The 71401-nt window shown below is 48.0% G+C and overlaps 1 protein-coding gene across 3 annotated transcripts; it reads right to left on the minus strand.

Annotated features, from left to right (window-relative positions):
* Positions 1-1579: 1579 nt before the first annotated feature.
* Positions 1580-38495, minus strand: TRIM26 (tripartite motif containing 26). Of its 3 annotated transcripts, none has more exons than XR_009865404.1 (9): positions 38365-38495; positions 22733-23220; positions 22447-22542; positions 20975-21205; positions 15366-15388; positions 14799-14914; positions 14534-14566; positions 11220-13684; positions 1580-1739 (listed from the first exon to the last, which is right to left on the minus strand). XR_009865404.1 is itself a non-coding variant. In XM_062185549.1 (9 exons), the coding sequence occupies exons 3-9, from the start codon at positions 23168-23170 to the stop codon at positions 13002-13004; spliced, it is 1620 nt and encodes a 539-aa protein (XP_062041533.1). In that variant the 5' UTR covers positions 23171-23220; positions 38036-38147; positions 38365-38495; the 3' UTR covers positions 6969-13001. The 3 variants fall into 3 exon arrangements, 2 of the variants coding, with proteins under 2 accessions (XP_062041533.1, XP_062041527.1); XM_062185549.1 differs by lacking the exon at positions 1580-1739 and adding an exon at positions 38036-38147 and having other exon boundaries at positions 6969-13684; XM_062185543.1 differs by lacking the exon at positions 1580-1739 and having other exon boundaries at positions 6969-13684.
* Between the last annotated feature and the right edge of the window lie 32906 nt (positions 38496-71401).

Raw genomic sequence — 71401 nt, forward strand, 5'->3', positions numbered from 1 at the left:
CCTGGCACTCTAAGACAAGGATAACCAAGGCAACAGAGTTCACATGAGGATCACAGACGAAGGGAAGTGTTTGGCCTAGTGGTTAAGATGCAGACTGGGACACTTACATCCACATCAGACTGTCTCAGTTTGAGTCCCATTTCCTCTCCCAGTTGCAGCTACCTGCTGATGTGTACCCTGGGAGGCAGGAGATAATGGCTCAAGTAGCTAGGTCTCTCCACTGGCATTGCTGGCATTTGGGACTGAACTAGCAGATGGGAGTTTCTCTCCCTCTCTCTCTCTCCCCCTCCCTCCCTCTCAAGGGGAGGAGAGGGGAGGGAAGGGAAGGGGAGGGAAAGGGAAGGAAGGGAAGGGACTGGACGGTTAGGTTAGGGGAAGGGAGGGGAGGGAAGGGACAGTTAGGTTAGGTTAGGGGAGGGAAGGGGAGGGGAGGGAAGGGAACTGGAGGGGAGGGGAGGGAAGGGGAGGGAAAGGAACTGGAGGGGGGAGGGGAGGGGAGGGAGGGAGGGGATGAAAGAAACTTAAGACAGCTGGATTTCAGCCCAGGTTTTGAAAACAAAATCACAGATGAAGGAAAGTGGAGCCAGATTTGGCCTCTCGTCATGGCCAAACTTTCTTGTTTCTCTAGTGCTGGGAGTCCCCAGAATTCAGAAAGAATTACAGCTTCATTGCCTGGGGTTCAGAGCAGGGAATTTTAAAATAGAGAGAAGTATTCAAATCCACAGAACAAAATGTTAAACTAATGGGAACTGCAATGTGGATTACCTTTAATTTAGGACTGGGGTGATCACCAGCAAATATTATCTTTGTACACTCCCTCCCTCCCACCCAATAGAAGACACAAGAGCTAATTATTCTCATGACAACAATAAAGCCATTGCCACCAGTCTCATCCCCTCACAGAAGTCTCTTTGTAGAGGATTCTGACACTGAGCAAGTGGCCCTAATTGCTCTGCAGAATTGACCATGAATGCAAACAAGTCAGGGTGCCTGGCCCTGGGGATGTGAAGGCTACTTCTGGTCTTGGCTCTGCCAATGACTTTACCTTAGGAAAAATACTCCCACTTCCCAGGGCCCAAAGCTCATCAAGGACCCCTTCTACCTCTGGGACCCTGTGGTTTAAGTCCTGTCCTTGAGGAGCTGCCTGCAGCCTCACAGGACTAGGGCCAGCTTCATACTCTTTCTAGTTCTCGTCGGAAGGCAGTGGCCCCGCCCACCTTTTTTTTTTTTTCCCTCAGTGGTGAAAACCATGGGCTCCTGGGTTCAAAACCTAACTCATGTTCTGTTGTGTGAGCTTGAGAGATTTGCTCAACTTCCTTGAGCTTCTGGATGCCTGGTCTGAAACCTGGGAAGGAGCACCTTAGGAGAATTACAAGGAGCAAACAACACAATATACGTAAAGAGCTTGGTACAGGGTGAGCACTCAGGGTGATGATGAGTTGGGAAGAGCCTCAAAGAGGGATGAGATCCAGGTTTCTGCCTTGGGGCAGATGTCTAGGGATGTCTATTCTATAGACAAGGCAACTAAAACAAAAAGTTTGATTGATGAGATGCAGGAAATGTATTCTTTACTCCAATAAATAAGAGGGACCCCGGGAGAAAATGTAATCTCAGGCGTTACCCGATCCTCTGTGTTCCCCAAAGTCTTTATTCCTTCAAGTGGAAGCATGTACCCGCATGACATGATCTTGCTTGTCCTGCTGTCTTCTGGAGCGAGGTTTCCTGCAGCCACCACAGATCTGTTATGGGAGTTTTTGAATTTTTTTATCTTGAATTAAATTTACAGCTGATTAGCACAACCCAGCTTCCCACATCTTTAGACATCAATTGCTGGGGCAGGTGCTGTGGTCTAGTGGGTAAAGTTGCTGCCTGCAGTGCCGGCATCCTATATGGGCGCTGGTTCAAGTCCCAGCCACTCCACTTCAATCCGGTATCTGCTATGGCCTGGAAAAGCAGTAGAAGATGGCCCACATGCTTGGGTCCCTGCACCCACATGGAGACCCAGGAAGAGGCTCCTGGTTCCTGGCTTCAGATTGCCTCAGCTCCAGCCATTGCAGCCATTTGGGGAGTAAACCAGTGGATGGAAGACCTCTCTCTCTCTCTGCCTCTCTGTAACTCTGCCTTTCAAATAAATAAATGAATCTTTTAAAAAAAAAAAAAGTCAACTGATATGTTTAAAACAACTTTATATGGAATATGTCAAAAACTAAAGAAAAATTAACAAAAAAATGAACAAAACAACAACATGTTTCTGCCAGTGGTACTCTGAGTTAAGGTTTTTTTTTTTTTTTTTTTTTTTTTTTTTTTTTTTTTTTTTCTGTTTTGCCAGAGAACAGCTGAGTACTGCTGACATGCACAAGGAAATATATTTCTATTTCCTGCAGTGTCTCACTTGCTGCACACACCATCCCAGAAGGGTTAGGATATGAATGTGTGGACCAGTAACAGGCAGAGGCACCACTGAGGCTGGCATAATGCCCAGGCCCTGTGAGGACTGCGTGTTCAGAGAAAGAATGGGTAGGAGGAAGATCACTAGCGGGAGAGGACACGGAGGTAGTGAGGGGTTCCCGGGAATTCTGCTGAGAAACAATCCACTGCCTACTGCATGGGCAGTGTTTGGATTTGTGGTGCAGGAACCAATCCACCCCTTCAAGTCAAATGATAAACACAACACTGCACCTGGGTTTGCTGGCAGAAGCAGTGTGTGGAATGCCCTTAGAAAGCCCTGCTAAAGATAAGCTCAAAATAAGTTATAAAAACACAAGAAAGGCCCCCTCCCCTGCCAGGAGACACAGCTGGAGGAGCACAACCCCCAGAATCCCAACTGCAGAACCATCTAAAAAAAGACTAAACATGAATACTTTAAAAGTGGTTAAAGAACTAACATGAAATGAAATGAAAATCTGCTGCAAAGAATCCACTTGAACTTCTAAACATCAGTCTCATGGACGTGAGAAAGGGAGCCGACTGGGGACACAGAGACAAGGGGATGGAAAGGAGAAGCAAAGCTGAAGGGATGTGGAGAGCAGAATGTGAAACTCCAAAATACGCTTAATGTGAGTTCTGGGAGGAGACGGGAGATAATGGGGAGAAGCCCCCTTCGAAGTCCTCACTGTTGTCACGTGTACGTGTCTCCCCGCGGTCTGTATGTTTAAGGGTCATCTCAAAGGTGATGGGGGTAGGAGGTGGGGCCTGGGGAGGTGCCGAGGCCATGAGGGCGGCAGAGTCCTTATGAATGAATAGGGTTGGTGCCTGATGAAGAGGCGGGGGCCTGTCCGCACCATGTGAGGACATGGCGGGAGGGAACGAGCCTCGCCAAGCACCCACTCTGGTGACCCCTTGCCCTTGCCCTGTCAGCCTCTAGAACTGAGAGAGGAAATTGCCGGTGTGTGTGAACCATACAGTTTGTACTGTGTTGCAGCAGCTTGAAAAACCAAGACAGTGATCTTGCCTGTGGCTCCTCCAGAACTGACAGGAGAGACACTCAACCCACCACCCTCACCCGCAGACGCAGGGATGGAAGAAAACAAAGCTAAAGAGAAAAAGCCAAGCCACAGCTGGAGAGAGAAGAGACGGATTCCTTGCGAGGAGCCGTGGAGCTGCCAGCAGACTCCTTAACAGAACAGCAGGGGCAATGCAATAGCCCCTTCCAACCCCAGTGGGAAAGTTAGTCACTGAACTAATGTTTATTCTTGGCAAAACCATAGCTCCAGAAAAGGATGAAATGGAATGCCCAGAGCAAGAAAGGCCACGTGCTACAAACCTCTGCGGAGAGATCTGTCAGGAAGGAAATCAAACCCAGAAGGAAGGGGCGGGGGGCAAGAAGCCTGGATGAGAAAAGGAACTGACAACCGTGTATATAAGCATAAGGAAGCACTGGCTCTATCAACAGTGCAGCAGAGACACAGGCAGGGCGTTAAAACAAGGTGTGCTCAAGATACTGCTCAGCTCAAAACTGGAAGGAAAAAACATTATAAAACTTTATCTGTGAAACCGTAACTAAATTGTTTAAACTTTGCGCTGTCAAACTGTAAAACATTACCTTCTAAAAAATCACGTAGAAGAATATCCTCATGAGCCTGCAGTAAGGAAGGAGTTCCTAAGAAGAGAACACTCCCTACAAACATGCAGACTGATAAAGGGCTTCCGATAACTAAAACACCAAAAAAGGAGTGGCAGGGCAAGTCACAATCGGGGAAAGGCACTGGCACCATATGTAATTGACAAAACACTCAAAGGAGAGTCTATCAAGAACTACAGATCAGCCTGTGAAAGACAGCCTGAAAGAAAAATGAGTAAGACCACCAAGAAAGGAAACTCAGAAAAAGTAACCCTATAAACAGACGGCAAACCTTCCTTAGCGATCAGGGAAATGCACATTAACACCACAGCGAGGGGTGGGCATTGTGGCCACTGCCTAGAACACTGCATGCCACACCTGAGTGCCTGGGATGCAGTCCCACCTCCAGCGCTTTTTTTTTTTTTTTTTTTTTTTTAATTTGAAAGGCAGTGTTAGAGAGTGGGTGGAGAGAGACAGACGGAGAGAGACTGATTCACTCCCCAAATGGCTGCAACGGCCAGAGCTGGGCCGATCTGAAGCCAGGAGCTTCTTCTGGGTCTCCCATGTGGATGCAAGGGCCAAAGCACTTGGCCATCTTCTGCTGCTTTCCCAGGCACATTAGAAGGGAGCTGGATCAGAAGTGGAGCAGGCAGGACTCGAGTCAGCACCCATATGAGATTGCTGGCACCACAGATATTGGCTTAACCAGCTGTGCCACAGCACCAGCCCTCCACCTCCATTTCTGATTTAGCTTCTGGCTATATATATGGGCCTGGGAGGCAGCAGATGATGGCTCAAGTACTTGAGTTCCTGCCACCCACATGGGAGACCAGATGGAGCACCTGGCACCTGGCTTTGGCTGACCCAGTCCCAATTGTTGCAGGCATCTGGGGAGTAAACCAGCAAATGGAAGATCTCTCTCTGTTTCTCCCTCTCTGTCACTCTGCCTTTCACAATAAATAAATAAACTTTAAAAAAAAATGAGATTTGGCCAGTGCCGCGGCTCAATAGGCTAATCCTCCGCCTGCGGCGCCAGCACACTGGGTTCTGGTCCCAGTCAGGGCGCTGGATTCTGTCCTGGTTGCTCCTCTTCCAGGCCAGCTCTCTGCTGTGGCCCGGGAGTGCAGTGGAGGATGGCCCAAGTGCATGGGCCCTGCACCCCATGGGAGACCAGGAGAAGCACCTTGCTCCTGGCTTCGGATCAGCGCGGTACGCCGGCCGTAGTGTGCCGGCCACAGCGGCCACTGAAGGGTGAACCAACGGCAAAGGAAGACCTTTCTCTCTGTCTCTCTCTCTCACTGTCCACTCTGCCTGTCAAAAAAAAAAAAAAGAAAGAAAGAAAAAGTGAGATTTGATTACATATCAACTAGACTGGTATAAGTTTACAAGACAGATATCACCAAAAATGGAGAACACTGAGAAAGTTCACATCAAAGTTTGAATTGGCACAACTACTTTTTTTTTTTTTTTTTTTTTTTGACAAGGCAGGGTGGATAGTGAGAGAGAGAGAGACAGAGAGAAAGGTCTTCCTTTTTGCAGTTGGTTCACCCTCCAATGGCCACTGCGGCCAGCGCATCTCGCTGATCTGAAGCCAGGAGCCAGGTGCTTCTCCTGGTCTCCCATGCGGGTGCAGGGCCCAAGCACTTGGGCCATCCTCCACTGCCTTCCTGGGCCATAGCAGAGAGCTGGCCTGGAAGAGGGGCAACAGGGATAGAATCCGGCGCCCCAACCGGGACTAGAACCCGGTGTGCCGGCGCCGCAAGGCGGAGGATTAGCCTGTTAAGCCACAGCGCCGGCCACAACTACTTTCAAAAACAGTCTGGCATTACCTGGTAAAGCTGAAAACAGGCCACCCTACGACACACAATTTCATTCTGTGTGTATCCTGGAGCAACTCCTGCACACGCATAAGAGGCGGAATAAGCTATTCTTGGCATCAGGAAATGACAACATCACAAATGCAGACAATCCCAGAAACAACAATATCTCATCAGATGAAGAGACATTGCAAAGTAAAGCGTTCAGGGGTTTTGTCTTGTTTGGGAGGAGGAGGGGACACTGTGGAACTGTGTTTTGTTAATTAAATGAAGCAGTAAAATTTTATGGATAAACAGAAAAAATCAAAGGGGTCTTCAAAAAGTTTATGGAAATGAACATTATGAAAAAATCTATGCAAAGATTTAAAAAAATTTTGCACAAAAATAAGCTTATTTTTAAATTCCATTTTCATAGTTTTTTAAAAAAAGTATCTTTGTATACTTTTTTTTTTTTTTTAAGACTGATTTATTTCTTTGAAAAGCAGAATGACAGAAAGGGAGAGAGAGAGAGATTTTCCACCCTCTGGTTCACTCCCCAAATGACCGCAGTGGCCGGGGCTGGCCAGGCTGAAACCAGATCCTGGAACCCCATCTGGGCCTTCCACCTGGGCAGCAGGGGTCCAAGCACTTGGGCCATCACCTGCCACCTTCCCAGGCTCAGTAACAGGAAGCTGGAAGGGAGGCAGAGCAGCCAGGACCTGGAACTCAACCCAGCACTCTGAGATGGGTCTCTGGCTTTGCAGGCGGCAGCTCCAGCCCCTGCCCCTTCGTGTACTTTTTGAAGTACTCTCCTGTAACTTCCAGATCAGGAGAGGGGAAGCATGGACTAAAGAAAGCTCAGTCATTCCTGCAAACATAAGAAAAAAGAGAGAGAGGGCATAGAAAAATAATGGCAAATAGAGATCACAAAATGATATGAAGAAAGTAACTGATCCATCAACTCATTTGCCAGGAGACAGGTTCATAGATTAGAGAAGAAAAAAAACCCAGCTCCATTGTTTACCAAAGAACTAATGAAACAGTGCTAGAGAAAGATTCCATGTGCTATATCTGGCAACAATAACCAATGAAAGTTAATACAACTACATCAGTGGCAGAGAAAATATACTTTAATTAATGAAAGAAGTAGTATTAGATTAGAGGAGAAAAGGACACTACATTCTGGCTGAAGTGACAATCTATTTGGAAACTAAAAATTCTAAGTTCTATTGCATTCACTGACAGTTACAAAAAGAATTTGATAATTAAACAATCACAGTAGCAGATTTATGAACATATCTCTCTCAATCACTGATATTAAAGTAAAAAAATTACTAAGGACATTAAATGAACAAGAAATGAAGTTATTCTAATAAAGTTACAGACATTTAAGTAACAAAATACTTCATCTAATGGGCATATATAGGACCTTGAACTTAACAATAGAAATGGCATCTTCTTGAGCACTCAGAAGCACTTAGAACAATGACCTAGACATAAAAACAAAACAACCAGTATCGCTGTCAAAGCAAAACATTACATTTTCTGTTTTGAAACTTCTTCCACCTTCTCCCATGAGTTGGTTAAGCTTCTGGCCTACCCTTTTCTCCTACCACTGACCCGTAGAATTCCTGGGACTAGACCCGGGGATGTTGGCTCTCCTAAACAGCAGTTGCTGGTGAAAGGAGTTTCAGAAAGAAGCAGGGAGCAGCTCTCTCTCCTGCTGCTTGCTTGATAAGGCGTCCAGCCAGGAGCACTAACAAGAGCATCACAGCTCCGGGCATGGAGCCATGCAGCAACTTATACCTGTAATCACTGCTGTTTTTTCCTGTGACCATAAAAACCATTTTTGTAAATGTTATTTGTAACAAAAGAATCTTTCAAGATGCCTCAAGCCCAAGTATTATTCTGCTCTGTAGAATCTGACAAAACGTTTGGTCTTTAAAGTGTCTTCCATTAGGTGATTTTCTTTCTTGATAATAATTGCTCTGGGAAGATTTGAATAAACATGTTTTCTGAAGGTACGGATGTTTGCAAGATTTCTTGCTTGGTCAGAGCTTCGAAAACTACCTACCTTTCTCTTTGAACAAAAGCATAATAAAGTTGCAGCTGACAAAGCTTTTTTTTTTAAAACTGTGTCTGAGTGATTTTCACCTTGTCAGTCATGCAGCCAATGACCTCTGACCACAATGTAATAAAGATCAAAAACCAAAGGTAATTTAGAAAGCCTACACACTTTCAACACATAAAAATGTACTTCTAAATTATTTGTGGACCAAAGAATCTTAAAAAAAAAAAAAAAAAATTAAGCATTGCAACTGAAAGACAATGAAACATCCAAGTGGAGAGAGTATGGCTGCAACAGCAGCTGTGGTGCAGGTCGGGGAGGGCATCACCAGCCAACTCACGGCCCAGGAGGGAAAGGGAACAAACACCAGGCCTCCTCTTGCCCCTGCCCTCTTACCTCGCACAGGTACCACCCCTTCCCTAAACGCAGTCAGATGTCAGAGGGCAAGAAAGCCTGGTTGATACACCCCACGGATACATTCGTCCTCACATGGCACACAGCACAGTGCACCGAGCACAATCCAACACAGCCCAGGGCCCCTCCACCTGGGCCTAACAATTGGGAGACCTGCTAATTATTAGCACCCTTCTTGCTTTGGGGATGAGTTGGACCTGCGCGCCCCACCTCATCTTCCATCCCCTCCATGCTGACACATCCATCAGCCCCTCCTCTGCTTCTGCGCCCATGGTACCCCAGCAGCACTGGATGCACCCAGCCCCAGTCCCCTGCCAGGGCCTTCAGTTCCATGCCCTGACTTTATTGGGCTTGTTTCTGCTTAACTGGCTGCTGTTTCTGATTCTTTCGCTGACTCTTCCTGCCTGGCCTACTTAGATGTTGGGATGCCACAGGGGCCTACGTGGGCTCCCTACTAGTTTTGATCTTCACACTCACTCCATGGCTTTAAAAGCCCACATGTACTTTTTAATCCCAAACCAGCAGCAGCTTCAGCCGATTAACTATCTCGATTTCTCCACTTAGCTGTACAGAACATACACATTAACATGAGCAGAATGGAACTCTGACTTATCCCATCCGTACCTTCTAATCTACTCCTTCATCATCTCTAACTTCCATCTTCACTTCCTTGATCAAAGCCAAAACCTAGGAATCACCATTTCTTTCCTTCTACCCACTCCATTCCTTCTAACTAGTACACCTTGTTGACTCTGCCCTTCAAGCCTGTTCCAAACTGGTTAGCCTCTCTCTCTTCTGCTATCACAACACTCAGAACCACCACCACCCATCTCACTCGGCTTGCCAAAGCCTTGCTCTGGATTCCCTGAGTCCTAACTCTTCCATTTCTCCAAACGGATAATTTAGAAAAGCGATTCTATCACCCGTATTACTTTTTCTAGCACACTATGCTTGGACATTTCGTACTCACAAGGCTGATTTCTCCCTTTTAGAATGAGATCTCCTTGAGGAAAGGGACTTTTTAAAAGCTGATGCATCTCAAGTGCCAAGAACAATGGCTCCCACGTCGTAATGATCAGTGTTGCTCACTGTATTCAGTCACACTCCTCTGCTTCTGTGCTTTAGCAGCTTCATGTCACACTTTAGAAGAAACCCCTGCACTTTTAGCCGGTCCAGAGGCCCTGCAGGGCTCACCTCTGCCCAGCTGGCCACCTTCCTCCCTGTCACTCTCTGCTCTTCTGTAACCGCTCTCTAGACAGTCTCTCTGTAGCCAGCTCACCCCTGCCTTAGGACTGTGCCCTCCCCACTGGCTGTTGTACTCTCAGACTCCTCTTCTCACCACTCAGCTTTACTGCCGTTGTCCCAGAGGACACCGAGTCCCTCCATCACAGTCCTGTTCTGGCTCTTTGTATAGTGCAAACTGCTGTTTTATTTTTTATTTTAGCTTGTTGCCCATCACTCTCTGCTGGCACATAAGCTCCATGAGTATAGGAACTTGGCTAATCTACTCTCTGCCTTACCCTAGAAATATGCTAGCACACCACAGGCACTCAGTAAGTAGATTTCAGAGATGTAGGAAGGCTGCAAATAACATGTTTGAGAGGAAAGAAAAATCGTCAAGAAATACTTCAAGAAGAATGAATGGGCCCACTGAGTTAATCAGCCTGATGCAGGGAAACCTCATAAAAAATCAAGAGGAAGAGGAAAATAAAACCCTAGTCCATCAGAAACAAGCAACAGGCCAGATACAAAGGGTCGGGAGTCAAGGTGTCCCGCCAGAATTGTCAACAGCAGTAACAGATGCCAGGAGGCAGTGGTGCAGTGCCTTCCAAAAGTCTAAAGAATCATCTGCAACCAAGAATCCTGAACCCAATGAATATGAAAATGGCATAAAGTATTTCCAGATAGCCGAAATTTTATTTAAAAAAAAAAAAATCAACCTCTGCGCAGTCTTCCAGGAAGCCAGTGAGTGACGCTTCACCAGGGCGATGTGCATTAAGAGGGAAAACACAGGCTCAAGACGCAGCATCCATGCAGGGCCCCCATGATGACGGGGAAGGGAGGTGCAGGAAGCTGCACGGTGCGGCAGCAACTCCCTCAGATTCGAGGCCTTGGGCTTCAGGAGAGATGCACCAAGGCTACACTGAACATTTCAGATGCCTGACAACGTGACTTTGTGGTTCAGTAGCAATAAAGATGTAGGAAACACTGCAAAAGTGTGGGAGAGGAGGCAATTAGCAACTCCTGAGAAGACAAAACATTGTTCACAAAGGAAAAGGAAGCATGCCCTTATGCGTAGCCCAGGAGTAAACAGCTTCTACCTGGACTTAGCAACGCTGATGCTGAATACCTGTTTCATCAGTGTTAAAACCACACTGAAGGAAAGAGTGGGGAGCATGAGTGTGGTGGGCAATGCAGTGAACAGAAAGCTGGGTACCCTGGAAATCAGGGGCTAACGCCCAAACTCAGGTTACTGAGGAAACACCAGGGCAGCCAGCTGGGGAAGAGGGCGGGACAGGGAACTGTGCTTTTTTTTTTTTCTTTCTTTCTTTTTTTGGTAATAAGCACTGTAGGAATAGTTAACGATATGTGCAGCTATAGTTTGTGCAAAACGAAACAGCATGAAAACAGGAAATAAGAGAAAATTTAAACAAGCCCCCAGATGAGAGTACAAGAAATATGCTTTGTTACTAGTATAAACCTAGAGGTAGTTCTGTATAATCCTCCCTTTCCCATCTTTAAGATGGCAATTTTAAGAAACCAGCTAGAGTAAGAAATGGTTAGCTAACTGTGTGGGGACAAGATTGAATCTCTGCAGATATTTCCTTTGGAGTCTTTTAAAAACACCTCTCACAAGAACCAATCCACAGAGATAACTTACTGGCCATGGGTCATGGCTGTCGCTCCAAAGTCACAGGCTCTGGATCCTTCCAGGGAGCCCCATCTCCCAGCTGTGGAAGCCTCGTTAGCTTCCACTCCCTCTTCCTTGGGGCGCTGTGGACTGTGGGTGTGCCAGGCTGGATGTCACCCTTCTCAAGGAGCCATCCCATGCTCCAGATGCAGGATCTCAGCTCAGGGCACCACGGTGGGAGAGGAAGCCACATGGAGCCATGCCAGTACCTCGTCAGCGTCCCAGGGGAGGCTCTTCTCTGGCAGCTTCTAGAAGGAACTGCATGTTGGCAGAGGACAGAGAACACCAGAATTCCAGAAAGAAGAAACTCAGGGCTACTGCTAGCAATGGAAGCTTTGTGGCCAGGCTGAGAAATCCTGGTGACACCTGTTATAATAAAAATACTTACATCTGTATACACACATCTCTCGCTCCAGGCCATTCATTCAATAAATCTTTATTGAGCACCTACTCTGTGCCCAGCACTGCACTAGGTGCCAAGAATAGTACAAGAAAAGTCTAAGAGATGGCAGCCGCCCTCCAGGAGCTTACAAAACTAGAGGCAAAAGATGTACCAGGGACTCAGGCAGCATGTGATATGTACAAAGTGGCAACTCTTGACACATGCGGTGGCCATGGAACCACAGCAGTGGGGAGCAGGGCACAGGAATTAAAAACCTGGATAAGCAGGGGACTGGCAGAGCACTCGGAATGGCTAAGAACAAAGACTGGGACATTGCTTTTGCTGGAGCAGGGAGCCCGCTGTAAACTGCGGGGCCCTCGGGGCACCTGGACAAAGGCCGGGGCTTGGGTGGGATCTATGGTTAATGCGGAAATTTTGGTTCCTCCTTTGACAAGAAGACCTGGTGGGCTCCTGAGGACTCCTGCCTCCCCTCGCCCCACACCACCACCTTCCCTCTCCAGGAAGAGGAACCTGGCAGCTGAGTAAGGCTAGGGGACGACAGCTCAGCAGAGAACAGTCAGAGGGGGCTGCTCTACTGGGTGTCTGCCCTGTTGTTTTCAGATGCGCTGATCAACAGGAACTTGAGTTCCTGGGACTTTGGATTCTTGAGAAACCTCCCCTCACGAGGACCCTTACACAGAGACAGTCTTTTGGCCACAGATCATTGCCAGAGCCCCTCCTCCTTAGCTACAGGAGCCTCCTAGCTCAGCCCTGGTTTCAGAGAAGCATGGAGCCTGCTCTCTGGATCTCGTGGGGCGATGATAGCCCCCCCCCCCCCACAGGCCAGGGAAGCCCCCGTGACCTTGCATCCTGCTTACTTTCAGCATTTTCAGGTATGTGGGGGTGCCGGGTCTGCTAAACGCCAGGGAAGGTGGGCACTGAGTGGCTCTGGGCCAGGGGACCCAGAGGGACTCGGAGACAGCACAGTGCTCTCAGGCAGGACCGAGTGGTCTCACCGGCCCACCTGGCACAGGCTGCCTTCCTGGGCAAGACAGTGCTGCCTCGGCCTGGCAGTCAACAAGAGAGTGCACAACCCAAAGGAAAGGGCTGCGGGGAGGAAGGGAGCCTGAGACGCCCACAGGAAACCAGCGGGAGGAAGAACCAGATGGGGCAGGACAGATGCAGCAACAGCACTGAGGCCTCATGGGGCCCCCACCATGGGGAAGTCGGGGGAGGGGAGGTCCAGTCCCCAGTCTCCCTTGCTCCAGGTGCTCTGGCCAGGCTCCCACCCCCACCGCACCCCCGTCAGAGAGTTCTGGAATCTGAGAAGTAAAGCATCTGTGGATGTGGCCATGGGCAGGTGTCAAAGCTCAAGGTCTCAGCAGGAGGCGTGTTCCTGGCCACTTGAGCCACAGGAAGGGGACCAGGCGCCGGGTGAAGGTGGCAGTAAAGGTGTAGATGAGTTCCTGTGACTCCGCGTTGGTGAATGTCACGGTACCCCCTTCATAATCCAGGGCGATGCCCACTCTTCGGGGCCGCAGCGCGGGGAAGAGCTCGGCCTCGGGGCTGGTATTGGCCCAGATGCCTGAGGAGGACAGGCGCAGCGCCCACACCCCGTCCTCGGGCCGCAGGGAGAGGTCCCCCTTCCTCTTCACAGAGTCTCTGGCCACTCCCACCATGCAGCTCTCCACAACTTCCTCGTCCTCCTCCTCCTCCTCCTCTTCCTCCTCACCCAGGGACTCCTCGTCCTCGTCGGTTTCCCAGTCATCGTAGCCGTCCCCATAGCCAGCCTCCTCCTCCTCTTCCTCCTCCTCTCCCTCTTCTTCCTCATCGCCCTCCTCTTCGTCCTCAGACCAGCCCTCCCTCTCCACCTCCACTTCCCAGTAGACCTTGCCCCAGGTGAAGCCCTTACTGCCCAGCACCCCTGGCTCACAGTCAAACTGCTGGGGGTACAGGTAGGCACTCTGGTACAGGCTGCTGTAGGTCACACACTTCCAGTCCTCTGACAGCTGCAGGTAGCCACTGGCCGACTGTGGGTCCAGGGTGACGCTCACTGTGGGGACAAGGGGACAAGTAACAGCGTCACTGTGTGCACAGCAGGCCTGCCACACAGCACAATCCGAGGGGCACAATTCACCTCCTGGTCCAGCTGCACAGTGCCTGTGGGTTTGCAGTGTACACAGCAGCGGGGGATGAGGTGGAGACACCGCTGCCCTAGGGGTGGCCCTGATGCTTCCTCGGAGCACAGGAGCTGCTTGGTTGGGCAGATGAGAATGAACTCAGCCGAGGGCACAGGTTGGGGTATGATCCGTGAGAATACAGTAACCACACTGGGGCAGAGAAGGGCCGGCTATCACGTGGAGGCCTCCCCTGCTGACTAAGGAGTAGTGGAGGGGCTGGTGCTGTGGCATAGTGGGTAAAGCCGCCACCTGCAGTGCTGGCATCCCATATGGTACCAGTTTGAGTCCCGGCTACTCCACTTCCAATCCAGCTCTCTGCTATGGCCTGGGAAAGCAGCAGAAGATGGCCCAAGTCCTTGGGCCCCTGCACCCACATGGGAGACCTGGAAGAAACTCCTGGCTCCTGGCTCCTGGCTTCGGATCAGCTCAGCTCCAGCCGTTGTGGCCATCTGGGGAGTGAACCAGCAGATGGAAGACCTCTCTGTCTCTCTGCCTAAGCCTCTCCCCCACCCTCTCTTTCTCTCTCTCTGCCTCTGCCTCTCTGTAACTCTACCTTACAAATAAATATATCTAAAAAAACCAAAAAACCAGAACAATGCAAGGGGAAGGAGAGGGTGGCCTTAGGTCACCCGCTGGGAAGTTCTCCCTATCACAAGAGAAGGGGCTGCCCCAGGATCGAAGGGAAGCCAGACACTCCCTGGGACCCACGTCTGGACACTCACCTGTCTTATACTCCAAGTCTCTCAGCAGCTTCCCTGTGGAGCAGAAGGACAGCAGTGACCCTCAGCTCAGCACAGTCCTGGGCCCATTTCTCACTCGGGCCCCATTAGCTTCATGACAGGGCCGCATCCCCGAGACCCCAAGCAGACAGACACAACAAGCAGCAGACGTGGGGGGAGGGGCTGGAGATGGCAGCAGGAGCCGGGCACTCTCCAGGCGGCAGCCCCCGGCTCCCACCTCCTCCCCAGCGCTCTCCCCGGCCCCTACCTTGGAATTCCCTCAGGCCTCGCTGCAGAGACAGGAGCTTGTCTGAGAATTCGCCAGTCCTTTTCTTAACCACCCGGGCAATGGGCTTCCCAATCCAGAACTTCTTCCGTGGATACCTGGAGCGATAGATGTAACCCCCGGCTGGCATTCAGCCCTCTCGCGCTCCTCTCAATCCTCACGACAGTTATGAAGGAGGCAGGAAAGGTCTGATTATCCTCAACCAACAGACAGACAAACAGGAGCCCAAGGACACTATCTGAGCCAGGCCTCAAGGCCACAGGCAGAACCCACAGCCGGAGTCCACACCAGGCTCCCACTGTTTCCATTCTGTGCTGCCTCAGGAAAAGGGTAGCAGGCCAAGAGCTGAGATCACACAGAGAACACACACAGGTGCAGAGCAGGTGTCCAATCCCCAGGGATGCACTCCCGTACCCGGATGGTCACCAAGACAAACAACGGGCCATGAACCATATCACTCCCCGTTAATCCAAATGGACATTGTGAAGTTAAAGGGGAAGGGACACAGACACGGAGGAGTGACGTACACGGTGCAAAGGAAACTCTTACCTGTTCAGGAAGTCTCTGGTGTCCTGTAAGGGAAGAAAGCGCAGCATGAAACGAATGGATTAAGACTTCATTCCTCCGTACCCAGCGGTATATGAGAGCACAGGGCAAATGTCGGCCCTTCCTTACAGAGCTGATATTCAAGCTGAGGCATTGGGTAAAACAACCAGAAAACAAAGTAACCGCAAGGACAATAGCACCTGGAGACGGGGAATGACAGGGCCAGCTCAGAGGGGTGGCAGGAAGCTCCAACTCTGTTCCGTGTACAAGGAAGAGACCCAAACGGTTGCCAGGAGGGAATGACTCACGTGACCTGCTTTACAGGTGGCTGAGACTGCCAAGTGTACTCCGGGATCCCTTCCTCACCCCACCTCCTCTTCTTTTTCAAGATTTCTTTACTTATTTGGAAAGCAGAGTTAGAGAGAGAAAGAAACAGCTCTTCCATCCACTGGTGTACTCCCCAAATGGCCGCAACAGCCAGGACCAGGCCAGACCAAAACCAGGAGCCTGGAACTCCATCTTGACCTCCCATGTGGGTGCAGGGGCCCAAGGACGTGGGCCATATTCCATTGCTTCCCCAAGTGCAATAGCAGGACTCAGAAGCGGAGCCCAGATAGGATGCTGGTTTCACAAACAGCCTCTAAACCTGCTGTACCATGATGCCAGCCTCCCTTCTTCCTTTCTTTTTTGTTTTTTTTAAAGATTTATTTTATTTATTTTGAAAGACAGAGTTACAGAGAGAGGTAGAGTCAGAGAGATAGAGGTCTTCCATCCACTGGTTCACTCCCCAAATGGCCACAAAGGCCAGAGCTGAGCCAATTTGCAACCAGGAGCCAGGAGCTTCTTCCAGGTGTCCCAGGCAGGTGCAAGGGCCCAACCACCTAGGCCAGCTTCCACTACTTTCCCAGGCCGTAGCAGAGAGCTGGATCAGAAGTGGAGCAGCCGGGACTCGAACCAGCGCCCATATGGGATGCTGGTGCTGTAGGCTAGGGCTTTAACACACTGCACCACAGTGCTAGCCCCCCTTATTCCTTTTAATACTAGAACCCCTGGGGTTATAGCTGGGCAATGACCACCCAGGAAGACTGCAGATCTGGTCATGTGACAAAGTTCCAGGCAACAGCCTGGGTCTTGTCCTTCACAGAAGAAAAACTGCTTCCGCAGCCAGCAGGGCAACCTCAGCCTACAGCAATCTACATTTCCAAATAACTGGAAGATCCTGAAGGCTCCCAGCAGGCAGAAATGCAGAGATGAAGTGCTAATGACCCTGATTGATCATTACACATTGCATACATGCATCACACTTTACTGTTCCCAATAAAACATGTACAAATTCTATGTGTCAGTAAAAAATTCTTTACTTCCTCTTTTCCCCCTGCCTGAATTTTGGACATGAACAGTGAACTCATCTGTGACCACACAGCTGAGGACACCCCTAACAGACGGAACAACCAGATGGGAGGCAGACAACTCCCTGGATGCCTTCAGAGACAGCCACTCTGACAGCTCAAGAGACACTGAGACAGAAGCAAACGTCCGTCTTGCTTGAGTCACCTGTAAGAATGGCTTACGGAGGCAAAGGGGATGCTGCAAAGCAGTCCAAGGGCTGTTGCTATGGGCCAGGGGAGAGACAAAGATGGCCTGAATGAGGGCGGCGGCAGTGGAGACAAAGACTCAGCTGCGCACACCAGTCAGGTGCTGCTGTCTGGGTGACGGGAGACAGGCGGCAGGACAGGGTAATGGGAAGGGCGTCCTTGTCAGATTTCCTTTTTGTGAGTCTGAAGCCTCCATAAACTCTGTACTAACTGATTTTTACCTTCCTTTGCTTCCCCAGGTTTTCATTAAGTGCTCCCTAGGTACCCAGTACTGTTCTAGAAGGTTGGAAGAGCGCAGTAAAGAAAGGGCACAAGTCCCCAGCCACGGGAGCTGGCATCTTAGCAGGGGAAGCAAGCAATAAGCAGCACACCGCGTCAGTCAGCGATCTGCGCTACGGACAAAAGAGAGCCGAGTGCAGGGGAACAGGGCCGGGGGCAGGCGGCTTTCCTGAGAGGCTGACGTCTGGGACACAAATGGATCCACCAGGGGGTGGCTGCTGCTGACTGTGTCAGAAAGTTCCAGAACTGTGGGTTCTGCTCCAGGGGAGACAAGACAAGAAGCCAGAGCCACACCCAGGCCCCTACCATGAAGCTGATGCCCAGCTTGGGTTGCAGGTTTCTGGCAAACCCCTAACCTGTTTCTCGAGACAAACACAAGGGCACTTCAGAAAGTTCATAGAAAATGAAATTCAAAGACAGGCTTATTCCGGTGCTAAGACTGTGGAATCCCTGCAGAGTTTTTTCCATACTAAATACTTTTTCATGAGCTTTTCAGAGAGTTCTAGTACGTCCAAGGCAGCTGCAGAGAGTGAGACAAGACTGGCAGCACATGACGACCACTCTGCTGAGAACAGTGGCGTGAGGAAGCAAAGGGATGGGGCAACAGCTGGCATGCAGAGTAGGCGGCCACGCAGGCACATTTTGTGACATGAGGGTCACTGCTGGAACAGCAGAAAAGGAGAGGATAATACAGAGGGCCTATCTAGGGGTTAAATGCTGTGAGCAGTCCGGGGAGGGTGGCCCTGAAAGCACCAAGAGGGGGACAGGAAGCCTGGGGTCCCAGCCTACAGTCACACACACGACCTCCAGAGTGACTTCCCTCACCTCTGAGATGCCTGGGGCCATGGTGAGACAGGTAGTGAGGGTGAGGCTCTGAACCCCAGCAGTCTCCAGCCTGGGGCAGTTGGTCATCAGCAGAGGGAGCACTCAGGAGGTTCTTCACAGTTGTCGGTACAGACAGCAACCAGCAGCAGGACAGGCAGAGGTGCAGACCTGCCAGTGCCACGGGACCCTGCAGGGCCCACCCAGGACTAGCCTGAGAAGGCCACTGGTATCTTCTAGGACTTGCCTGTTAGCCCCTTTAGCATCTTCTGGGTGCTCCCAGTCCAGATTTCTGCCCTACCTTTGATGTCATCTTTTGAAAAACTTTTTATTTATTTACTTGGAAGGCAGAGTGACAGAGAAAAAGAGACACAGAGGTCTTCCATCCACTGGTTCACTCGCCCAGTGGCCACAACAGTGGGGGCTGGACCAGGCCAAAGCCAGTAGCGAGGACTCCATCCAAGTCTCCCATGTGGGTGGCGGGGTTTCAGGTTCTTGGGCTATCATCCGCTGCATCCCAGGTGCATTAGCATGGAGTTGGATCAGAAGCAGAGGAACTGGGACTCAAAGGAGCACTCTGATCTGGGCTGCAGGTGTCCCGAGCGGCGGCTTAACCCACCTGGCCCTGCCATCACTTCTGCCAAAGGTCTTTTTCACACATCTGCCCTGCTGCTTCCCCCTCTCATGTGCAGTCCTCTGCTGCTGTTGGATCCTACTGGGGGGGGGGGGGGGCTTTATAATTGTCCTTTGATATTCAAATAATCCCTCAGAAAATCTCAATGGTAATTAAGGGTTTAGCTGTCTAATTCCCTTACAGCAAAATCAACACACAAACCCACACATAAAACCTACCTGTAGGGGCTGGTGCTGTGGCACAGCGGGTAAGTCTGCTGCCTGCAGTGCTGGCATCCCATATAGGCACCAGTTCAAGTCCCAGCTACTCTACTTCTGATCCAGCTCTCTGCTATGGCCTGGGAGAGCAGTAGAAGATGGCCCAAGTCCTTGGGCCCCTACATCCACATGGGAGACCTGGAAGAAGCTCCTGGCTCCTGGCTTTGGATCGGCTCATCCCCAGCCGTTGCGGCCAATTGGGGAGTAAGCCAACGGATGGAAGACCTCTCTCCTTCTCTCTCTGCCTCTCCTTCTCTCTCTGTATAACTCTGACTTTCAAATAAATAAACATTACCATTATAAAAAACCCTACCTGTAGCAAGATTTCATGCACTGGTTTTAGGTGTACCCCTTTCTCTCTCTCCCTTCCCCTGGCCCACCCCATTAGGGGAGTGCTTCAGTTTGAGAGCTGTGAGTCATAAAGGCAGGGCCTCTGCCTCAAGGGGGGCTCCCATGGGTGGATTAGGCAGACTCGTGGTTTCAGCGCCCACCAGTATGCCCAGTCACCATGCACCTCTCTCTGTTCCATGCATAACCAGCCACACACTCGCACGTGGCAGCAGTGGCTGTGGGGAACGATGGATGGTCCCTGAGAGGAAAGAAGAGGCACAGGGACAAGGGGAGAGGCAGCAAGTGTCCCACATAATGAGAATGGGAGGGCAAGAGGCGGCAGAGAGACACTGTGGACACGAGAGGAGAGAGCAGAGCGCAGGAACCAGGACACCCGGGCTCAGACTCTGACCTGACTCCTGACCCCGCCCCACAGCCTGTGCCAAGCCTCTCCCACCCCCTGGACCACGGCATCAGCAGGGACGGACTGGAAGAGTCCAAAATCCCTGCCAGTCCTCATTCAGTGCATCTGAACCCACAACAGTGAGAGGTAGGCAGAGCCGCCTCTTCCCACAGCATGAGCCGGCACAAACACTGGGGAACTTGTCTTGCCCTCTCACTCCTCCTGGCTATGGAACTGCCCCGCCAACAGCCAGCCCTGGCCACTCTAGACCATGCAAGCAGGGGAGACCATCACATAGCCCCCCTCCCAGCCCATGAGGATGGAAGGAGTCCTCTCTCCTTCCAAGGGCTGCTGAGCCCTGTTCAAGGTGAAGACTCCTCTACCAGGTGCCAGCAGGAAGATGTGACATCATTCCTTTTTTTTTTTTTTTTTTTTTTTTTTGACAGGTAGAGTTATCAACAGTGAAAGAGAGAGAGAGAGACCTCTGTCTTCCTTCTGTTGGTTCACCCCCCAAATGGCCACTATGGCTGGCAATGCGCCGATCTGAAGCCAGGAGCTTCTTCCTGGTCTCCCATGCGGGTACAGGGGCCCAAGCACCTGGGCCATCCTCCACAGCCCTCCCGGGCCACAGCAGAGAGCTGGACTGGAAGAGGAGCAACCGGGACTAGAACCCAGCACCCATATGGGATGCCGACGCGGCAGGCGAAGGATTAACGAAGTGAGCCACGGCGCTAGCCCCGTGACATCATTCCTACTTGGTAACCAGCTCTCCATCTACAATTCTCGCTTTCTCGGTGTCAAAGGTACTTCCTCCAAGAAGCTTTCCCAGGGAACCTCATCTGCTCTCCACCTTGTTCTCTGATTCCAGAGAAAACTTCGCCACCTCTGCCTTCTTTTCCTAGTTGTCCATCTCCTCCACACCCTTCATGGCCATGACAGAGCCACCGCTCAGCCCTCCGCCAGCCAGGACACCTTTCTTCATTTCCAGAACCATGAGAAGCCCCCACTCAACAGGTGTCCCCAGTGACTGCTGGAAAAAGGGCTTGTGATGGTAGCGATGAGGACACAGGCCCGTAACAACTGCCCTTTCCATTTCTACAGTATTTTTAATTTTTTAAAATATTTTTGGTAGAGCCTTTATTTTTTGAACTTATCCAATTTTATGCTCATGTAACCCTTGGCACGAGAGGGGAGGGGAGGGGCACCACCCTCGTGTTTCAAATGAGGCCGAGTGGCGGTGACTCCCAAACCTGCTCCCATGGCTGCCCATCTGCCCTGGGCTTCTCTCTCACCTGCATGAGCTCTGCTGCCGGCTGCCGTGCCTTGCCTTCCAGCTCCGAGATGACCAGTGCCAGGCGGGCGAGCTCCCCGACGCCCCGGGTCTTGTACTTCTCCCGGCCCTCCACAAGCTCCTGCTCCAGCTTCGCCAGCTGCTCCAGCAGGTGCTGCTCCCGCTCCTTCAGGAACTGCTGGCCCTGCTCAAACTCCGCCACGATGTACTTCCTCTGGTCCTGCAGCTTCTTCTGCAGCGGGCAGGGAGGGAGGGGCAGGGACATCTCTGCCTCAGGGTGGGGACCCCTCTGGGGTCCGGCACTAGAGGCGCTCAAGGCTGGCTCTTCCCCCACTCCCTACTCAGGAATTCTACAGCATTTGGGGTGGGAGAAGCTAAGGGGAGCTCCTGGTCTGCCCTTCTCATCTCAAAGAAGACACCAGTGGTGAATCAGTGCAGGTCATGCAGCCACTGCAACCAGCACCCAACTCCGCCTCACTGGTCGGCCATCACCTGTTCCAGGTAAACCAACATCCAGGGGCCCTTGAAGGAACCCTCGGGCCTCACTTGTGGCTGTCTCACCTTTTCCTCCTGGACAAAAATCTCTATGTTGCCTCTTCCAGGGAGCTTTGCTTGATCAGTGTCAGCCAAGCCAGATCAATCCTGTCTTCAGCAGCAGCCTACGCTCACGCGTGGAATATCTACGTGCACCCCTCCCTGCCACGCAGGACAGTGCCATTTCCTCAGTGCAACCAGAGAGTCCGTGCTCACTCATCACATCCTTTCCGACTTCCAAACCTCGCTGCCCACTCAGGACGGGGGTCTGCTGCCCAATGCAGGGATGGAGGCGTCCGTGCACAGTGAGGGCTGGGGTATTCTCTGTGGCTTTACACTCTTCCTCTCCTAGAGCCGGGCCTACCCCAGCATCCCTCCACTGCTCACCTCCCCACACACACACACACGCTCCCTCGGAAAACTGGAACCACCTTATCCGTTTGCTCCTTCCTCATCCCATCTCCAATCACGCACAGAATGCACTGTTTTCTAACCGCTGGCAGTCACAGGCAGTCACTGGACACAGCATCACCAAAGCCAGCCAGGCCTTAAGCTTTCCCTCTCATTCTTACCCGGAGCCGGTTCCCTCCTACTTAACCCACCCGCTCCCCTCCACTCTCAGCAAAACATGTCTTCTCACACCCTGACCCCATTCCCACCCCCAGCCAAAAGGAACAATGCCGTCAAGCCGGCCTCGGCCCCCTGGCAGGAGACGTGTGCTTGCAGCTGACGTGAGGGTCACGCAGGAGGGCAGCCCACTCACCTGTCAGATGAGAAACAGGCGCAAGGCCTGAGGTGCTCAGCTCAGACAGAACCAGGGCTAATGCCCAGGCCTGCAGCTGCTACCCGATGCCTGTCCTCACCCACGCTGCTCCTGGAAATACCTCCCAGCCACCATCCACTCGCAGCCTCAAGGCTTCCTCCGCCAGCCTCACTTACCAATGCAGCCAGGATATCAGCTTCTCCCTTCGCCTGAAAGCCCTGAATTTTGTCTCTGTCTCTCCTTAGGGTGCTCAGGTGGTTCAGGATTTTCTCCTGTGGACAGACAAGCAGTGGAGACAGGTGGACTCTCTGGGGCGGGGCAGGAGAGTGGACCCAGGAGGCTCGGTCCTTGGACAGCTAGAACCCTTCAGAGGGGTCCCAGCCAGGCTTCCTACCCTGTGGTGGGCTGCAGGCCAGGAGACCTAAGGCAGGCACAGGGCACCCTCTGTGGGGGAAGGCTTACCCTGTGGGGCAGGGCGGCCTTCTCCACGAGGACGGCCGTGTGGGGCCGGTGCTCTCGGGACTCCCGGCACATCACGCACAGCAGCTTGCCGTCGTCCTCACAGTAGTAGTGCAGCTTCTCCTGGTGCCGCTCGCACAGCCGTGTGTCCTGCTGCTCCTGGGCCCCCTCACCTGGCTGCCGGCCCTTGTCGACCTTCAGCCGCTCGATGTTCTCCACCAGGCTGGCCAGCTGCCACACAGGCCGGATGTTCTCCTTCTTGAAAGGCTTCTTGCAGAGCGGGCAGACGGGGCGGCCCCCGGAAACAGGGCGGACATCGGTGGTGCAGCTGCGGCAGAAGACGTGGCCACAGTCGATGGTCACAGGGTCCCGCAGGTAATCAAGGCAAATGGAGCAGGTCACCTCCTCTTCCAGGCTCCGCAGTGGGGCTGACGTGGCCATGGTGCCCTCAGCTCACCGGGCTCTCTGTTCACCGCTGGAGACTTCTCCCCCTTGGATACCAGACATGGGGTTAACAGCAGACACAGCAAAGGGGCAGAGGTGGCAGCTCTGCACAGGGCTGCCAACTCCAGCACTCAATCAGCAGACACTCCAGCTCCTACAGGGCTCCTACAAGGTCTGCCCAAGAGGGACCTTGCTTCGGCCGGTGCTGCGGTATAGCAGGTAAAGCTACTGCCTGCAGTGCCGGCATCCCATATGGGCATCGGTTCAAATCCCAGCTGCTCCACTTCTGATCCAGCTCTCTACTATGGCCTGGGAAAGCAGCAGAAGATGGCCCAAGTCCTTGGGCCCCTGCACCCACGTGGGACACCAGGAAGAAGATCCTGGCTCCTGACTTCGGATTGGCGCAGCTCCAGCCATTGTAGCCAATTGGGGAGTGAACCAGTGGATGGAAGACCTCTCTCTGCCTTTCCTTCTCTGTGTAACTCTTTCAAATAAATAAATAAATCTTAAAAAAAGAGAGACCCTGCTTCCCTGTTGTCACCTCCTCATTTTTCAGATGAGGAGACTGAGGCCAGGAGCAGCTCGGCAGAGTGGAAAGCAAGGCTGCCACCAGCCCATTCCTTGTCGCAAAAGCACTTGCGCCTCAAGACCCTTCCTTTGCAGCTGAGGGGGAGTTGCTTGACCAACCGTGATAGAATAAATCAGTCGCCACCTGCTGGAAAACCGTTACAATAAACACAAGTCCGCAATGTCGACCACCACAGGGCGCTCCCTCAGTCATGCAGTGCGCTCACGGGGTCCTGACAGCACCAGGAGATCCCTTATGTTTGTACCTCTAGGTTTCAGGTTTGAATCAATAAGAGCACTGAGTTTATTTCCCCAACTTAAGAAGCCTACGGAAGCACTGAGAGTCCGAGTGCGAATGCCTCCCTTTAGGAGTACCTACCCCGGCTGCTCTGTGGTGTGGGCTTGGTTCACTTTCCCTCAGTAGCTGGGCTCTATCAGCTCTCAGCCAGGCAGCGGTGCAAAGCCTGGCCACACTGGGCTCATTCTTAGCTGTGACTCCCCCGAGAAGCTGGCCTGTGCTTTGCTGCTAAGGTCGGTAGATCATCCCAGCTGAGCTCACGAAGGGAACTGTAGGGAAGGAATCCTCGAGTGGACGTGGCACTCTGTGCTTCCAGGAAGCGTGCAAGGTCAGCACACAAAGGACTCTGCCCCTGTTCCCCTCTGCAGCCTGGCGCAGCGCCTATCTGACGCTATGGGCCTTAACACAACAGCTGCTTCCTGTCGCCGACTCTGTGACAACAGGGGAACCACCTAAACACTCTGGGCCTCCAGGTACCCATCTGTAAAATGGGGAGAGTCACGCTTACCTACAAGGTTTTCTAAAAGGTTATGTGAAAGAATTATGTGAGAAAGTACTAAGCACAAGCCTAATGTACAGAAGGAAATCTAGACAAGAACATTCAGTGAGTGTTCAAACTACAAAGAGAGGAAGGGTTGAAATTGAAAGTGGCAGCGAGAGAGGAAGGGAGCAGAACGAGTGACAGTGACACATGCACTCCAGAATTGAAGTGAACGGCGTCTCTGCTGCCGATTCTGGGGAGGCAAGGAGCGCGGCCGCTGGGAAAACAGCCAGCAGGCAGAGGTAGCCAAGAGGCTGGCCTGAAGCAGCTGGAACCACGGGCAAATCCACGCTGCTACTGACTGCATGAGGTCAGAGTCCAGCCCGACAGTGGCTTCTGTCAGTAGTGCCACTCATGCAATAGGAACAAAACCCCCTGTGCCTAAGACTCAAAGAGAAAGCAAATCTAAGGCAATAATACATAAAGAGTACTTCACAGGGCAGGCATTTGGTGCAGCAGCTAAAACTGCAGCTGGGGAAGCCGGCACCCACTTTGGAGTCCCGGCTCCTCCACTTCTGATTCAGCTTCCTGCTAGTGTGCACCCTGGGAGGCAACAGAGGATGGTTCAAGTACTTGGGTCCCTGCCACCCATGTGGAAGACCTGGACTGAGTTCTAAGCATCTGGCTTTGGCCCAGCCAAAACAGCCGTGACTGTGGTGGGCATTTGGGGAGTGAACTACCAGGTTTATGATCTCTCTGCCCTTCAAACAAAATGAAGAAAAAAAAAAAAAAACAGTGCTTTATCAAGTGGAAGTACTTGATACAAATGTACTATACAAATGAAAGAGATTATACTGTTGAAGTAAACTTCAATGGGAAGCACTAATGGATTTAGATATGTGTGACTTTAAAAGAGTTAACGAGTGACAAAAAACACATACATACAAAGCTCAAATAAAGGGACCAAGGAATTTAACTAGCATCTGAAGGTGATATAAATTCCAAGAATGTTAGTAAGGCTAGTAGAAATGCGAGGAATTGCCTGGTCCAGCCCTCTTGCAATGTAACAGACTACAAAGGGTCAGGAGAGGGGGAGGGAATGGACTGGGTGATTCCTGTGGGCTGTGGAGTGCTTTATCACGCTCTCCACTTCATCATTCAACTTGGTTGAATGACCTGGAAGTTTAAAAGCTGAGGCTGCTTTTTTTGTTGTTGGAGGGCAGTCTGTGTTATCTCTGTAGTTGGACAATTTACTGGGTATGGAAAAGGACCATGAAAAGCTCAGCTACATGTCCCCTGACCCATAAATATGACACTTTTCATCACTTGGAGCTGATGTTAACCCAGGCTCATGCTGGGCTTTGCTGGAATGGTAAACCTCCTAAAACTGTACCTAGACTACGGCGTATGCACTAAGTAGATAGAACTGGCTAGGGATCACAGGCCATCAGCTAGTAAGTAGAGGAAGGACATGGTATAAGAAAATTACCATTTGCAACTGCCACTACATAACCCAAGGATGCTAAAACTACCAGGTGAAACATCTGGGTGACAAGACAGTACCATAATACCATCCAATGCATTACTTTCGTGTGTGTTTTGATGAGAAAGAGATCTGATGGTCATCTAAACCAAGTGACCAAAGCCAGCATCACCAACAGCAGCAAACTGGCATCTTACGAATAACACAATGTCACCTCTGAAGTATCCTTGCCAAAAATAGCTAACCTCAATAAATCTAATCAAGCTTTTTAAATCTAACTTCCAGTTTACAGAAAATATAAGGGACAAAGGAATACTTGGCCGTATATTACATAGGAAAAAAGTACTGACAGAAATATTAAACCACAACATGAAGAAACAATTAGAGAAATTCAGAATGTGGGACATTCCACAAGTCAAATGGCTTGGTCATTAAAGAGTCAATGTTGTAACAGAAATAACCAAACACATGTGTGACCCTTGACTGGACTCTGTTTAAAACACAAAAAGGGGGCGGGCATTCGCAACAGGAGCTAAGTTGATGCTTGGGATGCCCATACTGAAGTGGCTGGTTCAAGTCCCAACACCTCTGTTTCTAATCTAGTTTCTCGCTGATGTACACCCTCGTAATTATCAAGTAATGGCTTATGTACTTGACCACCCATGCAGGAGACCCAGATGGAGTCCACGGCTCCTAGCTTCAAGCCTGGTCCAGCTTCAGCTGTTGTGGTTATCTGGGGAGTAAACCAGCAGATAGATGATCTCTCTCCCTCTCTGTCTCTGTCTCTCACTATCTCTCTGACAATCTTTCAAATAAATACATCTTTTTAAAAGTAAGATTGGATAGCACATCATATTAAGATTATTTCCTTAATGTTATAGATTGAGGATTTGCACAAGAATGGCTATATCTTTAGGCAATGGATGCTGCAATATTTAAAAATTCATTGCTACAACTTAATTTGAAATGGTCCAGCCAAATAAAAGAAAAAGTTTTAATGTGCTATACACTCTTATTTAATGCTATAACTAGTACTCCAACAGTATTTTTTTTTCACTTTGTGTTGCTATATGGGGGCAAACTGTTGAAATCGTTACCTAATATATACTAAACTGATCTTCTGTATATAAAGAGAATTGAAAATGAATCATGATGTGATTGGAAGGGGAGAGGGAGCGGGAAAGGGGAGGGTTGTGGGTGGGAGGGAAGTTTTGGGAGGGGGAAGCCATTGTAACCCATAAGCTGTACTTTGGAAATTTATATTCATTAAATAAAAGTTTAATTAAAAAAAAAAGAAAAAGTTAAAAAAATTTTCTGGAGAGAGGGGCTAAGAGTTATCACATTCTGAAAAGGGTCTGTAACCACCAAAAATGTTTAAATCACTGACACAGAGATCAAGATGTTGGCCACCTTGTAGAATCTCAATACACACTTGTTGAACAAACACTTGCACTCAAGTAAACTGAAAACAATGTTAATTTTATACAACCGTTTGTTTTTGAGAATCTTTCCCAACTAAACAGAGAACTACTTCTTTGTTCTATCGCACTGTTTGGTTATTCAAACTCTACCTTGAACATAATACAGCAGGTATATTGAAAGGTGCCTTCCCATAGTACTTGCATATGTGTATGCTGAATACATAGATGCCAAGTATAGGGTCGGCGCTGTGGCGCAGCCAGTTAATGCCCGGGCCTGAAGCACTGGCATCCCATATGGGCACCGGTTCAAGACCTGGCTTCCCCACTTCCGATCCAGCTCTCTGCTATGGCCTGGGAAAGCAGTGGAAGATGGCCCAAGTCCTTGGGCCCCTGCACTCGCGTGGGAGACCTGGAAGAAGCTCCTGGCTCCTGGCTTTGGATCAGTGTGGCTCTCTCTGCCTCTCCTTCTCTCTCTGTGTAACTTTGACTGTCAAATAAATAAATAAATATTTTTTTTAAAAAAAAAAAACATGCCAAGTGTAAATGCAGAGGTTGAACAACCCAAGTTCAAGTTGGTACTCTGAAACACAATAACTGGGTGACCAACAAATTGGCAAGGGCATTTTTAAGTTTTTATTTAGTTGAAAGGCAGAGATGGAGTCAGAGAGAGGGAGAGAGATTGATTTTCCACCTGCTGGTTCATACCCCAAATTACTACAACAGCCAGGGCTGTTGCCAAGAGCCAGGAACTCAATCTTGGTCTTCTATGTGGGTGGCAGGAACCCAATCACTTGAGTCATCATTTGCTGCCTCCCAGGGGGCACATTAGCAGAAAATGACCAAAAGTGAAACCAGGACTCAGACCCAGGCATCCCCATGCAGGATGTGAGTGTTCCAAGCAGTAGCTTAACCACTGCACCAAACACTGGCAATGGCATTTGACTCCGAGTCAATGACAACGGACTCACCACATCTGCCATTTGCACATCTGAAGATGTGTCATGCTCAGGATACTCTTCTGAGGAAACTCGGGTCCACAGGGTCACCTGCCTTGCCCAGGAGCACATGGCGAGGCTGCAGTGCCTGGTAGCAATGCCTCAGCCAGTCCATTACACTCTTCCTCACCCGAGCGCACTGTAGAAAGGAGCCAAATACCAACTCCTTTGTTAGAAGCCCCAGTGAGGTCATCTACATGGAAGGGCCCTGTAAGCTGAGCTGTGCTGACAGAAGAAAAGGGGCGTATATCTGCCTTCACTAGAGCAAACCTTAACATGTGGGCGAGCAGCAAGGCTTCCCTGTCCAACAGGGTTTCTCCTTTCAGAGGTGGAAGGAGGATCTCCAGGGTTCAGAATTACCAGAAATGGGGTTGAGTGGGAGCAACAGGCTGTTCCCTTTCTGCACACCCTTCTATTAAGTCCAATGCAAAATTCACCCTCTCCGAGACCTATCCCCCAACTTCCCACACTCCTCTATGAGATGCTCCTTCTCATGTGTGCCTTCTCTGATTAGCTGAGCAGGTTTCAACAATAAGGGATTGTAAGTCCATCCCTGGTTCTTGGGCAGATAGAAACTATAAAAGAACGAGAAAAAAACCTGAGAGGATGTGGCACACTCCCATTCCCTTAACCCAAATGAGAGTGCTGAACTCACGAAAGCACCTCATGGATTACCTGGTACCACAAGTCACACACCGTTGCTCCAGGGGCCGGGGTGAGGGCCCCTTCTGTCCTTTCAATAAGCCAGAAGCTAGCTGTGATAGGAAGATGCTCCACAGTACAAGCCCCGCAGCGTCCTGGCACCCTCCTCACAGGCAGAACTGGAGGGACTCCAGACTTTCTCTGAGATCCCCTTCCTGCAACCACCTTTCCCCTGCGAGTCTCTGGATCTCATAATAGCTAATCTGCAAATGTCAACAGACTGGCAGGGAGGACACTGTGCAACTTCTAGCGGTACCTTTCAGGACGCTGATATCCTGCACGATTTTTGGCTGTGAGAATCCCCGTGAGCTGCGAAAATGAGCTGAGGATGGCACTGTTGTGAACGTTCATACCCTCACCTCTACCCCGACCCAGTTCAGGAGGAAAAGGATCCAAACTCTGGCCCCTGGTTTCACAATAGCAGCCAACTGCTGCTTCTGTATGCATAAAAATCCCCTTCCATGTTCTGTGGCCTCTGCAACCCATCAGTACTTGCCTCCCTGCCTCCCCCTGTCTCCGGCTCCTAGAAGTCACAGAGAGGTATCCTAGAAGACACTGAATCCCAAATGGGCTCAGAAAATAGAAGGGCCTGGGTGTGTACCCTGGCCTCCAGGCTACCAGTTCAGGGACCCCTCAAATGCCTCAAGCACCTACTTGGACTTCCAAACAAGAACCCCTTCTTCCTATAATTCCAAAGCACTCCGCCTCAGGCTCCATGTCTTGAAGGAAACCCCGATTAAAGGCTCTTGGGGCCCAGATTAAACCTCACTTCTTAATCTCCTAGGAGTAAACTCTTTTGCAATGCCTCTAACAAACCTGGAGAAGGAAGAACACGGGCAAAAAGCAAACTATCTGAAAGTGGATATTAGAGGAGTGAACGCACCACTGCCAGTGAGGCCCCAGAGTTTCCTGCCCTGGATGTGGCTGTGGCTGGGCGTCGCGCTGTCCCAGGAGGTGATGGTGACTGTGGACAGTGCATCACTATGGTCGCATCTGTGTGATTTTCACCCACCAGGTTGAGCATCAGTGGTGCTTTGAAGCACAGTGCCCATCATGCAAACCACCAAGGCCGGGCTCCAGAAATGCTCTGAACAGTGGAAATTTCCACAGGGCTCCGAGAGGGGCACAGGAGCAGCAGCCAGCCGACAGTGCCCTTGTCCTGTGCCTGACCAATGGACAGCTCTGCCATGGGACAAAGATGGGAGTTCTGGGGCAAGTGTTTGGCATACCTGTTAAGACACTGCCTGCATCCCACATTGGACTTCCTGATTTGAGTCCCAGCTCTTTCACTTCCACCCAACTTCTTGATAATGTCTACCCTGAGAGGCAGCAGGTGACGGCTCAAGTACTCAATACTTGCCACCCATATGAGAGACCCGGATTGAGTTCTAGGCTCCTGATTTCAGCTTGGTGCGGCCTTGGCTGGTGCAGGCATTTGGGGAATGAACTAGCAGATGGAAGACCCCCCTCTCTCTCCTTCCCTCTCTCTCTGCATTTCAAATAAAATAAAAATCATTTTGTTTAAAAAGTCAGGAGTTCTCAGTGTATCTGTGTGGACATTCATCAGATGATGAATAATTAACCAAGCTCTCTCTTGCCTAAAATATTCTCAAATGCCATCTGCACCAGAGAATATAAGGAATCCTTTTTCACCTAGGGGGATGGTTGGCAACATGGACTACACGTAAGAGTCACCTAGAGAAGCTTCAAAACACACCTGGAACAACTGTGTCAGAATACCTGAAGGCTTTGGTACTTTAAAATAACTCTCCAGGTTGTTCTAATGTCTAATGAGGATTGCATATCACTAGCCAAACCCCCTGATGAGGAAGATAAGGAAGGTGAGGGCCCACACCTTGGCTTGACTTGCCAGTGGCAGAGCCCTTGTGAGCCCTCCCAGCTGGGGCTCTCTCTACTCCACCACGCTGTATTTTGGTGCCTGGAAAATAAAATCTTCCTCCCCACTGGGGAGTGAGCTGGAGGGTGATCCTCAGAAAGCAGTGGAAATCAACTGCCCAGAGGGTAAGGACAGCGGTGAGCTTAAGGAAAAGATGACTGGCTGAGGCTGGGGACGGTGCGGCGAGCGGGTGGGACAGACTGTTGGGACTTGTGAGGAAGGAGGTGGTTAACAGGAGGGACAGATTACACAAGACTCTGTGGGCTACATTAAGAATTCTGGACTTTATCTTAACAGGCCTTGGAAGCCACTGAGCATTTCAGCAGCAGTGATACAATTCATTCAATGGTTAACAGGTATCTACGGCGGCCCACTATGGGCCAGGTGCTAAGGTTACAGCAAGGAGTAAAAATGGCAAAGTGCCTGCCCTTCTAGAATTTATACCCAGCAACATAACTGAGTAATCCTCCACAGGCTGCAAGCAGATCCAACTGTAGGAATTATGAAACCTTGCAGGTTTTAGCTTCCCTAAACCTTTCCTTCTTTTGCTCTCAGTGCTCCTGCCACTCTAGCCTTCTGTCCCTCCAACACACCCTGCTACCTGCTTACATAACTACCCTGGTTAGAACCCTCAATGGCTTCTGGAACTCCAGGGAAAAGTCAAAACGCCTTTCCTTCCTACGGGAGGCCCAGATAATGTAGGCCCAGCCTTTGCCTCCAAGCTCATTTCCTGCCACTCCTCATCTCAACCCCAAAGCCAAACCGAAACCCCTCTCCATCCCTCAAATGAAGTGCCAGGCTCTTTCCTACCTTTGAAGATCCTGTTCTGCCCACAGAGAACACCATTCCCTCCCCTACTTAGCCAACAGCTGCCAGCTTGAGGTCTCAGCTGAAAGCAAATTTTTCCTGACCCCTGAGCCCAGGGCCACAGGAGCTCTCTCTTTTGTAGACAGAACTCATCCAGTATTGCACCCTCTATTTCTCTGCCATTTTAAGTCCCAACTTCTTATACCAGGTTTAACAACAGCTTTCCCCACCAAACAAGGACAAAGTGACAAAGACTGTATCTGTCTAATCCCCAGAATCTAGCACAGTGCTTGGCATGGAGTAGACAATAAAAACAGGCTACGGAAACAGAAGAAACACATACGCAGAGTACCTGATGCAAGGAAGATGCTCCCAAAGTGGCTGCTCAAAGAGCCATTTGTCCATCCTCTCCAGGTAGAGGTTAAGTTGCTAGGGAAAGAGATGATACCCTCATACTCCTGGGACCACCAAGAACAGCAGCCTGCACATCACTATCTGGTCCCAGTATCCCAGGACAGAATCCCAGGAGAAGAAAATGCTATATCCAAGAAAATGGTTATGGTGGAATAAATTATAATGGTAATCTCCCCTTCCCTTTTCTTTGGTTTGGACCTAGCTATGTATCCATAAACAATAGTAAACAATAGGTTACTACTCCTGGTCTTGAGCCTTAAGTGAATGAAATCATATTGCATGGCTGTTTTTTGTTTGACTACCAACACCACCATGTTTGTGAAGTTCGTTTGTATGACTGCAACCTGTTTGTTTATTTCCATTGGTGCTCTATAACTATATAATTCTTTAATGCATTCTACTTTTCATGGCCTTCTGATTGTTTCAGGCCCAATTCTTTCCAAAGTGACTGCAGTCAAATCCACCCCACCAGCAGGCTATAAGTATGCACATTGCTCCACAGCCTCACCAACACTTATTAACGTTTAAAATTTTTGCCAATCTGATGATCGAGAAATTAGAATGTGTGTGTGTGTGTGTGTAATTCTAAAAATAAAGAAACACCATGAGACAGGCCCAGTATCAGGCCTAGGAATTCTACAATAGCAGAAGACAACTGTGCTCTTTCCTCTATCTAATAAGTGCTTCTTCTATCCTTCCTTCCTTTAGTAACTTTACCCAATTCCGTTCTGGGAAGCTTAGGACAGAGCTCTCCCTCAGCTCAAAGCGGAGAAGCAAAAAGCGAAGTCTTAAGCCTGTCAATGATGCCCCGCCCCCAAGTCCCCACCTGCCTCAGGAGAGAGAATGTGACTATTACACTTAATGACAAGAAGACTCTGTTGAGACATGGAGGCATGGGGCACAGCTGGGGAGGGAAATGATTCTTGTGGTTTCTTGAAAGCTTGAAAGAAGTAAGGTTATTTGGTTTGGCATTACTAGGGCAAGCCTGCTAAACCAGAGGGTTAGCCTGTCTGAGAATGAAGGCAACTCAGAGAGATGACGTAAAAGAAACCAGATCCTGATGACATCTTTTGAAAGCCTGCATCAATGTGTGCCTGAAGCCAGCCCTATTCTTGAACTCTGCAGTCCCATGAGCCATTACACACCCTTTCTGGACTTGTCTGTTACCTACAAAAAAAAATCCTGACACAGCAGAGGTTATTGAAGGTTACTGGGCTGGAACACACAATGAGCTTGTGCAGAAAAATCAGCCTGCTTATCCAGACAGAGGTCTTGAGACAAAGGAAGACACTGAGTGGCAGTTCTATCTCCAGCCCCAACAGGTAGACTATAACCTGCCAGGCCACAGCCATCTCCAGCCTGCACTCAGTCAGGTGGTTCCTCCCCACAGCTCCTAGGAATTCTGAGAGAGGAAATAAAGCAGAATCGTCTAACACCCTTAGCTGTCATTCTAACCAAAGCCCACAGGGAAGAGCCCTAGGTTAAGTCTAAGACACCGAACCTTTACCCAGACTCAGCCACTCTGCAGCCCAGGGCTACGGTCTTGACCTTTCTGACCTCAGAATCACGATGACGAAATAGGGGCGGGGAGAACATACAGGCCATTCACAAAACAAACAGTAATAAAGGTTTGGCAAGTGCATCAGCATATTTAACGTGCAACATAAAGTTACTGCTGTTCTCTCACTCTCTCCCTCCCTATCTCTGTAATTCTTTCAAACAAATAAATAAATCTTTAAAAAAAAATAAAAATAGGGGCTGGTGTTGTGGTACAGTGGGTTAAGCTGCTGCCTGTGATGCATGCAACCCATATAAGCACTGGTTCAAGTCCCAGCTGTTCCACTTCTGATCCAGCTCCCTAATGCACCTGGGAAAGCAGTGGAGGCTGGCCCAAGTGCTTGTGCCCCTGCACCCACGTGGGAGACCTGGAAGAAGCTCCTGGCTCCTGGCTTTGGCCTAGCCCAGCTCCAGCCATTGAGACTATTTGAGGAGTGAACCAAAGTTTGGAAGCTCTCTCTCTCTCTCTTTGTAATTCTGACTTTCAAATAAATAAAACAAATCTTTAAAAAATAAACAAATAAAAACAGGGGTCAGCACTGTGGCACAATGGGTTAAGCACAGCCTGTAATGCCAGTATTCCATATGAGTGCCAGTTCAAGTCCCAGCTGCTCCACTTCCATTCCAGTTTCTTGCTAATGTGCCTGAGAAAGTAGTAAATGATGGGCCAAGTACCCGGGCCCCTGCACCCATATGAGAGACCAGGATACAGTTCCAGACTCCTGGTTTCGGCCTGTCCCAGTCCCAGCTGTTATAGCCATTTGGAATGGAAGATGTGTGTGTGTGTGTGTGTCCATGCGCCCATGTGTGTGCTGCTCTGTCTCTGTAACTCTTCTCTCAAATAAATGAATAAAATCTTTTTTGTTTAAAAGGCATTGCCGTTACCAAAAGCAACCAAAGCACAATGAATTTAGCTGAAACCTTTGGGTAGGAATTACTGCTTGATTACAGGCATTGCTGACAATTTGGCCATCGGGCAGGAATGGACCAGTATATCAGATTTAGCTGTTTCAGGGTCTCAAACACAGTCTGTGTGTTCAACATCTACGGGACAGCAAGATAGAGATACCCCAACAACCCATACCCAGGGAGAAGTAGGGATCTAAGTCATCAGCTATGGAGTTACTGTTTTTCACCAAATTTGAGACACCTGTGACATTACATGATAATGCCTCTGAAATGTGGTCAACAGCATATAATAATTTAACTGGCAAAACATTTTTTTCTACATGGAATATAAAATATGGGCACATAAAATAATTAACGGCATCTTAGATTTGGTGAGACGCAGTGTATCTGCTACAAAGTGCTAGTAGAATCATCTTTCTAACACAGGGGCTGGAGCTGTGGTGCAGAGTTAAGCTGCGCCCGGTGTGGCCGGCATCCCACATGAGTGCCAGCACAAATCCCTGCTGTTCCACTTCTGACCTAGCTCCCCGCAGATGCACCTGGGAAAGCAGTGGAAAATGGCAAGTACTTGGGTGCTACCACCCACGTGGGAGACCCAGATAGAAATCCAGGCTTCTGGTTTCGGCCTGGCCCAGCCCTGGCAGTTGCAGCCATTTGAGGGAGTGAAACAAGAGATGGAAGATCTCTAACTCTGCCTCTCAAATAAATAAATATTTTTTTAAACTTTCTAACACAGCTCTCATCCTGTTCTCTTGCTTCAAACCATAGCTGAGGTCAAAACTACACAATAGGACACGTTCAAGTCCCTCCATTATCTGGCCCCAACTGACTTGTCCAGCCCCAAACACTGCATCAGCCACCTTAATGCTGTGACTGTTAGGCTCACCAAACGGGGAAGACAGCCCCTTTCTCACTTCCCCACTCACCACCTGTGCTCTTGGATATGCTCTTCTCTCAATCCCCTGAAGGCTCCAGTCAGATGCATCCCCTGATTTTTGAGCTCCTTTCTGTGCCCATCCCAACTCTGGGCTGAATGAATCCCTCCCCAGTTAGCTCCTGCAGTTCTACACACACTGTATTTCTATGACAGCTCTATCCCGGTACTCCTGAATTGACATTTTTATCCATCTTCTCACACAGCTCCAGTGTGAACCTAAGGTCACATCTCGCTGGTCTGGCACAAAGTAGGGGGGGTGGGGTTTGCAGGTATTGATGAAATCAAAGTCATCCTGATGCGGGTTGGACAGGACATGGCTCCCCAAACTCAGGCAGATGTTTAAATAATGCTACAGGTTGATGATGGATTTAGGGTGGAGACTTGACCTAATTATGACATCTGAGACATGGGTCTGCTGGGAGGTCTTTAGATAATTGGGGAGCCTGCCCTTGGAAGCTACTTCTTGCCAGAGAGTTTGCTGTTAGAGCCAAGTTGGGCCTAGCTTCTCTCTGCTTCCTGGCTCACCATATGATAGTTCCCCACCCACTTTGCCATGGCCAGGCTTTGCTAGACACTGGACTAGGGCCTCCAAACTGAAAGGTAAAATAACCCTCCTTCTTCCCAGGGAGCTCCTATCAGGATTTAAGCAATAAAACCTAACTACTGCATGTCCTCTGATTCTCCTCTGTTCTCCGCCCTTTCACCACACTCCCTTCCTGGCCACAAACGCTGTTACCCAGATCTCCCTGAGCCTTTCTCTACATATACAACTTTTTTTTTTTTTTTTTTGGTGGGGGGAGACATCAATATTCCATTTCAACCAAGCTGGCAGTTCTAATTCATCCTGGATGTTAGCTAAATCAAACTTTTCTTTTCAAAAACAACAGTCAGCTTCTAGTCACCCTCCATGTCGTCTCCATTCAGATCCTGAGAGCCTTTGTCTCTCAGTCACCCCCCAAAACCTCAATTCTAACCACAGGCTCTCTTCTGAGGGGGGGTGGCAGCTAAACTGAGTCCATCCTGTTACTCCTTACAGGAAGTGGCGTCTACTGCCCCTGGGCCTCAGTTTCCTTGTCTTGCAACAAGGAGAAAATGTTTTGCCAAATTTACCAGGCTGTTTGAAGTTCAAGGTGAGGTCGTACAATTATTAAGTGTTTCAACAGTAAAAGGCTCTAGGAAAACACATCCTAGCATGAGCACAGGAGCCAACCTGAAAAAACCCCAATGGACTCATCTGCAACATTTTGACTAGCAAAATAAAGCAGTATGGGATTATAACCCATGAGTCTACACTGACATAAATGAGTGAATACGTTAATAAACACGGGAGAAGAAGGAGACCAATCTCCCACCAGGAAAATGCCTAATAATGTATGTGGACACAGCCCTCAAGGAGGAGAGCACAGCTCCTACTCCTAAGGTGGGAGCTGCACACAGTGGCTTCATTCTAAGAGTACAGTATGCAAAAGGGGGAAACCCTTCACTCTTGCATCCAGGTGACCAAGGCCAACAACAAGCCTTAAGTCATGCTGATAGCATGTACCCTTGATATGATCTGGTGAAAACGGCAAACCGCCTCTGTGGTACTCCTCCACTACACCTCATGAAGCAAAGTCTTAGGGAAAAAAATTCAGACAAATTCCAACTACAATATACATGATCAGTATTACTCAAAACTGTCAAGGTCATCAAAACAAAGTCTGAGAAACTGCCACAGCCAAAATGAACATGAGGAGATGTAGAACTGAACATAAAGTGGCAACCTGGCTCATGAAACAGAAAAAGTGCTTTTTTAAGGAAAAAAAAAAAAAACTAAGGAAATATGAGTTTGCTGGGGACTCTGGTTAGTAATAATGGCCCCTGGTCCATTAATTGCAACAAATGCACCACACTGATGCAAGATGCTGCTAACAGGGGCAAGAGTCTGCATGATACTTTATATGGGAACTCTGTACTGTCTTTTCAATTTTTCTGTAAATACAAAAACTGCTATAAAAAATAAAGTCAATGTTTAAAATACTCTATTTTTAAAAACTGCAATTTGAAGACCATAAAAATGTCCATTTTTTTCTAAAAGGTAATTTCTTTAAAACTTGGGGGTTAAATACGCTAGGTTTATGATTTCAGCCAACACTTAAACAGAAGGTTCGGGCATGCTTGAACCAATGTCACTCTCCCCTCTCTTCAAGCACACACGACTGGCTGCAGTGTCAGACACTGGAACCTGCTGGTTATTTGGAAGTGTCTGTCTCTCGCTTACTCCACAAAGTTAAATTCATGCACTTATTTCTAAGGTCAGAGAGAGAATTCGCAGCTCTCAAGCCTATGTGGCTAAACCGGTTTATTCTGACGAAACAGAAAAAGGAAGGAAAGGCAAGAAAACCTGACTCTGACCACGGAGCCGGATTGGCCGTGTCTCTACCCGGCTCCGAGCAACCAGACCGTCATCCGGGCCCCGCGGACTTCTGGCTGCGGGACTGGAACGGATACGCGTCCACACTGAGCCCTGAAAGCAGAAAGGCCCGGGAGGGACCCGCAGGTGCAGGGGCGGGCGAAGCGGCAGGGCTTGGGCCGGCGGGGAGGTGGCGGCGAGTCCGGCCCGCGCCCCAGCCCGCCGGGCGGCCTGGCCCCGCTCCGCCCCGGGGCCCAGCGGCCGCCCGACCCTGAGCCGCGCTGCTCAGACCGCCGCCTCGCGGCAGTTCTCATCGGAGGCCGCCACTCACCAGTCCCGAGCTCCGGGTCGCGAATCCGGGGCTGGGGTCGCCTCTCTCCCGCGCCGGTACGTTCGGGGTCCCGCTCCTCCACGAGCCCCCGAGCGCGACAGCTCGTCCCCGCCCCGTAATCTCCCGGCTCTTCCAGGCCCTCCACCGAGATTTTTCCCGAGCGGCCCTGGGATTGGTCGCTGCCGAACTCCGTCTGCCAATGGGCACCTCGGTCTCCCCTACGTCACTGATCACTGGGCAAATCCCCAGGCGGTTGCGGGGGGTGGAGCGGCAGGACTCGCGAAAAGGAAACCGAAATCCGGCGGGGCGGGGCTGCGCCGGAGCCGCCGCCGGAGTTTGAAGCGCAAGGCCGGTGCCGTTACAGGCTTGGGGGAGCCAGACTCGGAGGCCTAATGAGACCCCTGCTTGGGACTCTGGGGTGCTAGATCCCCTTCCCTCCTCCCGAGACGCCGAGCTACCCTCGCGATCCCCACTCAGTGCTGGATCCGAGTCGGAGTGCATTTTGAGGCTCAGTAACCGTCGCCAGGTGCTTAATATTAAATATCCTCCCACCCCCACCCCCAGAGCGGCCTAAATTTGCTTCCGGAACAAGGTAGCATCTTCGCCAGCGAATAGTCTCTAGGGCCTGTTTACAAAAATTAACCACCACCTCTGAGGCGCCTGAGGTAAAATGGCCTGAAGGCAAGCATTGCCCCCATCTGACAGAAAGGAAAGCCGAGGCTCCGAAAGCCTGGGGGGCCTTCCCGCGCCAGAGCGCCCGTGGTGTGTGGCAGGGCGCGTCCCCGGCGCCCTCACCCCCGGCCCCGCCCTGACGGTGGCCTCGGCATAGTTAGAACCTGTTCTGTAGTTGCTGTGGTGGAAGAGAGTGAGTGCTGCCGAGCGGCTCTCCGCCGTGCTCGCCCCACCTACAGGCCGTTCTGCCGCACTGCAGCCGTGGCGCTTCGTCCACCTGGGCCTTCCTCCCCTCCCCCACTTACACTTCTCCGCTGTCTTCCCCACACCCTTAGAGGGACACGGAAGGTGCCCGAAGGGCCCCCGGAGAGCCTGTGGTGGCTCTCTGACGCCCGCTTGCCACCACTCCCTCCGGGAGCTTTGAACCACCCTGCTCCCAGAGCCCCCTTCTTGTCAGCCATGCACCTGCTCAACTGACCTGTCGGAAAGCCCTTCCTCCATCACCCAGTCTACATCAGGACCCCCGTCGTGTTTTGATTTACTTTCTTCATACAGCTGTCAGCTTTCCAAGCATCTTGTTTATTTGTGAGCATGTTTATTTTCCATCCTCCTAAGCCGCATGGGAGTGGAAACGTCACCCGTGTTCCTTAGCTGTGGTTGTCACTCAATAAATGCATGTTGAGTGAATGAACTCAGCGTGGGCGTTTCTGAATGCTGGCCTCAGCCTCGCTATTCCCTTGCCCAGAACACTACGTCTGGTTGACGCAGCTTCTCGGGTCCAAGCAAGCGCAACAGAAGTGGATGCTGGGAATACAAGTGACTCCCAAGCTTGCTTTGTGCTCAGAGGCAGCACAGGGTGGTACTTGCCTCTCCAGCTGCTGGTGTTGCAAAACGGTGAAGGTGATCTCAGTTCTTGTCTCATGGCGAAGAAGAATTTCCACATGGACAGGGGGAAGTGAGCAAAGCGAGATTTATTGAAAGCGAGAGACCTACTGACACAGCAGTCAGGAGGGCTCTTCACGGGAGGAGTTGCCAGTTAAGCCTCTAAAGGCCTGCCCTTTAGGAAAAAAAAAATAGCTCTCTCTATTGGCCCCCTTCTGAAAACCAGACCTGGATTTAACCAATCGGGGGCGGGGGCAGAATAACAGCCAATCAGAAGGCAGGGATTACAATCCTGTCTAGCTTTCCCACCTGATAAAAACTAAGTGCACTTAACTAACTGTGCATTAGCCTGACACATTCCAACTGACTTAACTGCCTATTAGCCCAGTTAACTCCTCGCATTCCGCCCCCCACCAGAAGAATGGACCCTAACAGCCATTAGGGGTTTGGGGTGACAACCACTCTGGCTACATCATGCTGACAAAGGGCACAGAGATGAAACAGCAGCAGAACATTCCTCTGAGGATTGATCTAGGGATCCCTGGTAGAATGTGGATGTTCTTGGGGGCTTCACCTGGAGTACAGCCTGAAGCTTGATGGCTTCTGGTTGTTTAATCCTAGAGGACGCAAAGCCTTGAGTCCCTCTGTGGCTTCACAGGGGTCGTTGTCCTTGCTTGGGTCAGACCTGGGGTTGTTTCCCAGAGTTTGGTCTTGCTGAGGCTCCAGAGGTCCAGACTTCAGTAGGATAGATCCAGGCATCGTGGCCTGAGTCCCCTACTGTGGGGGAGCAGACAGGATGACAGTCAAAGGGCCTCCCCAGGATTCAGGAAGACATGGAGAGTGACTAGGAAGAACTTTTATCAGCACTAAGTCTCCACTATTGAATTTAGGAATTCCCAAAGACTTGGCAGTTTTTCAGGTCATTGTTGAAGAGCTTGTTGGAATTTGGCTAATTCAGCAATAGATTTAGTGAGGCGAATGGTTTCTTGGTATGTCACTAGATCATTAGTAAGGAAAGATCTCCCACATGGCTTTTTTTTTTTTTTTGACAGGCAGAGTGGACAGTGAAAGAGAGAGACAGAGAGAAAGGTCTTCCTTTGCCATTGGTTCACCCTCCAATGGCCTCCAATGGCCGCTGCGGCCGGCACACCACGCTGATCCGAAGGCAGGAGCCAGGTGCTTCTCCTGGTCTCCCATGGGGTGCAGGGCCCAAGCACTTGGGCCATCCTCCACTGCACTCCTGGGCCACAGAAGAGAGCTGGCCTGGAAGAGGAGCAATCGGGACAGAATCCGGCACCCCGACCGGGACTAGAACCCCGTGTGCCGGCGCCACTAGGCGGAGGATTAGCCTGTTGAGCCACGGCGCTGGCCCCCACATGGCTTCTTGAAAGAGCTTAGGCCTAAATCAGAAGGGGTATTTCTAATGAGAATGAATGCTCTGGGTAGCAGATTTACCCAGGGGATATGAGTTTCCTGGGGGCAGCTTTCTTAGGTGTGGTTTAAGGATGTCATTAGTTTTTTTCTACCTTTCCTGAGGATGAGGGTCTGTGTGTGCAATGGAGATGATATTGAATGCCGAGAGCCTTGGAGACTCCTTGTGTGACTGCTGTTTTAAGGAAGGACCACTGTCACTCTGTAGATTTTTTTGGAGTCCAAATCTCAGGGTAATTTCTGTAAGAAGAACTTTGGTTACCTCCATAGCCTTTTCAGTCCTGCAGGGAAACACTTCAACTCAACCAGCAGAGATGTCTACCCAGACTACAAGGTCCTGGGCATTTCTGGTCTCAGGCACATAAGTAAAATCCAACTGCCATTCTTCCCCCTGGATATCTTCCCTTTCTTTGCATTCCGGGAAGTGGGAACATTTGGCTTCTGAGGTTTATTGAGGCATAGGTTGCAAGCTCCTATAGCCTAATTGATTGTCTTTTAAAGACTTTTCCCAGTAGATAGTTGCTGGGCCACTTGTAAGGTCTTATCTTGCCCTAGATGGAAAGTTTGGTGGAGAGTCTTAAGAACTTTTCCATCGGCATGAGGCAGGAGGATGAATTTTTCCCTCCTCGGATGGGAGCCATTGTTTGCATGGAGGCTGTGATCCCAAGAGAGTGCCCTTTGGGTCTCCTTAAGTGTATATTGGGGTTTGATCTCCAATGGTAGACTTTCCCAGACTAGAGGAGTCTCCCAGGATTCAAGGGGAGAAGTTTCCCTTGCTGCCGCTCAGGCAGCCAAGTCAGCCAGTCGGTTTCCCTCTACAATTTCACCTGTCACTTTCTGGCGTCCCTTGCAGTGTATGGTTACCACCTCTCAGGACAACCTACGATTTGTCTCCTGGTGGTACTGAATAGGAGTCCCATTAGCAGTGAGAAAATGTCTCTCCTTCCAAACAGCTGCACAGGCATGAAGGACCAAATAAGCACACGAGAGCTGGTGCAGTGGCACTCAGACTCACCGGCTCTCCCCAACGTACTGAAAACAGCTAAAATTTCCTCCCATGGGGCTCTAGTGCTGTGTTCATTCCAGATGGAGTCCAGGGCAGTATATGGGGCAGGTTAGGAGGGAGTTAAACACCATGGACTTGAATCCTCTTGACTTACTTTTTATGAGACTTTGAGGGACTTGCTCAACATCTCAGAGTCACAGGTTTTCCTCTGTAAAATGGAAATGTTAACCATATCTACTTCATATAGTTCTGAAGATCCACAGTAATGCTTTGAAATAGTAATTGTTGACTAGGCCAAGGGGTCTGGTATATGAAATGAGAATTTTTTTAAGATTTATTTATTTGAAAGCCAGAGTCTGAGAGAGAGAGAGAGAGAGAGAGAAAGAGAGATTGATTTTCCATCTGCTAGATCACTCCCAAAATGGCTGCAGTGGTCGGGGCTGGGCCACTCTGAAGCCAGGAGCTTTTTGTGGATCTTCCACATGGGTGCAGGGCCAAGGACTTGGGCCATCCTCTGCTGCCTTCCAAGGCACTTTAGTAGGGAACAGGATTGGAAGTGGAGTAGCTGGGACTTGAACCAACACCCATATGGGATCTTGGCATCACAGACAGCAGCTTTACACACTCCGCCACAATGCTGGCCCTAAATTGCGAACGTTAAGAAGATTTTGTAGGTACATTTCTTGTGTGGTTCTGGTGTAACCTGAGGAAGAATGCATGATTGCTCCCTAAAAATGAGTTTGCATATGATGGGGCATAGGAAATTGCTGTGACATGTTTTGTGTTACGGTTCTTGTGAACCTAGGTAACTTGGTACTTTAATCATGACTAATATGAGGCCGGCGCCACGGCTCACTAGGCTAATCCTCCGCCTTGCGGCGCCGGCACACCGGGTTCTAGTCCTGGTCGGGGCACTGGATTCTGTCCCAGTTGCCCCTCTTCCAGGCCAGCTCTCTGCTGTGGCCAGGGAGTGCAGTGGAGGATGGCCCAAGTCCTTGGGTCCTGCACCCGCATGGGAGACCAGGAGAAGCACCTGGCTCCTGCCATCGGATCAGCGCGGTGCGCTGGCCGCAGCGCGCCAACCGCGGCGGCCATTGGAGGGTGAACCAATGGCAAAGGAAGACCTTTCTCTCTGTCTCTCTCTCTCACTGTCCACTCTGCCTGTCAAAAAAAAAAAAATTATGACTAATATGAGTGTGCTTTGGCAGTACTAACTCTGTTTTGAGCTTTTCCTTGTTACACAAGCTGTAACTGAGCCAAGTGACCGGCTGATAGTAAGAAAGCTGTTACTTCACATTGGCTGACTGATAAGCCACAATGACAACTGTGCACTGATATACAAATAGTTTGACACGTTTCCTCCCAAAGTTGACATCTAGAAGCTAAGATAATACACTTTCTGGGGCAATTAATTCTAGTGCGTCGAACTGTTGTTTGAGACACACACATTTCACTGTGAGACCATTCTGTGCAAAAAGTTGCTCTGAAGAGGCCTCGGCTCCTGGAGCTTTGCTGGAGTGAAAAATCTTTGATTTCACTGCTCATGGGCTTTGAAGGCAACCCAGACCCACTGGGCATCACCCTGGCTCTTGGTGGTTTTGGGTCATTACTAGCCCTTTGTGCTTGAATGACTGTTTTTCCTAGTTTTGCTTATTCTGCTTTTGTGAGCATCGCAGTAAATCAATTTGGGAGCTGTCTTTCCTCATCTGCCTTTGTTAAAAAACTTATAATCCTTTAGATTTAATTTGTTACCAGATATTGGGGGAACTGGGCTGGTTCTGTGTGACAGAAATGTTACTCCAAAACATGACATCTTCGACATTGAAAGACAACAGAGACAGAATGGTCTATCTGATCTTCTCTTGCCCCCTTCTGAAGTGCACCACAGAAACTAGAATTCCCCTCACCTCTTCAGCCATAAGACCCAGGAAGTGCACTCTCTGGCTTTTTCCTTCCTTCTGCCTAGTAGACGCTCATGTGACAAGCATCCTGCCCCATACAGGTGGGAAGGACAGGAGCCTAACGCCCTGACGAGTTCCCATCAGTTTACGATCATTAGATTGTATCCTTTTGTCCTCTCATCAAACTTCTGCATGACTATCCATAGAAACAATCTTCCTGTTCCCTCAAGTTCTCATTTCTGAAGGCTCCCATGTCATGTAAAACTCAGGTTAAGTAAGTGTATATTTTTACATTGTTAATCTGTATTTTGTTACAGGAGTGTTAGCCATGAACCTTGTGTGGAAAAGATATCTCTTTTTCTCCCCTACATATAGTATAAACTTATGGAGTTAAAATATGGCATTCAGGGCCAGCGCCGTGGCTCAATAGGCTAATCCTCCACCTGTGGCGCCAGCACCCTGGGTTCTAGTCCCAGTTGGGGCACCGGATTCTGTCCCGGTTGCTCTCTGCTGTGGCCCGGGAGTGCAGCAGAGGATGGCCCAGGTCCTTGGGCCCTGCACCCACATGGGAGACCAGGATAAGCACCTGGCTCCTGCCTTCGGATCAACGTGGTGCGCTGGCTGCAGCACGCCAGCCGCAGCGGCCATTGCAGGGTGAACCTACGGCAAAAGAAGACCTTTCTCTCTGTCTCTCTCTCTCACTGTTCACTCTGCCTGTCAAAAAAAAAAAAAAAAATGGCATTCAGAGGGCCAGTGCTGTGGCACAGAGGGTTAAAGCCCCAGGCTGCAGCACCAGCATCCCATATGAGCGCCAGTTTTCGAGTTCCAGATACCCCACTTCTGATCCTGCCACAGCAGTAGAAGATGGCCCAAGTCCTTGGGACCCTGCATCTTCATGGGAGACCAGGAAGAAGCTCCTGGCTCCTGGTTTTGGATCAGCTCAGTTCTGGCGATTGGCAGTCATTTGGGGAGTGAACCAGTAGATGGAAGACCTCTCGCTCTCTGGCTCTACCTCTCTCTATAACTCTGTCTTTCAAATAAATGAAATAAATCTTTTAAAAAAATATGGCATTCAAGATTTCAGAATTTTAAGAATGCTAGAGTGTTGAAAAGAGGCCTGCAAACAATGAAAAATACTTAAAAATAGAAATTTCACATTGGTAAAGATAGAAAAATCTTGAATTTTTCTTGTGAAGAATACTCTGGTATTGGGGTCATAATGAAAGAATGTCTCTAAAGGAAAAGTTAGAGGTGACATGCACTGAGCTGAATTTTAAGCCTATATTTCTATTTTCCATCAGAGGCTTGAACCAATAAACAATTTTTTTGCGCTACTAAGAACTGACTATTTTGTCCTAAGAATTGGCTGTTGGCTAAAAAATATCAGGTTTAATGTCCCCTTTAAAAAGAAAGAAAGGCATTTTGAGCAGTAATAGCATTAAATGCTAGGTTTTGAATAGAAAAGATTGTATAGGCTGAAGTCAATCTCTTGTATTACTTATGTTGCCTTTTAAAATATTTTATACTCCACAATCGGTGACTTTTAGTCAAAAGTAAGTGAAAATATATACCATACAATGGTATATATATACAAGTGAAAATATATTATGTACCATACAGTGATACATTCCACATTTAACTTTAAAATTTTCAAGAACTTTAGGTCCCTGTGTAGTGATGGTGTGCTTACCCAGAATGTGAAATAGAATACTACCATGACGTATTTTTAAATTATTATGGAAATTTTCAAACCCACACAAATGCAGAGAAAAAAATATGAACCATTGGCTTCAACAATTACCAACATTTTGCTTTTATTATGCTACATTTGCTATTCCCTCTCCCACTTTTTTTTAAAGCTGAAGACTTTTAAAGAAAAATCCTACACTTATTTCACTGACTTTGTAAATGCTTCCATATGTTTTTCTAATGGATGGGGGCTTTTCTTATATTCTAACATGTCATTATTGCACTGCGTAGAAATATTCATACAATTGTTGATGGCAATAAAACAGGCTCCATACAATTACTCACATAAGGTTTATTCAGGAAAGAATATGAGTTCCTGAGGCCCAGGAGATGCAAGCCTGGAGACTTTTAATGAATCCTGGGAAATGTTCAAAAGTGCTCAAATTCTCGTCATATTATGTATTCCATAGCAGTAAATTGTCATACATCATTACACAGGAAACATACATTGGCTTGGCCTGAAAAGGTAGTTTCTAGTCAACAGAAGGAGTTTCTCTTAGGTTGGAGACTACTATTTTTAGAACATGATTGGTTGCAAACATCTTCAGAGACAGGGTGCTGCCTCTGAAAACAGGCTACAGAAAAGACCACTGATGAATTCTAAGGACATTTTTGGGAATAGATAAGGAATCTATAGATAAAGAACAAAGGGTGCACAAGCAGCTGCAGGAAACAGAGCCTGTGTGTGTATCACCCACTTCTAAATTGACCTGATGGGTAGGAGTGATAGCCCTGTCCAGATGCTCTTCAGACAAGTCTCAGTGGGAGACAGCTTTACAGGCTTTTTAGAGCCAGTTCTATAATTGCTCAATAATTTCATTGTATCATTTAATACGCAGTTCATATTAATATTCCCTGATTTTATCAAAGATTTTTTTTTAATGGTTGAGTTGTATGAATTTAGAGCCAAACAAGGTTCATATGGATCTGGCCGGCGCCGTGGCTCAGTAGGCTAATCCTCCGCCTTGCGGCGCCGGCACACCGGGTTCTAGTCCTGGTCGGGGCACCGATCCTGTCCCGGTTGCCCCTCTTCCAGGCCAGCTCTCTGCTGTGGCCAGGGAGTGCAGTGGAGGATGGCCCAAGTCCTTGGGCCCTGCACCCCATGGGAGACCAGGAGAAGCACCTGGCTCCTGCCATCAGAACAGCGCGGTGCGCCGGTCGCAGCGCGCCTACCGCAGCGGCCATTGGAGGGTGAACCCATGGCAGAAAGGAAGACCTTTCTCTCTGTCTCCCTCTACTGTCCACTCTGCCTGTCAAAAAATAAAAAAATAATAAAAAAAAAAGGTTCATATGGATTAAGAAAATGTTAACTTACAGAAAAGTTATATCAGTGCAAATGCTTTTTGGTCATTGTAATAGAAATTAATTTTGCTCAGTGGAAGTACAAAAGATGTATATCCACTGCCTGTATTTGTTCAGTGTTTTGGTTTCTCTTTAAACTAGTGCTTTTGTGTTTTTAACTGGTGCTTTTATTAACACATCATTGATACTTCTTCACTTTATATTTGTAAATGTCTTTGTTTTCTGTTGTTAATTACAATACCACGGCCTAGGTGAGTTATATATAATATTTTTAGATTTATTTATTTATTTGAAAGAGAGAGACGGACAGACACAGAGAGAGATTGAGATCTTCCATCTGCTGGTTCACTCCCCAGATGGCCACAACAGCCTTGGATGGGCCAGGCCAAAGCCAAGAGCCAGGAGCTGCTTCTGGGTCTCCCACATGGGTGGCAGAGGCCCAAGCACTTGGACCATTTGCTGCTGCTTTTCCATCAGCAGGGAGTTGTATGGGAAGTGGAATAGCTGGGACTCATGCCCGTGCCATAAAGGATGCCAGCATCACAGGTAGCAGCTTTACCTGCTAGGCCACACTGCCGGTCCTGTGAGTTATATTTGGGCCCATGGTTCTGGTCCAGGTGTGAAGAGGCTGAATCTGGTAATGGCCTTCATATCGGCAAAGTTCCAAGGCAGCACAGGACAGCATATGACAGGAGACAGGAAGTGAGCCTGTGTGTGTCTGCCCTGGCCCTTCTCTCTGGGTGCCCCACCTCAATGCCTTTATCTAAGCTCATCACCTCCCAGAAGCCCTGCCTCTAAACACCAGAGCCAGATGAAGTTTCCACCCTAGCAATGCCACACTATGAGGACCAACTCCCACCAAGAGTTTCAGAAGGGACAAACCATAGCAATGTAGGAAGGGTTGTTTTGATCCTTTTGAAAACTATGCTTTTTGAAAATTCTGCATTGCATTTTATTGTGCCACTCAGTCCCCTTCTCTTCCGTAGCAATCCACCCCCTCTTTATTTTCATAACTTTAATTTCCTGGAGAAATCAGTTCATTTATCCTGTAGAATGCTCCACACTCTGGAATTGGCTGGTTGCTTCCTCGTGGTGTCAGTTAACATGTTCCTCTGCCTTGTTTACGTCTTGTAACTGCTATTAAATCAAGAGGCTTTGTCAGATTTGGGTGCAGTATTTGAAGGCAAGAATACCTCATGAGAGATGTTGTGTTCCTATTGCATCACATCTGGAGGTGTGTATGATCGCCATTCCACTTTCAATGATGATAAATTTGACGAAAGGCTCAGGTATTATCAGCCTAATCCTTCCATTTCCCACTGCATGGGTTGCAGATTCAATGTCTCTCAGCTCCAGAAAGGTTCCCAAATTCTCTACAAACGGCCGGCTCTGCTGTTTCGTCTGTAGAGGGCACCAGAGAGTCGTTGCAGGGAAGAATGGTTTGATTCGGGCGCCTCTGTGCCGGTTCCCACAGCGAATGCACAATTTTTCCAGCACCTGCTCTCGCTGCGGCTGAAGCGTCTCCAGCATCCAGCGTCAGCAACACTCAGCGGCTTCCTGAGGCACCCCTCCTGAACAGAGCTACAATAGGGTGTTCCCGGCTGTGCACAGCGTCAGCCCGCACCTTACAGCCCGGACTTCCAGCAACTTCTGCCGCCGCCTTCCCACCCTCCCTAACAAGACTAGGTTTCGGCCCTAGTCGCTTTCTCAAACTCTTCTCTACCATCCACAAATAGCTTCTCTCCGGCTGCAGCAATTTTTTCCCCTTAATGAATTACTCTCACGAGCAGGCAAATGTGTTCAAATGTCTCCCGAAGAAAAACCCAACTCCTTGATATAAATTTTTTGAGACTTTTGAGCCAGCTGCTCCTCCATTTCTCTGCTCCCCATTTACAGTGAAACTTGAAAGTCCTCTCTGTATTTGCTATTTCCTTTCCTCTTCTCTTTACCTAAAAGTATGACATTATAATATATTAAAAAGAGCATATAGAATACATCTATACATGTTAAAGTAAAAATATTTTATTTATTTATTTATTTGACATGTAGAATTACAGTGAGAGGGAGATACAGAGAGAAAGGTCTTCCTTCAGTTGGTTCACTCCCCAAATGGCTGCAACAGCCGGAGCTACGCGGATCCGAAGCCAGGAGCCAGGTGCTTCTTCTCAGTCTCCCATGCAGGTGCAGGGCCCAAGCACTTGGGCCATCCTCCACTGCCCTCCCGGGCCACAGCAGAGAGCTGGACTAGAAGAGGAGCAACTGGGACTAGAACCGGCACCCATGTGGGCGGCCCATGTGCCATTGATTTCTCAATAATGTTGCAGTGGATTCGTTTCTGAGAGGGGGGGGGGGGGCAAGCGGCGTGGAGTCACCACACAGACCCCGGGAGTGGGGTGAAAGCAAGCTTGAGGCAAGCAGCCCGCAGACTCATTTATTTCAGTTGGTACAACATCTTATATAGCCAAAACCAGCCAATCTGGTCAAGGGGCGGTCTATGCCCCAACCAATCACAGCCTGTTGCCAGGCAGTTTCCAAAGCCATCCAATCACAGCCTGTTGCCAGGCAGGCTCCGTTTGCCATGTGGGTTTCAAATCCATCCAATCGCAGCCTGTTGCAAGGCAGGCTCCATTGCCAGGTGGGATTCAAAGCCATTCCTGAGTAACTGATGCTCGCTTGCCAGCGGCCACCTTGGCATGGCCTTCTCATTCCACCATAGTCACCTACACGGGTGCAGGGGCCCAAGGACTTGGGCCATCTTCCACTGCTTTCCCAGGCCATAACAGAGAGCTGGGTCAGAAGTGGAGCAGCCGGGACTTGAACCGGTTGGCACTGTAAGCAGCGGCTTTACCAGCTACGCCACAGCACCGGCCTCTCCTTCCATTTTCAAGGTCAGCAATACCACATCTATCTTTCTGATGCACCTTTCCATCAGCACATCTCTCTCTGCTCACAGTTGAAAAATGTCCTCTGCATATGATTATATCATCCCTCCTTTAAAAAAAAAGTTTATTTGAAAGGCAGAGCTACAGAGAGAAGTTGAGAAAGAGAGAGAGAGAGAGAGAGAGAGAGAGAGAGAATCCTCCATCAGCTGGTTCACTCCTCAAATGCCCACAACCACCTGGAACTCCATCTGGGTCTCTCATATGGTGCAGGGGCCCAAGGATTTGGACCAACTTCTTCTGCTACTTTCCCAGGCCATAGCAGAGAGCTGGATCAGAAATGGAACAGCCAAGACTCAAACTGGCACCCATGTGGGACGCTGGCACTGCAGGGGGCAGTTTTGCCTGCTACGCCACAGCGCCGGCCCCTGTCTGACTTCTTTTATCCAGCATATGATTATCCTATGATTCATCCATGTTGTTGAATGTGCCGTGTAGTATTTTCTGTGCGGATTTACCGCAGAGTATATAGTGATTGATATATTCATGGAAATTCAGGTTATTTCCAGTGCTGCAAGCACCTTGTCACTTTTAGCAAGATCTTATAAGATCTTATAAGAAAGTGAAAATTCAGGAAAGAAATGACCAGATTGCAAGCAGAGTTTGAAGGGAAGAGACTGAGTCCAAATGTGTGAGTCCCTGCAAACTCAGGAAATCCACCTGCTTTTGTCTGTCTAGTGTAAGACATAGGGCTGTAGTTGCTTGTGATAGACAAAATTATGATGTCCACATTCTAACCCCCAGAACCTGGGACAATGTCACCTTATGTGGCAAAAGGGACTTTGTGGTTAGCTGTGATTAAGATTAAAGTCCTTGAGATGAGAGCCAAGGTTGTGGTGCAGTGAGTTAAGCTGCTGCACAGAAAACCAGCACCCATAGATTCAAGTTACCTATCTGTAACTCTGCCTTTCAAATAAATAAATATTTTAAAAAATGTTTTAAAAATAAATAAATTAAAAAAGATGTTGTCATCCCACCCAAGATTGCTACGGTTAAGTTGAGAGAGAGGCATAAGTCATTCAAGGGAGTATGACACTAAAAACTACTCAAGAATTACACCCAGAAAATAAATCTGGCTGTGGTTAGTGACACAGGAAGCAAGTAAACAAGAACTCTTTTAGTTTTTGAGGACACTGTACTGCCAAGGCAGTCATAAGTCTGACCTTGGAAGAGCCTGTAGTTAAACCTTAAATTAACTTGCAAGCCCTTCAGTTGCATCAAGACAAAATGGACTGCAAAATCTGTTCAGAGCAATCCTAAAAAGGGGTACCCCCCTCTGCCCTTCAAAAATGAAAATAGGGGCCGACGCTGTGCTGCAGCGGGTAAAGCTGCCACCTGCAGTGCTGGCATCCCATATGGGTACTGGTTTGAGTCCCAGCTGCTCCACTTCCGACCCAGCTCTCTGTTATGGCCTGGGAAAACAGTGCAAGATGGCCCAAGTTCTTGGGCGCTGCACCCACATGGGAGACCGGAAGAAGCTCCTGGATCCTGGCTTTGGATCGGCCCAGCCGTGGCTGTTGCAACCATTTGGGGAGTGAACCAGTGGATGGAAAACCTCTCTCTGTCTCTCTCTCTCATTCTCTCTCTCTCTCTCTTTCTCTCTCTCTCAGGTATCAGCAATGACCAGAAGGGGTCGCACTGACCTTGTTTAACCAGCATGCTTCCGGTTTCCAAACTTAAATACCAGAAACTTTTTTTTTTAACTTTTATTTAATGCATATAAATTTCGAAAGTACAGCTTATTGATTACAATGGCTTCCCCCCCCATAACTTCCCTCCCACCCACAACACTCCCCTTTCCCACTCCCTCTCCCCTTCTATTCTATTTATATCAAGATTCATTTTCAATTATCTTTATATACAGAAGATCAGTTTAGTATATATTAAGTAAAGATTTCAACAGTTTGCACCCACATAGAAACACAAAGTGAAAAATACTGTTTGAGTACTAGTTATAGCGTTAAATCACAATGTACAGCACATTAAGGACAGAGATCCTACATGAGGAGTAAGTGCACAGTGACTCCTGTTGTTGACTTAACAAATTGACACTCTTGTTTATGGCATCAGTAATCACCCTAGGCTCTTGTAATGAGTTGCCAAGGCTATGGAAGCCTTTTAAGTTCACCGACTCTTATCATATTTAGACAAGGTCATAGTCAAAGTGGAAGTTCTCTCCTCCCTTCAGAGAAAGGTACCTCCTTCTTTGATGACCTGTTCTTTCCACTGGGATCTCACTCGCAGAGATCTTTCATTTAGGTTTTGTTTTTTTGTTTTGTTTTGTTTTGTTTTTGTTTTTTGTTTTTTGTTTTTTGCCAGAGTGTCTTGGCTTTCCATGCCTGAAATACTCTCATGGGCTTTTCAGCCAGATCCAAATGCCTTAAGGGCTGATTCTGAGGCCAGAGTGCTGTTTAGGACATCCGCCATTCTATGAGTCTGCTGTGTATCCCGCTTCCCATGTTGGATTTTTCTCTCCCTTTTTTGTTCTATCGGTTAGTATTTTCAGACACTAGTCTTGTTTATGTGATCCCTTTGATTCTTAGTCCTATCATTATGGTCAATTGTGAGCAGAAATTGATCAAATGGACTAGTGAGTGGCATTGGTACATGCAAACTTGATGGGATTGAATTGGAATCCCCTGGTATGTTTCTAACTCTACCGTTTGGGGCAAGTCCAATTAAGCATGTCCCAAATTGTACATCTCTTCCCTCTCTTATTCCCACTCTTATATTTAATAGGGATCACTTTTCAGTTAAGTTTCAACACTTAAGAATAACTGTGTATTAATTACAGAATTAAACCAATAGTATTAAGTAGAACTGACAAAAAAAATACTAAGAGGGATAACGTATTAAGTTGTTCATCAACAGTCAGGGCAAGGGCTGATCAAGTCACCGTTTCTCATAGTGTCCATTTTACTTTAATGGGTTTCCTTTTTTTTTTTTTTTGACAGGCCGAGTGGATAGTGAGAGAGAGAGAGACAGAGAGAAAGGTCTTCCTTTTTGCCGTTGGTTCACCCTCCAATGGCCGCTGTGGCCGGCGCATCTCGCTGATTCAAAGCCAGGAGCCAGGTGCTTCTGGTCTCCAATGCAGGTGCAGGGCCCAAGCACTTGGGCCATCCTCCACTGCCTTCCCAGGCCATAGCAGAGAGCTGGCCTGGAAGAGGGGCAACTGGGATAGAATCCGGCGCCCCAACCGGGACTAGAACCCGGTGTGCCGGCGCCACAAGGCGGAGGATTAGCCTGTTGAACCACGGCACCGGCCAACAGGTTTCCTTTTTGGTGCTCGGTTAGTTATCACCAATCAGGGAGAACATATGATATTTGTCCCTTTGGGACTGGCTTATTTCACTCAGCATAATGTTTTCCAGATTCCTCCACTTTAATACCAGAAACATTAATTATACCATCTGGTGGGAGAGAACCACCAGGCGGCAAACAAAGGGATCAAATGTCCCCACAGTGACCAGGACTCTGCTTCTTAGCTGTGGCTAACAGCAGTCGCGGACTCTGAAAAGATGATTCTTTTACGAAAACTTCCCTGACCCAAGGCGGTAGATAATTGAGCAGTTCTCTCCGGCAGGTCTAGGCATGTCTTGATACGGTTCCCCCTTTCCAACACGTGGGCTGAAACAAATAGTTGGCAACCTCCTGGAATCGCCAGCCCTGCGCCACTTCTGTTTGAAAGATCTCAAATTAGGGTGCAGGGAAATCCCGTCGCTCAGAGGCAGGACAGCAGTGACTCCCCCAGAGGCTCCAGTGACTGGCATTGGGATCCTATTTCCTCAGCTTCGTTCTCTGAGGACTCCACTGAGAACTCAGGCGGGGCAGCTGTGGAACCTTGGAGTTCAGGCTTTGGAGCCAGACCCAACAAACCCGGTCTCTGAGGAAGTCTCCACCTAGGGATCTCCCTGGTTTATCTTTCTGACTTTCCCCCTCTTCCCAACAACCCCTGATGCTCATACTCTGTTTTCCTTGCCCCTACAGGTGTTCTCTGTCCCATTGCATGGGTCCACCAGGGCTCTTCCACAATTGCTAACCTGTGAAGACTGTAACACATGAGCCATCCACAGGATTCCCTGTGAGACGGGGCCTCTGCAGGGAGTCCTGCCCCTTGCACCTCCCCTCAGATGCTCCCCTTGTTGTCTCTCCCAGAATGAAACTCACATTATGGGCACTGTTACTCCACTGCTTCCCCTGAGATTATCTGACAGCCCCCTCACAAGGTCAAAGCCATAGCCAGCTGAGCTCATCTATGTTGTGGCTCAGTAACCATAAAGACTTATTTATTTATTTGAAAAAGGCAGAGTTACAGAAAGAAAAGTAGAGACAAGGAGAGAGAGAGAGAGAGAGAGAGAGAGAGAGAGAGATCTTCCACCCACTGGTTCACTCCCCAAATGGCCAGAACAGCCAGGGCTCCGATAGGTCGAACCCTGGAGCCTGGGACTCCATTAGGGTCTCCCATGTGGGTGGCAGGGATCCAAGCACTTGGGACATCTGCTGCTTGCCTAAGCATATTAGCAGGGAGCTGGACTGAAAGTGGAGCCTCTGGTACTAGAACCAGAGCCAGCATCTCAGGCAGCAGTTTAACATGCTACACCACAACACCAGCCCCAAGGTCACAGGTTATGCAGGTGAGGTGGTTCTGATTACTGCCGAAGGACAAAGACTCTTTCGATGCTATGGTTTTGTCTACAGGACTTCAGAGTCTTCCTGGGCCTCAGAACCCTCCACTGGCTCTTCTGCATCTGTCCAGATTATAGAGGAAGAGAGATGGTATGGAGAAGGCACAGCCAATCTCAGCCCCTGTACCCAGAGTGACACATACCAATCACTCCTTGAATAGAACTAGCCTGAACAGTTCCACCTAACTGAAAGGTGGGCTCAGGAATGGAGACCTCATGAGTATCAAACATGAAGAAATAGATTTGGTAAACATAACTGCATCTTCCCAACTTTTCCTCCTCTGGAAGCACTATAGAGCTGTGCTGTTTAATAATAGCTACTAGAGATATGTGGTTTTTTAAAGTTAAATTAAGTGTAAAAGTCAAGTTGTATGAGGCTAGCACTGTGGTGTAGCGGGTAAAGTCACTGCCTACAGTGCTGACATCCCATATGGGCGCTGGTTCGAGTCCCGGCTGCTCCACTTCTGATCCAGCTCTCTGCTATGGCCTGGGAAAGCAGTAGAGGATGGCCCAAGTCCTTGTGTTTTCTTCTGCGTCTATTCATTTTTGCTGCCCAGTTTTCTACTTGGTAGTTGATCATTTATTTTTTATTTTTAAGAGCACTCTATACATTAGGGAAGTTAGTTCTTTGATTTTGATAGCCGTTGTAAATTTTTTTCTATTTGCATGTGGTCATTTTCCTCTTGATATTACTTTGGTAGCTTCTTTTCCATGCAGAGGTTTTAAAATGTGACTGAATTTATCCGTTTTCCCTTTATAGCTTTCATGTTTGAATCATTCTTAAGCTAGTTTTACTTAAACACAGTGGGTCCATGCCTTCAAGTTACTCATTAAGCCAATAGGGAAATCAAGGAAAGGTGAACATACAGTGGGCGTTAGTACGTGATCGGTTTTTTTTTTTTTTTTTTGGACAGGCAGAGTTAGACAGTGAGAGAGAGAGAGACAGAGACAGAGAGAAAGGTCTTCCTTCTGTTGGTTCACCCCCCAAATGGCTGCTACAGCCGGCTGCTGTGTCGATCCAAAGCCAGGAGCCAGGTGCTTCCTCCTGGTCTCCCATGTGGGTGCAGGGCCCAAGCACTTGGGCCATCCTCCACTGCCTTCCTGGGCCACAGCAGAGAGCTGGACTGGAAGAGGAGCACCTGGGACAGAACCGGCGCCCCCACTGGGACTAGAATCCGGGGTGCTGGCACCGCAGGCAGAGGATTAACCAAGTGAGCCATGGCGCCAGCCTAGGAGGGTTTAATAACAGGGCTATTTACTAAGATATAGGCAAGTGTGGGGTATAATTTTAAGAGATAGTGAAGTTCCTAGGACTGGTAATGCAATGGCTGCTACCTATCCCTAGGCTTGGAGTGGTTACTGAGTCCTGGAGACAAAGGTCACATGGAGAAATCCATAGGACAGGAGCTGTCACCCTCACTTGAGGGGTCAGCCAACATGTGCCAACCCTGCAGGGAGATAACTGAGAGAATAAACATGCTGACCACTCCCCTTCTTCTGTGCTGTCTCCTGCTGGAACTTACCATTAGCTGGACCCAACCAGTGGGCAAAGGAGTTTATTGATTTAGTACACACAGGTCAGCTGCTCAGGAAACTGAGTAGGACAGAGAAGGGTACATAGCAGATCTGGAGGATGAATGGAAACATTTCAGCGAAGTCTGCTCTTGGTTTCTTACGGTTGTGGGATGGCAGTGAGGGTAGGGGGTGTGCTACCAGGTAGGCTTATTGTAGGTTTTTCCCTGTACATGTGGAAGAATTCAAAGGTAGAGGCATACAGATGTACAGGAGAGAAAGAAGTTCACAGCAAAACAAAAGTACAAGCCCAAGAACCACACGGTGGGGCTGCTGTTGGGGTACAGCAGGTTAAACCACCCACTGTACATCTGGTATCTGTAAACTACCTGGATCCCACATGAGCAGCAGTCTGCCTTTCAAATACCATAAAACAGAAATCTTTTTTATTTGTTTAATTTTAAAGTCAGGGTTACAGAAAGGGGGAGATAGTGAGGGAGAGAGGGAGAGAGAAAGATCTATCCGCTGGTTCACTCCCAAAAGGCCACAACAGCTGGGGCTGGGCTGGACCAAAGCCAGGAACCTGGAACTCTATCCAGATCTCCTGCACTTAGGCCATCTTCCTCTGCTTTCCCAGACCCATTAGCAGAGGGCTGGATCAGAATCCAGGACTCAAACAGGCACCCATATGGGGTTCCAGTGTTATAGGCAGAAGCTTAACCTACTATGCCACAATGCTGGCCCAATAAAATGAATTTTGTTTTTTAAAAAAGATTTACTTGTGAATTTGAAAGTCAGAGCTAAAGAGAGAAGGACACACACAGAGAGAGAGACAGAGACAGAGAGAGAGGTTTTCCATCCACTGATTCACTCCCCCAGATGGCCACAGCTGCCAGGGAATGGGCTTGCCTGAAGTCAGGAGCCAGGAGCTTCTTCTGAGTCTCCCATATGGGTGGCAGGGACTCAAGTACTTGGACCATCTTCCACAGCTTTTCTCAATCTATTAACTTGAACTGAATCGGAAGTGGAACAGCCAGGACATGAAGTGGTGCCCATATAGGATGCCAGCATCACAGGCAGTGGGTTTACCCACTATGCCACAACACTGGCCCCAAAATAAATCTTGAAACAAAAAAAAAAAAAAAAAAGGACCAAGTTATACATGGACAGGCAGAAATACAGAAAGGATCCAGAGAAAAATCCCTCATCAAAGAAAAATATCCAACAGTGAAAAAGAAAAGCCCCTGCCAAAGGAAAAAGCCCCATCAATATGTTTAGGTCTTAGCCGGTGCCGCGGCTCACTAGGCTAATCCTCTGCCTTGCGGCACCGGCTCACCGGGTTCTAGTCCTGGTCGGGGCACCGATCCTGTCCCGGTTGCCCCTCTTCCAGGCCAGCTCTCTGCTGTGGCCAGGGAGTGCAGTGGAGGATGGCCCAAGTGCTTGGGCCCTGCACCCCATGGGAGACCAGGAGAAGCACCTGGCTCCTGCCATCGGATCAGCGCGGTGTGCAGGCCGCAGCGCGCCTACCACGGTGGCCATTGGAGGGTGAACCAAAGGCAAAAGGAAGACCTTTCTCTCTGTCTCTCTCTCACTGTCCACTCTGCCTGTCAAAAAAAATATGGTTAGGTCTTTACATTATATCCTATAGAGGCATAGGAGGTGATGTCTGGGGGTGAGGACCATTTGTGTATTTAAAAGGAGGGTTGGGGCAGGGCTCTAGCACTGCCTGTGCTGGTTGCAAGTCCCCAACATTGTGGAACTTGTGGTTTCACTACCAGGAAAGGCTTGGGGACTTGCTGGTGCATGGGAGATGTGCTTGCACCCTGTATACAGAAAGTGGGGAGAGGTCTGGCCTGTGCACAGGAAGGGAAGGGAGCCTGGATGGTGCACAGGAGAGGGGCCACCATGTGAACTAGGCTAGGCTATCAGATGGGGCAGCTGCAGCTGTCCCACCATGGGTAGATGAGTTGGCTGTGGTCATGGAAACATGAATTGACTGGAGCTGTCAATCATCGACCCCTAGAGTACCCTCAGTACAGTTTGGCTGGGGATGTCAACTATAGAGCTTTGCCAACCTCTCTATTTTTTTTAAGAAAGGAGCTGTCCAGCAGCAGTTTAGCTGGAGCTGTCAAACATGGACCGTGCTGTCCTGTGGATCACCAAGGAGCCTTCAAACCTTAGCTTCTCCCCTAACTACCTAAGTTCCCATGACATTGTCATCCAGTCTTATTGTGTATACCAAGATAAAAGACATAGCAATTTCCAAAAAGCCATGTATTATCATGTGATAACATCAATTTAGTCACTTGGAATCTGAAATACCAGTAACCACCATGCTTTTCATTTAAGGTAATAGATAGAAGCAATGGATAAATAATAGATGTAAAATAGCTGCTAGTCTTCACTTCTATAGCTGTTCTCACATTTGTGTGGACAACCCAACATATCTGTGTTTTTCTACTGCCCATTCCATATCATCATTACTCTCTGCTTATACCTCAGCCAGCCAGGCTCTTTATTTGGTGAAGGGATCCATTTTCATTCCCCTGGGATCTGATTTATGGTGGTCTTGTCTTTACTGAGTTGTGTAGCTTTCCATCAACAAGGACTGCTGAGAGTAGGTACTAAGAGGTCCCCCAAGAACCCTTCATTCCAAACATAATCCTCTGGCAACTGGAACCAATTACACAAGGTACTTCTGTGGCTCCCTTCTTGGCCTATTACTTTGGTGGCACAAAAGATCCTAAATGGCCAGAGTTTCAATTTCTAATTAAGAAGAACTATTACTGTGTCCCCTGCTCTCTTAGAACTCATAAAAACCCTGAGCTCAAGATCATAGATATGAGAAGCAAAAAACCTTCAAGTAGCTTATTAAGTCCAATAGCAGCAGGGGATAGTCCTAACTCTAACCCTTGATTTCCAGTCCTGTGCATTCTGGATGTGGGATAGATGACACTATATGTTGTTGTTTTTTCAAACTGAGTACCCTAAATATATCTGTGTCCTAATTCCCAGAATCTGTGAATGTTTCTTTATATATGTAAAGGGACTTTGCAGATGTGATCAAGTTAAATATTTTTTGAAGATTTATTTGAAAGTCAGAGAGAAAGAGGAGAGAGAGAGAGAGCGAGAGAGAGAGCACAAGGAGTGAGAGAGAAATCACCTGCTGATTCACTCCCCAAATGGCTGCGGAGGTTGAGCCTGGGCCAGGCTGAAGCCAGGGGCCAGGAACTCTTCTCTGGTCTCCCACATGGATGGCCAGAGCCCAAGTACTTGAGTCATCATCACATTACCAGGAAGCTGGATCAGAAGCAGAACTGTGACTCAAACAGGCACTCCAAATATGGGATGCTGGCGAAAAGCAGCAGCTTAATCTGCTATGCCACAAAGCTGTCCTCAAGTTAAGGCTCTTAACACAGGAAGATTATCTTGAATTTTCCAGCTGGGCCCTAGATATAATCACAAGTGTTCTTAGGAGAGTGACAGGGAGAAATTCAACTGCAGAAGAGAAGTTAAGACTGGAATAATCGGGGCTGGCACTGTGGGTTATCTTTCAGTTGGTGTTGTGAGAATTCAGTAGCCACTACATCATTTTATAAAACCAACTTCATACATGATGGGATATGTATGAAAATCAGTGAAACTCATGGGCATAATCCTGTTTCCATATTTCCTTTACTGAAAAATATGTCCCTTGTAAAATGCAATTTTATGTGGGATAACTTCATGATTGACTAGGCATTCTGCAAGTTTGTGAGCATAGAGCTTATAGAATGAACAATGGAAGACAAATTCATACTAGAATAAGTGTCTGTACTAGAAAGAGCTTAATTGAGCAGGCATGCTTGTGTTGCTGAAACCCTGCACATTGCCAAGAAAGGCATATTTTCATGACTGGTACTTGATGAGTTGCTGGGACTTGAGCTCCTGAAATGTTCTATGTTCTGACTGTTGAGATGATTTTTATGCTGATATGCCTGATATTATAAAATCATTACAAGCTTAACATTATGTGCTGCCCTAACCTCTGGTAAAATCAAGAGGGCTTCAACTAGCTTTACTGCAAGTTCCTCTCCATGCTCTGCTCCTGCAAATAAAGACATGCAGCCAAACAAAAGAGCCTGCCACAGTTCCTAATTACTCCTGAGTACTGCCAGCCTGAAGAGTTATTCAAACAAGATTTTATTCAAACATCAAGAATTAGTGTAGGGGCTGGCGCTGTGGTGCAGTGGGTTAACGCCCTGGCCTGAAGCACCGGCATCCGACATGGGCGCCGGTTCAAGGCCCGGCTGCTCCACTTCTAATCCAGCTCCCTGCTGTGGCCTGGGAAAGCAGTAGAAGATGGCCCATGTCCTTGGGCCCCTGCACCCTGCTCCTGGCTTCGGATCAGCACAGCTCCGGCCATTGCAGCTATCTGGGGAGTGAACCAGCGGATGGAAGATCTCTCTTTCTCTGTCTCTACCTCTCTCTGTAACTCCATCTTTCAAATAAAATAAATCTTTAAAAAAAATTAGTGTAATATATGATGAGAGGTGTTTCCCAGAATCTCTGCCCTCCCTCCTTCAGAATTCCACACTTATTCCTTTAGCTGCTGAGTCACGGTGACCAAGAGTTAACAGTCTGCTAAACAGACTTGCTCAGTGTCAGGCCCCCTTCGCAGGGCAGCCTACAGATCATGACTGTTATAAACATCTACTGTCTTCACCTCAAAGTGGGATGACTCCACAGCAGCACCTCAGCTCAGATCAGCTCCTCAGATTGTCGATGCTTTTGCTGTGATTATATCACAGCCTAACTTCTCCCTCTGCCCAATCCTTCTTCCTTCACTTCTTCCAGATATTGATCCTGAGAATACTCCTTAACAACGTCCTTCACAGCAATCTTTGTTTCAGGGTCCACTACTTAGGAAATTTAGTCTGGGACAGAGGGCATCAGAAGTGGGATCTGAGAAGGTGGCCATTAAAATGGGAGTTTACAGATCTGTTATCTACTTGCTGGCTGTCCTCATTACTGGTGGTGGGAGGAACACTGATAGCCCCCACATAGGTAGGAGTGCAGTTGCTAAAATTTGCAGGACTGGTGAACTGGGTTCAAGTACCATGGGAGGAAATGTGCTGGTGGATACAATGTATGAATGACTTGATAAAATAGATAAAATAGATTTTTAATGGAATTGGATAGCTGTGTGGGGGAGCGTTCATTGCCTTTAGGGGAAAGCTGAAGGAAATAAATGAATCGTTAAGGGCTAGGTGGCAGCATGTGAAGAGACTCTTACCTCCTGCAGCAGGAAGACAGGGAAAGCTGAGACCGGCTCAGGATTTAACATCAGATAGACAGAGCTGCAGAAAGAGTTGAATTGTCGGCACCAACAAGTCTGTTATGCCCAGACTGAGACCTTGTTTGAGATAGAATGGAATCCTGAGGCACAGGATGGAGAGTGTGTATGTCAATATACAAAGTGATCTTCAGTACCCAGATTTCTCTGCACTGTCTAGACTTTAAAAAGTGTCTCACTCCTTCCTATAATGGGCTGTCATCACTAGTAGGCTCCCAATTCCTGGGAACATTTCCTTGTCGGGGTCTCAAGCCCTAGGCTGGCCCCTGAACAGCAGGGGCCACTACAGGCACTCCCCAACAAGGCAAACAGGAGAGGTAAGGTCGATGGGTGATGAACACACCACAAGCACCGTTGAGTTCTGTTGAAGCAGGAACTGCTTTATTGAAAAAGTGTGCAGGCTTATAAAGCTTACGAAGGACATGCACAGTAGGGGAGCCAATCAGTGAAAAGGTCATGCAGGCATGGGTGGACCATGCACAGGGGCACCTTAAGCAAAGTAGGGATCATGCACTGTCCACGTGTCTGGAACTAAAGCAGACCTATCCCTGCCAGTGGTCTGATCTTATGTAGCTTAACTGCAGCAGCCACAGACACGCCCATTGAAAATCTGCCAGGCGCTATATTGTAAAGGAGATTTTAGGCAATGCCCAACATTTCCTCAAATTTCTGTTTCTATAAATATACCCATTGTAGGTAACTCATACAAATAGAATCAAAATATTATCTTTCTGAATCAGGCATATTTCCCTAACATAGTGTTTTCAAGGTCTATCTTGTTGAACCATATGTCAAAATTTCATTCCTCTTTGTGGTTGAATAGTGTTTCATTGTACGTGTGTGCATGAATTGATTCACTTGCCCATTCATCTGTTGATGGACACTTGTTTTCATCTTTTGTCTATTACGAATAATACTGTTATGAAACCTGGATGTCCAGATTATCTTCTTCAAGACTTGCTTTCCAGTGTTAAGAGGAAAGTTTATAGCAATAGGTGCCTACATCAAGAAATTGGAAAGGCACCAAACAAATGAACTATCAATGTATCTCAAGGATCTAGAAAAACTTCAGCAAACCAGGCCCAAAACTAGTAAGAGAAGAGAGATAATTAAAATTAGAGAAGAAATCAACAGAATTGAATCCAAAAACATTACAAAAGATCAGCAAAATGAAGAGTGGGTTTTTTAAAAAAATTTTAAAAATTGACACACCATTGGCCCAACTAACTAAAAAAAGGAGAGAAAAGACCCAAATCAATAAAATCAGAGATGAAAAAGGGAATGTAACAACAGACACCACAGAAACAAAGAGTCACCAGAAATTACTACAAAGAGTTGTATGCCAGCAAACAGGGAAATCTATCAGAAATGGATAGATTCCTGGACACATACAACCTACATAAATTGAACCATGAAGACATAGAAAACCTAAATAGACCCATAACTGAATCAGAAATTGCATCAGTAATAAAGGCCCTTCCAACAAAGAAAAGCCCAGGACCGGATGGATTCACTGCTGAATTCTACCAGACATTTAAAGAACTAACTCCAATTTTTCTCAAACTGTTCAGAACAATTGAAAGGGAGGGAATCCTCCCAAAATATGTCTATGAAGCCAGCATCACCTTAATTCCTAAACCTGAAAAAGATGCAGCATTGAAGAATTACAGATCAATTTCCCTGATGAACATAGACAAAAATACTCAATAAAATTCTGGCCAATAGAATGCAACAACACATCAGAAAGATCATCCACCCAGACCAAGTGGGATTTATCCCTGGTATGCAGGGATGGTTCAATGTTTGCAAATCAATGTGTTACATGACATAAAAAAACTACAGAAGTAAAACCATATAATTATCTCAACAGATACAGAGAAAGCATTTGATAAAATACAACACCCTTTCATGATGAAACCCTAAGCAAATTGGGTATAGAAGGAGCATTCCTCAATACAATCAAAGCAATTTATGAAAAACCCACAGCCAGCATCCTATTGAATGAGGAAAAGTTGGAAGCATTCCCACTGAGATCTGGTACCAGACAGGGATGCCCACTCTCTCCATTGCTATTCAATATAGTCCTGGAAGTTTGAGCCAGAGCCATTAGGCAAGAAAAATATATCAAAGGGATACAAATTGGGAAGGAAGAAGTCGAACTATCCCTAATTGCAGATGATATGATTCTTTATTTAGGGGATCCAAAGAACTCTATTAAGAGACTATTGGAACTTATAGAAGAGTTTGGCAAAGTAGCAGGATATAAAATCAATGCACAAAAATCAATAGCCTTTGTATACACAGGAAATGCCACGGCTGAGAAAGAACTTCTAAGATCAATCCCATTCACAATAGCCACAAAAACAATCAAATACCTTGGAAAAAACTTGACCAAGTATGTCAAAGATCTCTATGATTACAAAGCCTTAAAAAAGAAATAGAAGAGAGCCAGCACCACGGCTCACTTGGCTAATCCTCCACCTGCGGTGCCAGCACCCTGGGTTCTAGTCCTGGTTGGGGTGCTGGATTCTGTCCTGGTTGCTCCTCTTCCAGTCCAGTTCTCTGCTGTGGCCAGGGAGTGCAGTGGAGGATGGCCCAAGTGCATGGGCCTTGCACCCGCATGGGAGACCAGGAGGAAGTACCTGGCTCCTGGCTTCAGATTGGTGCAGAGCGCTGGCCACAGCAAGCCGGCCGTAGCGGCCATTAGGGGAGTGAACCAATGGAAGGAAGACCTTTCTCTCTCTCTCTCTCTCTCTCTCTCTCTCTCACCAACTCTGCCTGTCCAAAAAAAAAAAAAAGAAAGAAAGAAGGAAATAGAAGAGGATACTAAAAAATGGAAAAATCTTCCATGCTCATGGATTGGAAGAATCAATATCATCAAAATGTCCATTCTCCCAAAAGCAATTTATAGATTCAATGTGATACCAATCAAAATACCCAAGACATTTTTCTCAGATCTGAAAAAATGATGTTGAAATTCATATTGAGGCACAGGAGACCTCGAATAGCTAAAGCAATCTTGTAAAATAAAGCAGTGCAGGAGGCATCATAATAACAGATTTTAAGACATACTACAGGGCAGTTATTATTAAAACAGCATGGTACTGGTACAGAAAAGATGGATAGACCAATGGAACAGAATAGAAACACCAGAAATCAATCCAAACATCTACACCCAACTTATATTTGATCAAAGATCTAAAACCAATTCCTGGAGCAAGGACAGTCTATTCAATAAATGGTGCTGGGAAAACTGGATTTCCACATGCAGAAGCATGAAGCAAGTCCCCTACCTTAAACCTTACACAAAAACCCACTCAACATGGATTAAAGATCAAAATCTATGACCCGACACCATCAAATTATTAGAGAGCATTGGAGAAACCCTGCAAGATATAGGCACAGGCAAAGATTTCTTGGAAAAGACCCCAGAAGCACAGGCAGTCAAAGCCAAAATAAACAACTGGGAATGCAGCAAATTGAGAAGTTTCTGTACTGCAAAAGAAACAGTCAGGAAAGTGAAGAAGCAACGGACAGAATGGGAAAAACTATTTGCAAACTATGCAATAGATAATGGGTTAATAACCAGAATCTACAAAGAGATCAAGAAACTCCACAACATCAAAACAAACAACCCACTTAAAAGATGGGCCAAGGACCTCAAGAGACATTTTTCAAAAGAGGAAATCCAAATGGCCAACAGACACATGAAAAAATGTTCAAGATCATTAGCAATCAGAGAAATGCAAATCAAAACCACAATGAGGTTTCACCTCACCCGGATTAGAATGGCTCACATACAGAAATTAACCAACAACAGATGCTGACTAGGATGTGGGGGAAAAGGCACACTAATCCACTATTGGTGGGAATGCAAACTGGTAAAGCCACTATGGAAGACAATTTGGATATTCTTCAGAAACCTGAATATAGCCCAACCACATGACCCAACCATCCCACTCGTTGGAATTTACCCTGTGGAAATTAAATTGGCAAACAAAAAAGCAGTCTGCACCTTAATGTTTATTGCAGCTCAATTCACAATAGCTAAGACATGGAATCAACCTAAATGCCCATCAACGGAAGACTGGATAAAAAATTATGGGATATGTACTCTATAGAATACTATACAGCAGTAAAAAAAAAAAGAAAGAAAGAAATCTGATCATTTGCAACAAAATGGAGCAATCTGGAAAACATCATGCTGAGTGAAATAAGCCAGTCCCAAAGGGATAAATATCATATGTTCTCCCTGATCAGTGACAACTTAATGAACACCTAAAAGGAAACCTGTAGAAGTGAAACAGACACTATGAGAAACAATGACTTGATCAGCCCTTGTCCTGACTGTCGAGGAACAACTTACTACTTTATTCCTTTTAGTATTTTTTTTTTAGTTCTACTTAATACCATTGGTTGAACTCTTTAATTAACACACAATTATTCTTAGGTGTTTAAATTTAAGTGAAAAGTGATCCCTGTTATAAATAAGAGTAGGAATAAGAGAAGGAGGAGATGTACAGTTTGGCACATGCTCACTCGGACTTACCCCAATGGTAGAGCTAGAAATATGCCAGGGGATTCCAAATCAATCCCATCAAGGTGGCATGTACCAATGCCATCTTACTAGTCAAAGTGATCAGTTTCAGTTCATAACTGATCATGATGATAGGATTAACTCTCAAAGGGATCACATAAACAAGACCATTGTCTGCTAATACTAACTGATAGAATTAAAAAGGAGAGAATGATCCAACATGGGAAGTGGGATACACAGCAGACTCATAGAATGGCAGATGTCCTAAACAACATTCTGGCCTCAGAATCAGCCCTTAAGGCATTCAGATCTGGCTAAAAAGCCCATGAGAGTTTCTCAGGCATGGAAAGCCAAGACACTGTTGCAATAAAAAATGACCTAAATGAAAGATCTCTGTGAGTGAGATCCCCGCGGAAAGAATGGGCCATCAGAGAAGGAGGTACCTTTCTCTGAAGGGAGGAGAGAACTTCCACTTTGACTATGGCCTTGTCTAAATAAGGTTTTAGTTTGTGAACTCAAGAGGCTTCCATAGCCTTGGCAGCTCATGACAAGAGCCTCGGGTGATCTGATGTCATATAGAAGAGTGTCAATTGTTAAAATCAACAACGGGAATCACTGTGCACTTATTCCCCATGTAGGACCTCTGTCCTTAATGTGTTGTACTATTCGAATTAATGGTAAAATACTACTCAAACAGTACTTCATATTTTGTGTATCTGTGTGGGTACAAACTGTTGAAATCTTTACTTAGTATATACTAAGTTGATCTTCTGTATATAAAGATAATTAAAAATGAATCTTGATGAAGAATTGGATGGGAGAGGGAGTGGGAGATGGGTTGGTTGTGGGTGGGAGGGAGGTTATGGGGGGAAAAGCCTCTATAATCCAAAAGTTGTACTGTCAAAATTTATATTTATTAAACAAAAGTTGAAAAAAAAGACTTCGTTTTAATTCTTTTGGATATATGCCTAAAAGGGAGTTGTTGGATCATACAGTGGTTCTGTTTAACTTTTTTGTATTGAAAGGTAGAGTGAGATGGAGAGAGAGGGAGAGAGAGAATCTTTCATTTGCTGGCACACTCCTCAAATGCCTTTCACAGCCAAGACTGAAGCCAGGAACTCCATCCAGGTCTCCCCCATGGGTGGCAAGAGCCCAAGTCCTTAAGCCATCATCTGCTGCCTTCCAAGATAATATTAGCAGGAAGTTAGATTGGAGTTAGTACTTGAACTGTCACTCTGATATGGGATATGGGTAATCCATGTAACAGTTCAATCCACAACACTCTCCCCCTCACTGTCCACATGTTTAACTTTTTCAGAACTACCAGTGTATTTTCCACAGTGGCTGTGCCACTTTACATTCTCACCAGCAATACACAATGATCCAACTTCACATCTTTGTCAACACTTTTTATATTCCATTTAAAAAATATTATAGCCATTCTTTTTTTTTTTTTTTGGCAGGCAGAGTTAGTGAGAGAGAGAGAGAGACAGAGAGAAAGGTCTTCCTTTGTTCGTTGGTTCACCCCCCCAAATGGCTGCTACGGCCTGCGCGCTGCACTGATCTGAAGCCAGGAGCCAGGTGCTTCCTCCTGGTCTCCCATGCAGGTGCAGGGCCCAAGCACTTGGGCCATCCTCCAGCTTTTGGAATTGTATCCAAGAAATCATTGCCAAATTCAACATATTAAATTTTCACTAGGCTTCTTCTAAGAATTTTATAGTTTTATCACTTGTGTTTAGCTTCAATGGTCTTTGATTCATTTTGACTACTTTTTTTTTAATTTGAGAGAGAGTAAGACGTAGACAGAGAGCACACACAAGTTCCTATCCTCCAGTTCACTCTCCTGAATGCCTGCAACAGCTGGAGCTGGACTGCACCAAAAGCAAGAGAGGAGAACTCAATCCAGGTCTCTGATGTGGGTAGCAGGAACCCAAATCTTTCTTTTCCCCTTAAAAGTATATTTATTTATTTGAAAGACAGAGTTTTACAGAGAGAGAGAATGGAGGAGAAGGGGGGCAGAGATCTTCCATCCATTGATTCACTCCCCAAATGACAGCAAAAGCTAGAGCAGGGCCAGGATGAAGCCAGGAGCTTCCTCCACATCTTTCACATGAGTGCAAGGACCCATGCACTTGGGCCACCCTCTGCTACCCTCACAGGTATGGTAGCAGGGAGCTAGACAGAAAGTGGAGCAGGTGAAACACAACCCAGCGCCCATACGGGATGCCAGCAGCATCCCTACTCACTACACCACAGCACTCGCCCTCAGGAACCCCGTTCTTGGCCTCTCACTGCCACTTCACAGGGTCTGCATTAACAGGAAGCTGAGGTCAGGAGCCAGAGCTTGGCATCCAATCCAGACACTCTTATGTGGGATGAGAGCACCCTAACTCATGTCGGAACTGCTAAGTTAAATATTCATCACCAGTTTTTTTAAAGATGTATTTATTTATTTGAAAGTCAGAGTTACACACAGAGAGAAGGAAAGGCAGAGAGAGAGAGAGAGAGAGAGAGAGAGAGAGAGACAGAGAGGTTTTCCATTCTCTAGTTTACGTCCCAATTGGCCGCAACAGATGGAGCTGTGCCAATCCGAAGCCAGGAGCTTCTTCCGGGTCTCCCACGTGGGTGCAGGGGCCCAACGACTTGGGCCATCTTTCACTGCTTTCCCAGGCCACAGCAGAGAGCTGGATCGGAAGTGGAGCAACCAGGACTCGAACCGGCACCCATATGGGATGCCAGCACTGCAGGCGGCAGCTTTACCTGCTACACCACAGCACCAGCCCCACCATTTTGTTTTGTTTAGTTACATATAGTTTTTATTTGAGAGAGAGAGAGAGAGAGAGAGCATAAAAACACATCTTCTCTTCAACATTTTGGAAAAGTCTGAGAAGTATTAATAATTCTTTGAATGTTTGATCGAGTTCACCTATAAAGACCTCTATTTAGGACTTCTCTTTATTGACAAGTTTCTGATTTCTTAGTCAATTTCTTTTCTTGTTACAGGGCTGTTGAGATTTTTTGAATTGATTTTTCAAGTGAATTTGGTAATTTAAATGTTTCAAGGAATTTCTTGATATCCTCTAGATTACCCTCTTGGTGTAAAATTGCTCTTTTAAGATTGGTAGTAATGTCTCCAGTTTCACTTTTTTTAAAAAATATTATTTATTTATTTATGAGAGGTAGAGTTACAGACAGAGAGAGAGACAGACAGACAGAAGGTCTTCTATCTGCTGGTTCACTCCCCAAATGGCCACAACTTTCTGAGCTGGGCTGATCTGAAGCCAGGAGTCAGGAGCTTCTGCAGGGTCTCCCACACAGGTGCAGGGCCCAAGGCCTTGGGGCATCCTCTACTGCTTTCCCAGGCTACAGCAGGGAGCTGTATCAGAAGAGGAGCAGCCTGAATACCTGTGCTCATTAGGGATGCCAACACCACAGGTGGAAGCTTAGCCTATTACACAACAATGTTGACAATGTCGGCCTGGTCAAATTACAATCTTAACATTAATCCAGGTGCAGCCTACGCGCCTTAAACTTGAGCAATCATATTAGGCGATTTCTATGTTTTGCCAAACAGGATGTAGTGTACTGTTATTGTCTTAGTTTTACACCGCAGTTAGCTTCAGACCATAGTCTCATGGTGTGTTTGGGGGTTCTTTCTCAAGATGGAGTTTGGGTGCTCTAAAACGCAGTCCCTCTTGTCAGTTAGGGTGTCACTTCAGCCTGGCATTCCAAGAAGGGTTGCTAAGGTCTCATATGGTCCTCTAAGGAAAATATGCGGCAAGAATTCTAGAATGCTAATGGATATAGCTGAGAGAACCAGTTCTAACACACAATCAGGCTTCGTGTCCCGGTTCAGTGAGCCGGCTCTCTGGATGCGTCACTTCCACCACCTCTCAGTTTGTTACATGACAAGCTGGGTCACAGTTCCTAGTCTTCCAGCGGCCCAGCGCACATCTCCCACCACAGCCTCCTATCTTGGGTGTTAATTCGCTTTGGGCAGCCTCGGCAATCTGGGGGGTTGACTTCAGGGCCTCCAGGATCTCTCCAGAAGTGGTATGGGGGTGAACTGGGGATTTTAAAAAGTATAAATGCAAACCCGTGATGAGAACGGCAGAAGCACCTAACTCCACCGGCACAGAGGGAGAAATCCTCACATTAGGGTCGCGGGACGCGAGCCCGCGTTGCCAGGCAACCAGAGGGCTCCTCCCAGCAGCCCCCGCGACTGCGCGGTTGATGCCCGCCATCTTGGCCAGTTGGCCTTGGTCTTGTGAATCGCTTTGCCCTCAAGAGACCTGTAAAATGGGACTACTAGCGTCTTTGAGACCTACTTGACAGAACTGCTGCGCAGCACAGCACGGTACAAACAGAATTACTCAGTAAACATTCGTAGCCCCCTCATCTGCCTGGCACCACTGGGCCTTCCCTCTCGCTCGAGGTGAACTGGGCACAAGTAGCTGCTGGAGGGCGGACCCGCGGGTCCCAGAGCAACGGCTGCAGCCCCGGGGCTGCCTGGGCGGGGGGGTTACCGGAGGGGCCAGAAGGTGGGCCTGCGTGGCCGGGGTGCTGGCGAGTGTTCGGGGGCAGTGTCCGTGGCAGGGCTGAGGGACTCAGGTCTCATCCCTGGTCGCCAGGCCTGCGCGAGATCCACGGAGCAGGCAGGCGGCCCAAATGATCCGGGCCCAGGCCGAAGGTGTCGAGACAGGCCTGGAAGGAACAAGAGGGCCAGAGGGCTCAGATGCCGGCTAAAAACAAAACGGGAGCCCTGGTCAGTTGCTGTGGAAATAACAACCAGCATTCTTTAGGACATTCTGTTTTACAGAGTGAGTTTCATTTATTACGTGATCCCATTTAATCCTTTCTACAGTCCGCTGGAATTTGGGGCATTATTGGTATTATTATTGTTACCCCTCTTCAGTGGAGGTGATAGTGGGGTTTGGGGAAGTGTGGAGAATCAGAGCTGGATGCAGGCCAATTGCTGTTCTAAAAACAGTCCGACAATGGTACCCACTTGACCTTCCATGGTTTAATGTGAAAGGTCTAAGTGTCCTTCTAAGTCGCCTGATGATGCTAGCTGCGTCTCGCTCCA

The sequence above is a fragment of the Lepus europaeus genome, chromosome 3 (genome assembly GCF_033115175.1).
Source record: "Lepus europaeus isolate LE1 chromosome 3, mLepTim1.pri, whole genome shotgun sequence".
NCBI classification, from domain to species: Eukaryota; Metazoa; Chordata; class Mammalia; order Lagomorpha; family Leporidae; genus Lepus; species Lepus europaeus.

Bases quoted from the DNA above. Each gene is read 5' to 3' on its own strand.
- TRIM26 (XM_062185543.1), bottom strand. From the start codon at position 23,170: ATGGCCACGTCAGCCCCACTGCGGAGCCTGGAAGAGGAGGTGACCTGC. The intron at 15,389-20,974 runs GTGAGAGAGAAG...CTTCCCTTACAG, and splicing joins CGGCAGCAGAGCTCATGCAG to GACACCAGAGACTTCCTGAA. The intron at 14,567-14,798 runs GTAGGGGCCGGG...TCTGCTCCACAG, and splicing joins AGGCCTGAGGGAATTCCAAG to GGAAGCTGCTGAGAGACTTG.